The 62,329-nt window shown below is 42.6% G+C and overlaps 1 protein-coding gene across 1 annotated transcript; it reads left to right on the top strand.

Annotated features, from left to right (window-relative positions):
- The first annotated feature begins 3,603 nt into the window (after positions 1-3,603).
- On the top strand, positions 3,604-62,091 carry minar2 (membrane integral NOTCH2 associated receptor 2). Its single transcript, XM_089126512.1, has 3 exons — positions 3,604-3,750; positions 36,179-36,406; positions 59,573-62,091. Exons 1-3 carry the CDS (start codon positions 3,604-3,606, stop codon positions 59,762-59,764), a joined length of 567 nt encoding a protein of 188 aa, XP_088982638.1. The 3' UTR covers positions 59,765-62,091.
- The last annotated feature ends 238 nt before the right edge of the window (positions 62,092-62,329 follow it).

Below are 62,329 nucleotides of genomic sequence, written 5' to 3'. Positions count from 1 at the left end.
TTGATATTTGCTATGTCTTTTGTGTGTTTTAAAATCAGCCTCCATTTTGTTGTGTACATGTATATTGGAGAAAAATATTTATTTGGTGCCTACTGATGAACAGTCGATACTGATTGTACTTTTTTGTGCACTTTGTACTATTACAGTTCCTAACACGTTTTTGTATCTGCTCTATATATATCTGATAATAAATGTTTATATGTATCATAAACTTAAAGGTGTTTTTTTATAAAAGTCCAAAAACAATTAGAAAGTACAGTAATCAGAGCCAAGCACATCAGAAAAAGGAAGAAATTTTCAAATTGTGCAGAACAGAACACATGTCTTCTAAATGTGATATATTTCAATATCCAAAAACAAATGAGTTTTGTAATAAGTGTGTCTTCTGTCAGTGGAATTTAACAAACATTATCTGTATCCTCATTTTCAGATTGAACTTCAGAGGAGATGGGCCTTGCCCAATAAATTAAGTGAATGGTATACTGTTTCTAACAGAAATAAAACTATATATGGCCATTTTATTTCTGAGCCACAGACAAATTCAGAGGATTTTTTATTGTAGCCTTAATGTATCTGGACAAGTCAACAGTAGAAAAACAAAATTAACTTATTATAGTGCTGCCTTGTGGCTGATTTTCGAAAAATTGTGGACCCTGCTTTATATAGTCACACTGTACACGTATGCGACATAAAACATGTTCTAAGAAAAAATGAAAAGCTGGAAGTGAGCTTCATGTATTGTTAAAGCAATTCATTATACTGTCACTTGGAACAGGTTATTTACAAGTATGCGGAATAACTTTGGATATATCGAATAGATATATCGAAATCGTCTTGCGATTTCCCGTATATCTAAATATGTTTAGTGAAAGGTAAAACTTCCGAAATCTCCGTGTAAACAATGCGTGACGCACACGCGCAAGAGATCACTTCCGGCGTAAGGTCTGGAGACGGTTCAGTTCGGTTCAGTTGGACATCTGATTCAGATTAGTTCGACGGCTGTTAACAAGAGGTAAAAACTATCTAAATACTGTTTGTTTTTTCACACAAACCGGTCGTTTCGTGTCTTAGGCCATCAATGTGTACATTTACGAGTCATTAAATCGTGTTTAATTTTGACTTCTCTGTGCATGCTCTTTGATGTGGACCCCGTAAAACTGCTTTTTATGACTGACAGACAACACCGGTTTGACCGAAAAATGTCAAAATTGAAAATACTGTGGAAACAAAGACACCTACATCTTGGATGCCCTTGAGGTAAGCTAAAACATATCAAAAATTAATTTCAAAGTGAACTATCGCTTTAAGGCATTGTTTGCAAATCTCATGCACTCTTTTTTCAAAACTCTAAACACATTTCGCTTTGTGATGCACTTATGTTTCAAAACACTAAATACATGCAAAAGTTAAACAACTACAACACAGGTGTCATCACATACACACAACGACTCAAAATAATGATGAGATTAAACCAACTGTACATAATACAAGTCAGGGTGCCAAAATTGAATCAAAATGTTGCACTGAATATTGATACCAAATATGGATGGAAACAATATAAGGGGGAGAGGAGCATAAGGCGGAGTTTGACATTCGAGCCGGGGGGCAAAAAAACAACAACCTCATTGTAGCAGCTGGCATAGCCTATCAATTGGGGAACTCAACACTAGCACATATGGACTAAAAAAACACACATTTATTTTAACCCAAGAAAAACTCTACAACAATACAATCATATTTGTAAACAGGTAGAACTTTGCATAAACAGCCACTTGACTTCGCATCGAATCTTTGTTCAGACACAATTAGGGATCAATGAAATGTGGACCACTTTTGCACTGTTAAAATATTATCTTCAACCAAAACGAAAAGATTTTTAAAGTTTTTCTTTCCTTTTTTCAAAACACATTGTGGGAATGAGAGTGATTAAAAAACAAGTTATATTTCGAATTTTGTTGTACTTCATGAAACAGTCACACAATATACTCTCCACATTTGAAACACATTGTGGAAATGAGAGCAATTAAAAAACAAGTTATATTTCACATTTGGTTGTTGCCTATTTCATGAAACATTTAAAACATTTTGAGGCACGGGAAAAATGAACAGTCACACAATACTCTCCACTTTTGAAACACATTGAACAGCATATTGAAAGCAGTGTGTTAAGTTTCTCCAGCATTTGGCAGGTAAATAAAATTTACAGACTAGTGCAACAGTAATATTCGTTTTTTGCATCCTGCATATACGTCGATAGTTGTGTTCCCTCCAATTTCATAGCAGTATACGTTTGCATATAGTCACCATCGGTTACTGTTGTTTGTGTTATATCCTTAGATCCCAATGACTGACTATTTGTGTCATTTGGAGCTCGACATTTTAAAAATCTCCTGTCCATATTTTGGTGTAACGAGTCCGACCAGATAACTACAACCCTCCACACCTGCTCCTCTTCCTCATCCTCCACACCGGCTCTTCCTCCTTATCCTCCACACCTGCTCTTCCTCCTATTCCTCATCCTCCACACCTACTCTTCCTCCTCATCCTCATGCTCCACACATACTCTTCCTCATCCTCCACACCTGCTCTTCCTCCTCGTTCACCACCTCTCAAACTCCTCTCGTAATCATAAACATCCTCCTTTAATACACATACTCGTCCTCCTCTTACACTCATATTCTTCCTCCAAGGAGATTTTTAAAACGAGCAGGTGTGGAGGATGAGGAATAGAAGGAAGAGCAGGTGTGGAGAATGAGGATGAAGAGCAGTTGTGGAGGATGAGGAAGAGCAGGAGTGTTTAGTGTTGTCCAGGCTGGATCTGTCACTCCACAGGGTTTCCTCTTCGCCTACAGGGATATCATCTGTGATGTGGAGAAACTCCTCCATGAAGACGTGAAGCAGAATCAACGTCTTTTTTTTAACCCCTCCCCTCTGACCAACTACTATCTCAGTACATCACATTTCATGGTCTATTAAATTCCTTGTAGATTCCGTGTGGATATGTGTATCATGATCATTTTTACTCTTATGTTTTCAAGGTTATCAATTTCTATTTGTTTCCTGGTTGTTGTCTCCCCTCTTCTCACTCTCTACACTCCCACATTTTTTTTATTTTTATATCTGAGGTGTTTCATGTCACTTTAAATCTAAATCTGGCCCTATACTCATGAATACAAGTGAAGTGAGTCTTGAAGACAATGTTTGCACCGTTTTGTTTGATAGGACCACAAAGTATAGATAGTACTTGAAATTTTGGAGCTATTTTATATTATTCCACAAAAGGCTTATTTTTTATTTGCAATATAAATAAAATCTATTATTATTATTATTATTAAAACAAACTATATGAATGTACGGTCATATATGCAATGCATGTGAAAATGCATATAACAAATGTCCCTCCATGTTGGAGGGATGAGGTCATTCCGTAACATGCCACTGGCATGTAGGTGTGTCAGAACTTCAAAAGGTGTGGAACTTAGCCCTGCACCAGCTGGATAGTGGTATCACATGGGCTCAGATAGAGTTACATCATGAATAATTACAGACTCACACTGAGATCAAACTCAGTAAGGCTCATTTCAGCCTTACACAAGTAACAAAATGGACATAGCCGTCCTGCCGAACAACAATCATCCAGAGAAGTTTCTGCAGCTGGATGTGGGAATGCTGCCGGCTACACATGGCATGTTCCAGATTGGCACGGTGTTGTCTCGCCAAAGGCAGTGGCACAACCGGATGTACTCGCAGGTAAACGCTGTTAGCATTCAGCAGATAAACGCTGTTAGCATACACACTCAAGCTGCTGTAGAAACAGTCTGACTGAGGGACAGTACTTGTTATCAGGAACTCAATCTATTCAGTCTTTATTCTTTACTTGCTTTATTAAACCTAACTTTTTACAAACCAAAAAAAAAAAAGTTTAATTACATTTTATTTTTTATTTTACGTTACCTAATTCAGTTTGATTTAACTCATTGGACTTAACACACTCCTAAGTTTGTCAAGAAGAACCTTGATGAACACTTCAGTTTGCTGTATTTCTTTTGACTTTAGGTGCTTTATTCCAGTAATGTCTTCAGTTTGGTCAACAATGTCAACCATCTGTTCACTCCGAGCAGAATCAGTATTTTAACGTTTCTGTTCATGTGTTTATCCTGTAACATCATTGTTCTGAAAATGGTTTGATGGTTTGAAGTTAATAACAGGGTTTTGTTTTTTTTATAATTTATACTAGAGCTTACATTGAACTTTACTAAGAGCTTGTGACTGAACCTCGTAAATCCAGCGGATCCTCAAACTGTCGATAAAACTCATACAACAGCTCAACCTGCCTCAATTGTGAATGAAGTGTTGCACGCATTTTGAAGATGGTCTCTGCTTGTTTGCAGTGAAAGGGTTAATCATAATATATATATATATATATATATATATATAGAGAGAGAGAGAGAGAGAGAGAGAGAGAGAGAGAGAGAGAGAGAGAGAGAGAGAGAGAGAGAGAGAGAGAGAGCACTGTGCAGAAGCAACCCTTTTGACCATACGTCAATATTCGCCTTTTTAGGGCCCCCTTAAACGTCGGTAGATGAGGTTATGGGATCCTAACTCTACCCCATACCTAAACCTAACCCTAAACCTAACCCGTCACCTAACTGACGTTAAAGGTAAAGCGTCAGTTGTATGACGGCCCGGGATCGCCATCTACCGACGTTTAAGGGGGCCCTAAAAAGGCTGATATTGACGTATGGTCAAAATACGTCCCAAAACGTCAGTTATATGACTTTTTGGGATGAGACTGTGTTAGCAGAAGTCATAGGCACACTATAGTATTTTCGCCTCAAAGAAATGGTTTTAAACCAGTTGTGTATATATTTTGTTGTAGTGTCTCAGTAGGAAATATCATTTTAAATTTCCAGACATTAATTGTGCCATTAATTGTAATAATCCAGTGAAATTTTTAAAAGCACAAGACAACAGCCAATGCTCCACACGGAGGTCGGATCCATCATCGAGTGCATCTGAAATTATATGAAGAAACAGAAAAAACAGAGACTAAGACCAGAAGAACTGCGGCAACGTCTCGAAGTGCCTGCCTGCCTGCAAAGCTACAGTACTGTGAAAAAGCACTTGTGTAAAAATGCTGTCAATGAGAATGTTTTCAAAAATAATGTCAATCATAAATAGATTTTATTTATCAATTCACTTTTATTAGTTAACTATTATTAACTGTTATTAACTTTTAACAGTTAACTAAATCGGTAACACTTTAGAATACTGTATCTTACTTACTGCATAACTAATAAGGAATTAATGAAGAACCAATAGGTAATTCTTTATTAACACTTAAGTCACTACTGTTAACTACTAAGGAAGATGTGTTAACTAATTAGTATGTAATCTAATTTTAAGATTGTGTTATATCAGTTAGTTAATCAATAGCTAATGAATTCTGTCATACCTCCTGAAGAACTACTATTAATTATCTATTAATTAAGGTTCAAGAAAAATAACTATTTAGTAACTACTAATTAACAGTCATACACAGTAGTCAGTTTGTCATTCTTCAGCACTAATAAGAAAGATAAGTGCAGACATTTACCTATGGGCTATGATCTGCAAATAAGCAAAAACATATCATGTATATTACACCTTATTATTATAAGGTTTTAGTAAGTTTACAGTAAGGTTTACAGTAAGTTTGATTTGAGTCAGAAGTATGTGGTAATTCTTTATTAATTACTAATGGGTTCCTTATATTTTCACTTTAGAATACTGTTCCAGCTTCTAAGTAATTCCTGCAGAATTGTTTGATACTTATTTATTAATTACTAATAAGTTCCCTATATTTTCAGTTTCCCTCAGTCGTTGCCTCAAATACATGAATTTACTCAGTGGCATTCTATGCTGAGGAAAACAGACACACACAGTACTGTATGTAAAATATAATCTGAGGTTAGTTTTGTATGACTGTTCAGTAGTTACTTCTTAGTTATTTTTCTTGAACCTTAATTAGTAGATAATTAGTAGTAGTTCTTCAGGAGGTATGACAGAATTCATTAGTTATTGATCAACTAACTGATACTTAACACAATCATAAAATTATATTACATACTAATTAGTTAACACATCTTCCTTAGTAGTTAACAGTAGTGAAGAAGTAGTTAATGAAGAATTACCTATTAGTTCGTCAATAATTCCTTATTAATTCTGCAGTAAGTAAGATACAGTATTCTAAACTGTTACCACTAAATCAAATCAATAGGTGTTTAGTACCCTTTACGTTTAAAACAGCTTTTGTCCAGGTATTGCACATAGTTTTTAGTTTTGCGGGTTTTTTCAAGCGTCTTTGGAAACGTTGCCGCAGTTCTTCTGGTCTTAGTCTCTGTTTTTTCTGTTTCTTCATATAATTTCAGATGCACTTTCAGATGATGGTGAGATCCAACCTCCGTGTTGAATCCTTGTGCATTTAAAAATGTCACTGGATTATTACAATTAATGGCACAATTAATGTCTGGAAATGTAAACTGATATTTCGACACCGGCTCTATACTAACCTGCAATTTTCGCTGGTTTCAAAACAGACAATGCTGGATATAACCTGCCATATACAGGTCCTTCTCAAAAAATTAGCATATTGTGAAAAAGTTCATTATTTTCCATAATGTAATGATAAAAATTAAACTTTCACATATATTTAGATTCATTGCACACCAACTGAAATATTCCAGGTCTTTTATTGTTTTAATACCAACGCATTCTCATCCTTTAACGGCATAGAGCGCTATATGACAAAACGGCGCTATACTACGCACATGGCACCCTTTATCGTTAATATAACACATGCTGTGAGGGCTAAGTTTAGGTGTGGGGGGTAGGGTGTGCGTGTCATATTCACGCTAAAGGATTTATAACGTCTTGGGTTCGCGTGTTATATTAACGATAAAGGGTGCCATGTGCGTAGTATAGCGCCGTTTTGTCATATAGCGTTCTATATGACGTTAAAGGATGAGAACGGGCTGTTTAATACTGATGATTTTGGCATACAGCTCATGAAAACCCAAAATTCTCAAAAAATTAGCATATCATGAAAAGGTTCTCAAAACAAGCTATTAACCCAATCATCTGAATAAATTAATTTACTCTAAACACCTGCAAAAGATTCCTGAGGCTTTTTAAAAACTGCCAGCCTGTTTCATAACTCAAAACCGCAATCATGGGCAAGACTGCCGACCTGACTACTGACCAGAAGGCCATCATTGAGGCCTTCAAGCAAGAGGGTAAGACACAGAAAGAAATTTCTGAACAAATAGGCTTTTCCCAGAGTGCTGTATCAAGGCACCTCAGTGGGAAGTCTGTGGGAAGGAAAAAGTGTGGCAAAAACGCTGCACAACGAGAAGAGGTGACCGGACCCTGAGGAAGATTGTGGAGAAGGACCGATTCCAGACCTTGGGGGACCTGCGGAAGCAGTGGACTGAGTCTGGATTAGAAACATCCAGAGCCATCGCGCACAGGCATGTGCAGGAAATGGGCTACAGGTGCCGCATTCCTCAGGTCAAGCCAATTTTGAACCAGAAACAGCAGCAGAAGCGCCTGACCTGGGCTGGACCTGAATATCCTCAGAAATGGAATTCAAATTCATCAAATATGACTGCAGAAAGAAGAAGAAGAAGTGGGTGATGGTCTTTCAGCTCCCTTCCTGAAGTTGAAAGAAAGATCACTTTTTGAAAGCTCAGCAAAGTGAAAGACTGATTTAATGCTGGAAAAGGTGAAACTTTCACTTGAGAATTTTCCTGAGAACAAAGAGATAATCCTGAGATGCAAAACTGTGGCAGAATCTTTCAAAAGCCCAAACAGAGAAGAGGCAGAGAAACAGCAGAGCCTATATTCCAGTCTACGACACCAGGCCTTTGAGTGACATCATCGGCTAACGACACATGCAGAGCGACAGCCAAGAAGCTTCAACAGACTGTTAATATGAAAACAGAAGAACTGACTGACATCCTTCCCTTACAGCACCACAGGTGCGGCAACTCAGATATTGGGACTCAGATCACTCTAGATTTCCATTACACGAGAGTAGATGTTAAAACTTCATGCTGATGGTGGTGTGACTCCCCTTCTGTCCGGCTTTAACGGCTGCAGTGTACTTGGTGCATCAGCACACGCGACAGCTGCAACTACAGGACGACAACCATCTGGATTGAGCCGAGTAGGGAACATCTACGGTCTTCAAGTGGGCACTTTCCGTCCTCAGTGTTTCGTCGACTAGCCCACAACACCTCAAGAGGGCTCGACAGTGACTCTGGCGTCCCAGAGTCACCCCCCTCCGACCCCCACACAGCTCAGCCCAGCTTACTGACCTCCACATCTCTCCTGCTGCTGAGACCTAATCACAATCTCTCCGCAACCCAACCACACGCGCCAACCCGTTTGACTAAGGCTGTCGAGCCCAACTGGTGTGTTAAAGCAGTTTCAGTGGCAACAGTTCTGTATGGCATACCATCTACCGCAAAACACAATATCTGCCCAACCACTTGTCATCCACGCAATATCCACAGGAACTTATACAAATAAACCAACAGACTCTTCAAGTTTTCAAGAATTCTACGAATCCGTAGCATGTCGGCCTGTACACAGCCAGCTAGAATCTTTCCTAGCTGTCTCAACCACAGCCAATTGCTGCTCCTTTCTGCTGCTTCAGATAAGTTCTTTACTGTGTTCTTTAATGCCAAATCTAAAAATACAACACCTGTAATATTTTTCTTTTCAGTGTCTCTAAGCCAATCATCAGAGTCAGTGCAGTGGCAGTGGAGTGACTTTTTCTGTATGCATGCTGAACATCTGTTAATAAATCATTAGTATAAAAATAATTATTAATTGGATCATATGCTATAGACTCCTGTATTTTAGACAGGTAATATAGTTATCGGGCAGCCAGCGGGTGACTGTTGGAACCAGAGAAAGGCAGTTTTTTTTTATCTTTGGGCTATTAGGGAACTATTTTAGCCTGCTTCCATGCCTGTGGGCAGGTACAGCAGCTAAAACTAAGGTTAATAATATGGGTTAGAGCCAACCCGGGTGTTATTAGAGCAGGGGCAATAAAATCAGCAGCTAGTTTCAGAAGCCTGCTGTCAAGATCATCGACACCCGGTGGTTTGTTTTTGCAGGTTTCTAAAAGATTCTTTACTTGATCTATATTTACACTTTGTAGTTTAAACCTTTTCAAAAGTTTTTATTTTTCATCAATTCATTTCTTATTAATATATATCATTACTTAGATTAGGCATATTTTCTCTTAGTTTATCTATTTTACTTTTTTTTAAATAAAATAATCATTAAGATGGTTTGCAATATACATTGGATTAGTTATGAGTTTATCCCCTGTTTCTAAAAAAGATGGATTTATTTTATTTTTCTTACCAGTCAATTGATTTAAAACATTCCATAACTTCCTATTATCATTACTTATGTTTTTAACATGATTATCAAAATAGATTTTCTTCTTCTTTTTATTAAGTTTAGTAACAGAATTTCTCATTTTACGATATACGTCCCAATCACATTTATTTCCTGCAGTAACTGCTGTTCTTTTCATTTGACATGTTATTTTCATAGAATCTTTCAGTTCATCATCCAACCAAGGTGTGACATTGTTTCTGACAGTAAACTTCTTTAAAGGTGCATGTTTATCAATCAATGACAAGAATTCCTTGTTAAATTTAAATAGAGCAGTTTCTGGATTACTCAGCCAACACATCAGACCAGCATATAGCTTGAACATCTTCAATAAACTTGTCATTTTTAAACAACTTAAAAGATCTTTTAAATAAGACTGCAGTTCCTGATCCACTCAGCTTGGTCACAGAAATTATCAAATTATGATCACTGCAACCAGTGGGAATAGACAGTACCTTTTTACATACGTAGTTCAGGACGGCTTGTAAAAATATGATCTATACAAGTAGATGTTCTAGAGCCATCGTTCTTGAAACATATTCTTGTTGGCTTATTTATCAGTTGAGTAAGTCCACATGCATTTGCAGTAGTTAACAGTTTTCAAGTGGCAATCTTTAGCAAACCAGTCAATGTTCAAGTCACCCATGAAATATACGTCCTGACTTACATTAGTATTTATATCCAACATTTTACACATGGTGTCAAGATATTCACAATTAGCACTTGGTGACCGGTAACAGCAACACAGAAGAATCGACTTTCGATGAGGTAGATGCATTTGCAACCATAATATTTTGATGTTAAAACTCATTATATCAGTTCTTATTTTTACTGTTAAGTAATTCTGAATATAAAAAGCAACTCCACCACCAAAACCATTTCTGTCATTTCTGTATATGTTGTAACCTTCAATAAATAGTTCTGTGTCATCAAAAGATGAGTCCAAGTGGGTCTCTGAGATAGCAAGAATGTGTATTTTAAACTCACTTCGTTAATTTTATTCCTGAGACTGTTTATATTAATATGTGCTAGTCTTAAACCTTTTCTTGGTAATGAGTACATGAGTTTTATGTGCTATCATACCTTCAGAGTTGCGCAGAAGTTACTCAGGGGTGCTAGTGCGGGAGTGAATAATAAGTTTGTCGTGTCTGAGGTAGGTAATGTCACCTTTATCCCGTGCTTCTTTTAACTTTGGCATCAATTCCTTTCTTTTTAGCTGCACAGCATCCGTGTAGTCGTCATTGATGAAAATTGTTGTGCCCTTGAGGTTCTTAACTCTTTGCATGACAGCACCTTTGTCCATGAAGTTCAAAAATTTAACAACCATAGATCTCGGTCTATTTCTAGCAGCATCAGGCTTTCCTATACGGTGTACACGCTCCATCTCCATGTCTCTTTGTAGTTGTAGTTTTTGCATAAAAATGTCCTTCACTTTTTCTTCAGAGTCTGCCCAGGATTCACCAGTGGATTCAGGAACTCCATCAATCACAATATTATTTTTTCTTGATTGACTTTCCAGATGTTCTTATTTTTCACACATAACTTGTAGACTCTCATAGATTTTCCCTAAATCAGTTTCTGTGATTTTTCCATGCTCAAACTGTTTAGCTTGAGTGACTTTAAGTTCATCTACATCCTTCTGTGTGTATTGTAAACTTGCTTTTAGCTCTTGTAATTCTTTAAAAACGTTATCCATTCTGGTGTTCACTGAGTCCATAATAATTTAAACAAAATACTTGAACATTTCCTTCTGCTGATGTAACAGAGCCATGAACATATATTTTTTCTGTTGTAACAGTTCATTTACATGAATAATGGTTGCATATTCCTCTTCTGTGTTCCTCAACTTTGGGGGAGCCATGTTCGCTAACCTTAGAAGCTGGAAAACCTGAAAACTGTCCAGATGGTGGTAGCTGAAAGCTTGAAAACCGGCCCGATGGTAGTGGCTGGAAACTTGAAACCGGACCGATGGTGGTGGCTGGAAACTTGAAACCGGCCTGGTGGTAGCGACTGAAAGCCTGGAGGCTGAAGCCGGCCTGGTGGTGGTGGCTAGAAAGCCTGACGCTAGGCTTGCTAGCACACCAAACCGGTGGTGGCTGAAAGCTTGAAAACCGGCCCGATGGTGGTGACTGGAAGCCTGAAACCGGCCTGGTGGTAGCGATTGAAAGCCTGAAGGCTGAAGCCAGCCTGTTGGTGGTGGCTGGAAAGCCCGAAGATAGGCTCCCTAGCACGCCAAAACTCCTTCCTCCGCCCGGGTTTCCTCCTTAAACCGTTTCCTTCTATTTTTATTCCACTCTTTTACCCACTTGTTAAAAAAAAACAAAAAAAAAACGCAGCGCTCAGTCTCGCGGTCCGAAGAACCGAAAGTCCGATAGGTGTTAACACGTTTTCTTGGTGGTTGCTCGCCTGGACAGAGAAATATTGTTTTCTGCGTATAATGCTGCTAGACAAGGCGGCAACTTATTGGTCATACTATGCTTGCCTTCCAATGCTAAAGTCAAACATCGCAGTACTTGGTCATGGTGCCAAGTGAACCGACCTTGGCTAAGAGCCACTTTACATCCTGTCAAAATGTGCCTTAATGTGGCAGGTGATGAACACAAAGGACAAAAGGGATCCTCTCCTTCCCAGAGGTTTAGGTTCTGAGGTGATGGGAGAACATCATATGTTGACCTTATAAGGAAACTGATCCTACTCTCTTCCATTGACCAAAGGTCATGCCAGCCCATCTTGCGTTGTTCCACACTTTCCCATCTCATCCATTCTCCCTACTTGGCCTGGGAAATGGCCTTCATACACCTCATCCTCTCCTCCTGCTTTCGCACCTCGTTGACTACCAGATTCCTCATTTGATCTGGGCCTGCCTTGTGCCATTTAAGAGGAGCTAAACTGAGCCCAAAACCCCCTCTTCCATGCTGTATATGTCCCACGATATCCCCAATTTGAAGGGCAGCCTTTGCCTCTACTACAGATTTCTTTGCTGACCACCTTTCTCACAGCCTGCTCTACCTCATTCCACTTAGGTCCACAGACCTCCATTTGGTATTCTGGTGGGTTGATGGGTGGTATGTGATGGAATTGACATAGGTTCATGCCTTTTTGCATCAGTATGCGTGTCCTCCAAATATCTCTCTAGCTCAACCCTAGATGCTTTTAGAGTGCCATTCTTCTCACTGGTGTTTAACTTCTTTACAAATTTGAATGGGTCTTTGTAGAAATTAGCCCTCGCACATTCCTTGAGACTGCTGCAAATTTGGTTAATTATTATATTAACTTTAATCATCTTGATTATTCACTGGTCTAATAGCAATTCTTTATAATCTCTGCTAAACTAACCCCCTCTGCTTTTTCAGTAGGTACAAGTCCAGCCCCATAAGAAAAAGAAAATACACTGAAAGAGAGAAGTGGGTGCGTAACTCACCAAATAGTTCAAACTGAGGCTGGATTTGGTATAGTGAGGGCTATTGTATTAAAAAAAACCATAGGGCTAAAAGCATGAGATAAATTATTCTGCAGAAAAGAAAAAGATAGACACAAAATGTCAAAGATACTGGTCACTCCATCTTGTTTTTGTAAATTTTCTAGAGATAAATCGAGATAGAGATAGATTGGAGGAAAAATACTCCAAAAGTCCAAAATTATGAAATCACAAATGCTGCCAAAACTGGGGTAAATGAGATAAATGAGATCCATGAATATGCACAGATCTCCAAATATATTCTTTAAGCAGCTCATGAGCAAAAATAAAGATAATTAAAAAATTAGACAAACAAATGATTAAATGCATTTGAGAAATAACAAGTGGCTAGCCTAGTATTCTAAAATATTCAATCTATTAGAATTTGAAAAAAAAAAGACAAGGGGTTTACAATAACAGTGCTAAACTAAACCTTATAATCACTGACACTTCTCAATTTTATTTAGTTGTGTTGACCTGATCAGACCTTGAGGCTAAAATTAAAAGATGCTGCATTCAGAGCACAACCTGCGTCTTTACGCAAAGACATGATGCCATGTTGCTACAGGGAACACCAAGAAGGACAATGGGCCAGATGAGCAGATGATTTAATACATGTTGCTGTCACGAACAGAAATAATGAAGCTTTAATTCACAGATGACGGAAGCTCAATTCCAGGGAGGTTTCTAGGAAAAAAAAAAAAAAAACAGTTGTTACTGTGTTTTGTAATCTCAGAAGAGGCTTGTGCATTTATCAGCAGAAGGGACATCTGAGTCCATGCCTCTCAACTTAAAATACACCAACAAAGTTCAGCAACCCCCCACAACAGGAAGTGAGGGACCAAGGACGCCGACAATGATCTTCCCTTGGGAATGAGTAAAAGCCCATTGCAATGACTCAAAAAGTTCAATACATGAATGGAAAAAGGAAGACAAACTTGATCCGGAACAGGAATGAGAAGTTGCAGAATATGGGAAGCTCACAAGGAGCTGTGCAAAGAAGAATCAACAGAGATGATGTCACTGGGTGTGGTGGTGGAGTGCAGGAGTGCAGGCAGAAGGAACGGGAGGAGTCCAGATGAACATGAAGACACGGATTTATTTCCAAAATACAGGCAGGAAGACAGGGGAACACCGGATAACATTCAATATAAGAACAACATCGACCGACAAGGACAGACTGAAGGAGATGGAACTAAATACACAGAGGAATCAAACTAAAAGAGGTGCAAACAGGTGAAAATGATGATGACAGGACGAGGAACAGGTGGCTGATTGGGGAGTGAGTCCGGGAGTAGAAACAAAAGGATCCGGGGAAGTGTAATGCAGATGACGAGACAGACTGGTGCAGACGGTAGGGATGGGGAAATGAAGCTTCATGAAGCAATGAGGCTTTCCCCTGACTGTTCCGGGAAAAGATTCAAAGCTTCGAGAGTGTCGAGAACAGCGCCATCTGGTGCTTATTTAAAATAAAGCAGCCAGAAGCTCTGGCAGATGAAGCAACCACAACACACTACAGAGTTTCAATGTTATGTCTACAAATAAAAACCTTACATGTTTGTGTTTGATTTGTTCATTTGATAAATTCATTTTCCCATTAAAGTGTATATAATATAAGCTTAAGTGCAAAGATATAAGCTTAAGTGCAAAGATTTTACAAAAACAAAAAGACAAAACAAAAAAGAAGACTAAGTAGTGAAAAATAAATGTTGGTTATTTAATGAATTATATTTATTAACTTTCAAAGTACAGCACTCTCCTCAAACACCAATCAACCAGACTGAGGCAACATTGACTCGTTAAAGTTCGAGCCTTTTGACACCCAAAGCGAAACTCGCACGTGATCGGACAGAAAGTGAGGCTTCGTTTGTCATCGATCACGTGACTCTGGGAAAACCAATACACACCACGATACGGGGCTTCACTAGAAATTGTGTCGCATATGTGATACGCGCATCGAAGCTTCAGTGTCATATGTAACATCACTAGCAGACGGAGGACTGTGACAGAACTCCCCCCTCCCGGTAGGCGTGATCTCACGCCATAACATCAACGGGGAGGGGGGGTGGGCGCCCTGGAGGCTGTGGAGGACGTGATCTGGAGCAGGAAGCCCCCCAGGGCGGAGCAGGATGAGGGCGTGGCCAGGGCGGAGCAGGATGAGGGCGTGGCCAGGGCGGAGCAGGATGAGGGCGTGGCCAGGGCGGAGCAGGATGAAGGCGTGGCCAGGGCGGAGCAGGATGAGGGCGTGGCCAGGGCGGAGCAGGATGAGGGCGTGGCCAGGGCGGAGCAGGATGAGGGCGTGGCCAGGGCGGAGCAGGAGGAGGGCGTGGCCAGGGCGGAGCAGGAGGAGGGTGTGGCCAGGGCGGAGCAGGATGAGGGCGTGGCCAGGGTGGAGCAGGATGAGGGCGTGGCCAGGGTGGAGCAGGATGAGGGCGTGGCCAGGGCGGAGCAGGATGAGGGCGTGGCCAGGGCGGAGCAGGAGGAGGGCGTGGCCAGGGCGGAGCAGGATGAGGGCGTGGCCAGGCGGTGAGGACCCTTCGGGCGGCCACGGCGGTGAGGACCCTTCGGGCGGCCGTGGCTGAGACACTGGGCCCCCCCCAAAAAATATTTGGGTTGAGTCCCCGGACTAGAGGCAGACGGGGAGTGGACGGCCTCGGGCGCTGGCTGGACGGCCTCGGGCGAAGGCTGGACGGCCTCGGGCGAAGGCTGGACGGCCTCGGGCGAAGGCTGGACCCAGCGGTGAGGGGAGCTCAGGTTCGGGAGGGCTGGACGGGACCAGCGATGAGGGGAGATCTGACTCGGGAGGGCTGGGCGGAACCAGCGGTGGAGAGAGTTCAGGCTCGGAAGGGCTGGACGGAACCAGCGGAGAGGGGAGATCTGACTCGGGAGGGCTGGACGGAACCAGCGGGGGGGAGAGTTCAGGCTCGGAAGGGCTGGACGGAACCAGCGGTGAGGGGAGTTCAGGCTCGGAAGAGCTGGACGGAACCAGCGGAGGGGAGAGTTCATACTCGGGAGGGCTGGACGGAACCAGCGGGGCGGAGAGTTCATGCTCGACAGGGCTGACGGTGAGCGCAGGCTTTCTGGGGACGAGAAACAAACGGGGGCGCCGAATCGGGTGGTGAATCCCCTGAAAAGTCATTGCGTTCATGTTGCTTTGAGGTCCGTCAATCTGTCATGGGGTGTGGTGGTGGAGTGCAGCAGTGCAGGCAGAAGGAACGGGAGGAGTCCAGATGAACATGAAGACACGGATTTATTTCCAAAATACAGGCAGGAAGACAGGGGAACACCAGATAACATTCAATATAAGAACAACATCGACCGACAAGGACAGACTGAAGGAGATGGAACTAAATACACAGAGGAATCAAACTAAACGAGGTGCAAACAGGTGAAAATGATGATGACATGACGAGGAACAGGTGGCTGATTGGGGAGTGAGTCCGGGAGTAGAAACAAAAGGATCCGGGGAAGTGTAATGCAGATGACGAGACAGACTGGTGCAGACGGAGGACTGTGACAGATGAGTACAAGTTCAACAATAGTCAACATCATCCTAAAATTGAATTTTCAGCCCTTGAATAGATTTAGTAGCAACTTACAAAAATGTATGAAGACAAAAACAGATCAGCAACATAATGAGATATTTACAAGTAAACTAAAATAATAAATGGTAACAACTAATTTAAGAAAATTTACATAGCACAGTGAGAATTAAGACAAGTCATGAAGGGAAATTGAACTAAAAGACATTTTAAAGGGTTAGTTCACCCAAAAATGAAAATTCTGTCAGTATTTACTCACCCTCATGTTGTTTCAACCCCGTAAGACCTTCGTTCATCTTCGGAACACAAATTAAGATATTTAAGATATTAAGATCGCTCCTGCATACAGTCCATAGGCTTCTTGAGGTACTGGCTCTTGCTGTCCCCGAAAAGTCATTAAAGACATTGTTAAAATAGTCCAAGTGACTACAGGGGCTCAATCTTAAGTTTATCAAACGACGAGAACACTTTTGTGCGCAAAAAACAACAACAAAAATAACGACTTTATTTCAACTATTCACTTCCTTCTCCATGAGCCTGTAAGTCAGTTAACGTAGTGTGATTGCGTAGAGCTAAGTCACACGTAGGCTCACTATTGGCCGACGCTGGTCATGTGTGTGTGATGCGTGTGACGTACATTAAAGGGTTAGTTCACCCAAAAATGAAAAATAAGTCATTAATTACTCACCCCCATGCTGTACCAACCCCGTAAGACCTTCGTTCATCTTCGGAACACAAATAAAGATATTTTTGATTGAATCTGAGGGCTGTATCACTCTTCCATAGACAGCCTGAGGGACTGCCTCTTGACGGCCCAGAAAGTCATTAAAAGAAAAGGTTTAAATATTCCATGTGCCTCCAGTGGCTCAACTATAACTTTATCAAGCGACGAGACTACTTTTTGTGCGAAAAAAAAACGTAAATAACGACTTTATTCGACTTTCCATTACTTCCTTATGGGCGCATGCGCGAGAACTGAGACGAGACCGTTCTTCTTCGACTACTTTTTGTTACCGGCTGCTCACCGCTTAGGAGTTTTACCGCCCCCTACCGTATAAGATGACGTACTGATATAGCCGGAGGCGCAAAACGTTCTGTTTACAAGCAGTACGTCATCTTATACGGTAGGGGGCGGTAAAACTCCTAAGCGGTGAGCAGCCGGTAACAAAAAGTAGTCGAAGAAGAACGGTCTCGTCTCAGTTCTCGCGCATGCGCCCATAAGGAAGTAATGGAAAGTCGAATAAAGTCGTTATTTACGTTTTTTTTCGCACAAAAAGTAGTCTCGTCGCTTGATAAAGTTATAGTTGAGCCACTGTAGGCACATGGAATATTTAAACCTTTTCTTTTAATGACTTTCTGGGCCGTCAAGAGGCAGTCCCTCAGGCTGTCTATGGAAGAGTGATACAGCCCTCAGATTCAATCAAAAATATCTTTATTTGTGTTCCGAAGATGAACGAAGGTCTTACGGGGTTGGTACAGCATGGGGGTGAGTAATTAATGACTTAATTTTCATTTTTGGGTGAACTAACCCTTTAACAGAAGCTTACGCTATTAAACTAGTAACCTGACTCGCGCAGAGGGAGAAATAAACGAATAGTTGAAATAAAGTCGTTATTTTTGTTGTTTTTTTGCGCACAAAAGTGTTCTCGTCGTTTGATAAAGTTAAGATTTAGCCCCTGTAGTCACTTGGACTATTTTAACGATGTCTTTAATGACTTTTCGAGGACAGCAAGAGCCAGTCCCTCAAGAAGCCTATGGACTGTATGCAGGAGCGATCTTAATATCTTAAATATCTTAATTTGTGTTCCGAAGATGAACGAAGGTCTTACGGGGTTGGAACAACATGAGGGTGAGTAAATACTGACAGAATTTTCATTTTTGGGTGAACTAACCCTTTAAAATAGACCCAAATGGGTACTCAGATGCAACCTCTCAATACAGGGGTATAGCTGTTTATGATTTGATTCAATATGCTATTGACTAATTAAATATATACTAAGTACTAAAAAAATAAAATAAAATAGGCTATATGAACTATCTATGTGGTGCCAGAGGGGGGCCAAAAAAGATATTTGGTGTTCACATGAATGACAGATTTTTGCACCAACAATATTCTCAATAAAAATGTGCATGGTAAACATGTGCAAGGGGGGAATACGGGAAGGCAAATTTAAGAATAAGGAAATTAAAATTAAGGAAATGGTGATTTTTTTTTTTAATTTGAGCCAAAACAAAGTTAGGAGAGGAACAGCAACACAAATAGGCCATATGTCAGTACCAGAAGGACTATTAAAACACTTGGTAATGGATTATGTGGACATGATGTAGATGGGTAAAGGCAATGAAAGCAGCAGAGGAGGAGCAGGAGCAGAAATTAAATTTCTGACAAAGAAGTAATTCTAAGATATGAAATTCTATCCAAAATAAGTTCAGATAATGGGTCAGTGGTCATATTGAAGATTAAAATGAATTGGTCAGAAACACTTAAATTGCACACAAAGAAGTTTTAATAATAAAAAAATAAGTTATAATGTTTTATGTTTGAAATGGTTTATATAAAAAACTTTAGATTGTTATATTTAGAAAAACAAATTAAATAAAACAAATTAGAAAAATAAATGTACATATAATGAATATGTATTGAAAAAAAGTTTTTTTCTTGAGCTATGTTTTCTAATGAGTTTATTGAATGACTCATGAGGTAAATGTATAATTTCTCTCAAATCTTTCTTAGTTTGAGTGATTACATGAGACATGATTAGTTTATTCATGATAGTTTATTTAGAAATTAGTAAAAGGAAAAAATGGTATTCAGTTAAGGTATTCTTGAACTGAGAAACTACAATGAGAATAAGGAGCTACAACACACAAGATTAAAAACGCCAACATGGTATTTATTGTTTAAATTTGGAAATATGAAATATGAATGTGAAAAATGAAATGTGAAACTTTATGACAAAGCATATTGCGATTTAAAGGACAGAAGATGCGCTACAATGTTCATCAACTAAAAATGACTGACTAAAAGATTGATTCTTAGAATTTAAGAATTTATTTTAAATCAAAATTCATAGGGATCATGCAAAACAAAACCGCAAAAAGAATCAATTACTACTATCCACAAGTTTCCTACGCCCCATGAGGCCTTGCTTGCATCAAAGTCAAAGTGGGTGCGTCTTCAGGTTCGAAGTAAACAAGCGAGATGTGACACTCATTCATTAATTTCACTATCGATTAATCATTAATATTTATACTAAATCTATTATTTATTTGTTTACATTTTTATAAATTAAAAAATGCAATGAAAATGCAATGAAAACACAAAAATACAGCTTGTTTTTCCGAGTTCTTTATTACAAAGAAGATCAACTTGTGGCAGTTAAAGTGGATGTTCGGTTATGGCTAAACTTGAAGACATGCGCTGCGGTGCTCTGGACTGCAGCTGCGAACCGCCGTTTCTTTAAACAGAGACCCTCGTTTATTCCTAAATAATAATAAAAAGAATCATGTTAAATAAAACCGAATTCATGATACTCAGATCCACAAACCTGTGTTAGAATCAGAATCACGACAAACCCCTTCCAACGCCTTCCCGTCCAGATCCAATATATAGCCTACCATATCTTTACTATTTGTATTATTTGAAGTAAACATTATACAATTCGTAGACCTACACCACAAAACTATAGTTGAGGATAAATTATTTGAAATTGGGCGATTCCAGCATTATGGACGTGACATTTGCAGTCAAAACCTGAAATATAAATTCTCAGAAAATGCATTTAGGCTATTTAAACCTCTGTTTATATATGGATGTCCTCCTGGACATCTTCCCAGGAAGGTGTTCCGGGCATGTCCCCCCGGGAGGAGACCCCGGGGAAGACCCAGGACACGCTATGTCTCCCAGCTCAGTGTCCCCCCTGAAGAGCTGGAGGAAATGTCTAGGGAGAGGGAAGTCTGGGCATCTCTGCTTAGACTGCTGCCCCCGCAGGATTCAAGTCTTTTACTTTCTCCATTGAAAGAAAAAGAAAAACAACTGAAAGAAAGAAAAATGTATGGAGAGAGAAGTTTGGCTCAAATGCTCCTCCAGAGTGTGACTTACTAAATTAAGTCATGCAGTCTCTTTTCCAATGTCTCAATGTCTGGATCATTGGAAAAGAGACTGCGTGACTTAATTTAGTCACTAGGTAGCATAAGTGCTGGATTTTGAAACTACACTCTGGAAAAGGAAAGTGAAAGTGGGGCCTAGATAAGGCGGAGAAGGTGAGCAATTCACGGTGGCCACAGGCTCCGGAGGCCTTTGAGAGCGGCGCTCCTTTTTGCACGGTCCTATGAAGGGCGGATTGATAGCTTCTGGGTTGAAAACTTTGAGTCGAACCCACAGGATCAACATCATAATTTCGTCGCAGTGCTAGCAGCCCCCCAACGAGAAAGTGAACGCTGGGTGTTCCTGGCCCAGGCAGACAGTGCAGATCACATGGCGGTCTCCGACGCTGAGCGGGGATCTGCACGAGCCGCAGGAAGTGTGAGGCATCTTGAAAAAGACGTCTCGCTTCTCTTTTAGAAAAGCGGAGTTGCAGCAGTGAACACACACAGGAGATGTTCAGAGCTCAGAGAGGATATGTCGCCGGATAGCGTAGCTCGCACTGATGGCTTGAAGGCACCGAAGATGGCCAGCTTCTTCAGGCGCCGTCCCTCCTCAGACGGCGGCAGCTTCTCTCGGAGTCCAGCGTAAGAGCTTCACTGAAGAGATGAAAATCAGGGAAACAGCCTCCAAGCCAAGCTTATATACGTTAAGCCACGTCCATTCTGGCAGGCTAAGACGTGATGAGGGCTCAAGCACCCTTCATTGGACGTGACTTCAGGCCAGGCGGTAGGCTGCTGCAGTTGCCACAGGGCAGCCAATGAGCACACTAGACAGCCTGCTCTAGGTAGCTGCTGCACTGCGTTGACAATGAATACTGTATCAAATTTATAGACAAGTAGTTCAGGCATGGTTTTGTAGGGAATTACAAACCTGCACACATGTATTCAAACGCACATAACTATAGAATCAATTCAACGTGCATGTGAACGCCATCAGCGCTTATCACAGGTTCGCGTTTAAAGTCTGTTTCACAAACGAACAAACGATCTCGGACCGCAGCAAACGAGCCCAGTGTAAAAGCCCCCTTATTTTCTCATTTTATTTATTTATTTGTCATTTCTAAGGGTCATGTTCCCTGCCGATTTGTTCGTTCTTAATCAGTAAACCAAACGGTGAAGCTGTGGGTTAGAATTAGTCTGAACTTTATTTATTTACAGGTGACGTGATTGTGTTGACAAATGAAATCGGTTACAGGCCGCGGTTTGTGTTAAAAATCTTAAAGGAGGAGTCGATTCCCCTTAATGGAATCTCAATTCCAATTCTCTCAATTCACGCCTCGGAATCGATTCCCAGTCCTACTGTTCACATTTGAGTTTACGGCATAAGGAAGCATCGCGTTTAAGGAACGCAAATCATTTGTACAAAAACTATTTAAAACGTGTGATCCTCCGATCACAATTTGTATCCAGATAGCATAACTTGCTCGTCATTCAACAATTGAAGCGATGCAAAGTTCAATCAGGGACACAAATGTTTTGAGCTAAGCACTCACAGAGTTGACCCAGCAGATGTTGAGAGTGTGGATCAGCCGGGACTGAATCTGCAGCGTGGCTTAACTTACGGCCTGTTGCGGCGGCCTGACGCTGGAGGAAGGTCCGTTCCTTTGCATTAAGAGGGCAGCATTGCCTTGTCCATTTCTTTATGGCAGGAATTATTGAATGGTCCGATTTAAAGGGTACATATCATGCTTTTAAATCATTCATTTTTACTAATTTTTACTCATTTTTACTAATAATTCATACATTTGTGGTCTATATAAAGCATAACTGCAATGCTTGTGTAACCCAGGGAAAAATTCTGTCCAAAATTTAATTAATTTTGCCCGGTCACCTGAACACACCCTTCATTTAGATTTTTCATGCAAGAGTCACATGATAGTTCAGTGAGCGCTTCAACCAATCCTAGCACTCAAGCGCGGGTTTAGAAGCTGCGGTGAGTTCCCCAATCAGTAGTATGAAGGGGAAGCCACCGGAGCAGCTGCACTCGGTACGTTTCTGCACAAATAATGTTATTTTCCATCTTAAAGGCTCGGTTGACTCTAGCGTGCGATTTTGTATTTGTAGTGTCCATTACCGTTGTTTAGAAGCCGACTGGTGCCGCGGGGTGTCAATTATCTGCGGGAATTGGTGAGTCTGTTTGTTGCTGTGTCCGATAGCATGTTGTTGTTAGCATTTGGCATTACTGTGTATGTGTTCACTGGGATTCTCCGCTAGCTTAATGCTAATAGCATTAGTCATGCTATGCATCTTGTTAGTGAAGTTCTGCTGGATTAATGCTAACAGCATTTATCTTTGAATGTATTTCTATGGGCTGTTGTAGCTGGTAGTATTAGGTTCCCAATTGTTCCTTTGGAGTTCTTTTGGGTTCAATGAATTATGTAAATCATAAACTATGCACTTTATTCAATGTTAAGTATTTAAAGGCGATTAAAGGTCTTAAGTATTTAAAGGCGTTATTTATATTCTGAATGACAAATTGTATTGAGTGAAATGTAAATAATCCTAAATATGTGTGTTATTTATATGCATTTCAGTTTGTATTATTTTTGTCATTTAATATATTTATGACAATTATTTATGCAGTATTTGAATACTATTGTATTGTGTACACAAGATATATATTATTATAAACCTAGCTAGTAGATCAATTGTATGAGTAGTGACTAAATCATGGGTCCTGTTTATTTAATACAGGCCAGGTGTGACCAGTTGCGGGCCAGTTGATGGCGAGCCATTATTTACCTGGAACAGAACCGGCCCAGTAACATCATTGCCTTGTGGGGTTGGTAGGAGGCTGTTGTAGTCTGCTCACCCCTTCTACTCTTATTCGTACACACACACTACTACACACTTAGAGCCATTAGATGAATTCTGGCTCATGGACTATTGCATCCTATGGACAATTCTTGTGTGTTGTGGACCGGTCTTTTTATATGAATATATTCTCCAGTTCTGAGTAATATTGTGCCTGGGTTTCTATGAATTATTGAACCTTTCTGCATGATTGGAAAATTTTGGGTATTGCGTTGTCGTTGTTGTTTTGTCTTTATGTTCACTTAATATATGGTACCAACACCAAACTGAACTGATCTGTTTTGTGTCTTTATTCAATGCCTCCTTGAGACGAACCCTTATCTTCTGTAGCCCAATTTTTACTTACCACCTTCTATAGCGATAGCAATGGTTATACAATAATACACAATTCCCTATGGGAATATGTTACATAAATGGCGAGCCAGCCAGGAGGTTTTGAAAGGGTATTTAATATACACAAGTTTGAACATTCAGACTCACCAATATTATTTTGATCATGGATATTTTTGAAACACTTGACGTTAAAATACCAAATGCAGTATTGGTTACAGAGTCTGAAGTTGCTGAGGAAGTGGAAGGGTTTCTTCAACAGTATGGTAAGATAAGTCGTATCATTACTGTTGAGTCACCCGAGTCCGAGTTTCACAATATGCTCATCGTTGAATATGAGTCTGGCTTACCTTTAACTTTATTGAATCCACTCCTACCATATAAGCAAACTTCAGAGACAGGTATCGATTATTGCATTAAGAATCTTTCTCAAATATATACTGAAAATGTGGGAAGTTCTAAAACTCAGACATATTTAGCTGACTTAAAAGAAGTTGCTAAACTGACTGGACAAAATTATGCTGAAGTGCTGAACGAGATGATGGGCCAGATCAGTAGATCAATTTCAGAGCTTCACCCTGATTTAGAAGTTGGTATTAAAGCAGAACAGTCTTCAGTGAATACAACAACTCGGTCATCGTATAAAATGACTGCTCCATCTCTACTGTCCACCACGGCTCCTATAGCTCAGCCAAGGGAGCGACATGCCACCACCAACTTCACTGCTTCAGACCTCAACCCTCCTGAGTTACAAAGGTATGTGGTAGAACACATTGTCAAGTCTGAAGATACTGCTGTGCACTTGCGCTCTTCCCACAGACTCCGGGTGTTTTCTGGGAAGGTGCCACGACCACAACACGAAGTGGACTATGACACATGGCGGTCCAGTGTGGATCTGGTTCTCAATGATCCTGCCATGTCCGGAATCCAACGAATGCGACAAATTCTCGACAGCCTCCTGCCACCAGCTGCCGACATAGTGAAACATCTAAGTCCTGACATGTCTGTTAATATCTACATCCAACAGCTTGATTCCGCCTATGGGACGGTGCAGGATGGGGAGGAGTTGTATGCAAAATTTATGGACACTTTTCAAAATGCTGGTGAAAACCCTTCAGCTTACCTTCAGTGATTACAGGTTGCTTTAAATCTTGCAGTAAAGAGGGGAGGTGTACCAAAAGCTGAAATTAATAGACATCTTCTTAATCAGTTCTGCAGAGGATGTTGGGACAACGTCCTGATATCTGAACTCCAGCTTAAACAGAGAAAAGAGAAACCACCGGGTTTTGCCGAACTACTGCTGCTGTTAAGAACTGAAGAGGATCGTGAGGCCGCAAAGACACAAAGAATGAAACAGCACCTGGGGGGAGGCGGAGCCAGACAGAAAGTATCATCACAAGTCCAGATTGCATATGGAGAAGAAGGAAGGAAAAGATATGAGACATTGACAAATATTACCACACAACTCACTGAACAGATGGCTGTAGTACAGCGTCAATTAGCCGTCCTAACTGCAAACCAGTTGCAGGGTCGACAGTCTTACACCCCAAGACCCAATCCTGTTCCTAAGTCACATGAAAAACAGAACATGGCAGCTGCTTTGAGTAATCTTTCTACAAGTCCAAAGCCTGGGTTCTGTTTCCGCTGCGGAGAAGATGGACACATCAGGCCGCAATGTGAAAACCAGCCGAATTCGGAACTCGTCAGTGCTAAGAAAAGACAGTTCAGTGAAAAGAAACAAAAGTGGCAGAAGCGGAAACAACCGTCACGTAATCAGTTAAACTAGACTCAGTTCTTGTTGGGGGACAAACAAGAACTGTGCTGGACTCACACTGTCCCGCAAAGTTGAAGAAGCCTGTTCAGTGCGTCACTCTCCAGCAGTCCAACCGGGAGGCAATAGTCCATCTCCCCAAGGGCCTGGTGGGGTCAAGATGCACCGCTGAAGTTGCTGTCTCTGGGCAAACCTGTCAGTGCCTTCTTGATACTGGTTCGCAGGTGACCACTGTATCTGCCTCTTTTTACAATGAACATTTGCAAGATCAACAAATTAACTCTCTACATAATCTATTATACATCGAAGGTGCTGCTGGACAGTCAGTCCCTTACCTTGGTTATGTGGAGATGGTGGTAAAATTTCCAAAAGACTTTATGGGCAATGAGTTTGATGTTTCAACTTTGGCTTTAGTTGTTCCTGATGTCTGTTCTGAAGCTCCGTCCACTTTTCTGATCGGGATGAATGCGCTTGAACCTCTGTATGAGCAATACCTGCAGAGCAACTTGCCAACATTCCAACCAAGCTCACAGGGATATAGAGCCGTGTTAAAGACCCTCCAGTTGTCGCAACAGCAGGGAGACATTGGCCATACTGGAGTAGTGAGACTTTTAAGCAAAGTCCCAGTGCGTGTTCCGGCTGGACGCACATTAGTCATCGAGGGCTCTGCTAAAGTCGTCTCTCCCAGCACCAGCCAGTCTGTCCTCATTCAGCATCCTGCATCCATCTTGCCTGGAGGTCTATGTGTTAGCAACTGCCTTATTACTCTTCCGGCTCATGCCCCCTATAAAGTCCCAGTGGTTGTAACAAATGAGTCAGAGCAGGACATCTACATTCCACCATTGAGTGTCATCGCAGAGCTCAGAACGTACCACTGTATCCTGTCACGGCATCAAGTGAAAAGTTATCCATCAGAACCTACACTTACCTCTCTCAATTTTGATTTCGGTGACTCCCCCATATCATTGGAGTGGAAAGAGCGGATCACAAGGAGATTACGGGACATGTCAGAGGTCTTCTCACATCATGACCTTGATTTTGGATGCACGAACAAGGTAAAGCATCACATCATGCTTCATGATGGAACTCCATTTAAACACCGTGCTAGACCAATCCATCCCAGCGACATAGAGGCTGTTCGTAGTCATCTGAGTGAGCTTCTGGAGGCCGGTGTCATTCGTGAGTCCACATCACCTTTCTCTTCTCCTATTGTCGTGGTGCGGAAGAAGAATGGGGATGTCCGGTTGTGCATCGATTATAGGAAGCTTAACCTCCAGACCATCAAGGACGCCTACGCTCTTCCAAAGTTAGAAGAATCCTTCACGGCGCTCACCGGTTCAAAATCGGATCAGACATTTACAGACATTACTCAGCATGACATTGAAGACCTTCTTCTGAAGATGAAGCCTTCCACCTGTGCTCTGGACCCTTTTCCCTCAGCCCTGTTAAAAAGTCATTCCTCTGCAATAAGTCCTATGATCACCAATATCATTAATCAGTCTCTCCGATCAGGCCATGTCCCTATGTCTCTGAAAACTGCGGTCATAAAGCCAATCCTCAAAAAGCCCTGCCTTGACCCTGAAGTACCAGCCAACTACCGCCCCATCTCCAACCTCCCTTTCTTGTCTAAGGTGCTGGAAAGGGTAGTCTCTGCCAAGGTTATTATAGTTTTGCATTTTTCATTAGTTTTTATTTTTATTTCGTTTTGAATTTTTGTTTTCAAATTCAGTTTAGTTTTAATTAGTTTTAAAAGTGGGTTTGCTAGTTTAGTTTAGTTTCTATTTTTTGAAAATGCTTAGTTTTTGTTTAGTTTTTATTAGTTTTAGTGTTCGTTTTAGTCTTTTTTTGTAGTTTGGGTTATTTGTCAGGGGCAAGGTTGAAAAAGGTCAGAAAAAGAATTGTGTAACAATAACTCATAAAACATCATACAATTTTAGAAATATCTATTCAACATTAAAACCAGTACATAAAATGAAGCCTACAATGTGAAAATCCTTTACCGTAACAATCTAGATATCTTCTATAAAAAAATCCCACAGCTTTACAATTTCCACACCTTATACTAAATTTACCCTATACAACACTAATCTGGACAGAAGCAGCAAACAGTCAGTGTAAGAGTAAAATAATAACATAACATTATTTAATATTTGAATCACAGCTTATAGAGTTTTGACACCGACAACCAAGCAGCAAGGCTGCAACCAGGGTCTGAAAACTAGTGAGGTAATAATGGTTAATAATTACCTCACAATAATTAGTAATATAATAATGGTTAGGCTATTGGACCCACATTTCCCCATGGACATGAAGGGATTTTTTTAAAGGAATTTACCATATATATATATATATATATATATATATATATATATATATATATCATATATTAACTATTAAATGGCACTTTCTGGAGAGTTTTGTGCAAAGAAACAGAATAAAAGTAGGTCTAAATAAATTGCTAGTTGAATAGATTGCTAGTTGAGAAACACTACTTTAATTATTGCATTTATGATGACTATGTGAAACGTTAACAAAGCATGAGCTGTCTTCCAGCTGGCCAGTAAGGTTATTTTGGCAAATTTTATTCTGTAACATACAGATCTGTATTATGCTATTGTTTTTACAGATAATCACAATGATCATTGCGTTTGGAGTGGTTGCCTTATGCAATTGTAGTTTGTCAATAAAAAAAAAGCTTTTTTTATTAACGCAGACAGTAAAATGTTGCCAGATATTGCTACGAAAAACAAGCTAATAATATAATAACAATTCGAAATTACTTCAAAGCTTGTGTTTTGGAAATAAGATTAATATATCACTAACACTAACATGCAACTTTCCACTATAATAACTTCCTAAAGTGTCACAAAAAATCCGAAAAACAGGTCCAGAAGATTACCGCACCATTCGATTAGGTGGATCTGGCAACACAGAGGCTACACTAGCGCCCTCATTCACAATGCGTTCTCAAGCCCCCTTCACTGCGCTAGCTTCTCGCTGCAACATGAATTGCAAACAGACAGGTGGTCTAAACATGGCTAATTAATCATTCACATAATCATTCAATCATGCCATTCCATTTTTGAATGTAAAAAAAAAATGGCCGAGGTCCGGACTGGTTAGCCACGGCCATGCCCACTGCCCAGCAGCATTTTACCTCAAAATTGCAACCAAGTCAGTAACTTTCTAACAAAGGCTCAATCGCTTCTCGGGTTGACATTAACACACTTACAGAATTGTATTAAGAATTTAACATATTTTTACACCACCTTTTAATGTGTGATTGTGTAAAATGTTCATCATGAGATACCAACCTTTGGCGAACTTGCTTTTAACATTGATCGAACCCTCGTTTTCATAGAGACGCGGTGTGCATTGCACGGAGGGGAGGGGCTGTGTGTGTGCGTGCATTAGAGAGAGAGCCGGAGGGAGAAAGCGTTACAGGGAAATGAAATGCAACGAATACACTGCGTGTTTTAAATAGTGTTAAAGACGAAAACTAAGGACATTTGCTCTATAATTTTATTTTATTTTAGTTAGTTTTGCAAACACACATTACAGTTTTAGTTAGTTATAGTTTTTTTGTAATGGCTCGTTTTTATTTTTATTTCAGTTAACGACAATGTTTTTTCCCATCTAGTTTTCGTTTTTTCGTTAGTTTTCGTTAACGATTATAACCTTGGTCTCTGCACAGCTCCACAATCATCTCGCAACAAACAGTCTCTATGAGAAGTTCCAGTCTGGTTTTCGCTCTGGCCACAGTACGGAAACTGCCTTGGTCAGGGTCACTAATGACCTGCTGATGACAGCTGATGCTGGGTCTCCATCGCTCCTCATACTTCTTGATCTCACCGCAGCATTTGACACCGTGGATCACCATATTCTTCTTCACCGCCTTCACACCTCTGTTGGACTCTCTGATACTGCTCTAGCCTGGCTTTCATCTTACCTCACGGATAGAACTGAGTATGTATCCCTGGGTACTGCTAAGTCGGACACACATTCTGTTACTTGTGGTGTCCCTCAAGGTTCAGTCCTTGGCCCCACCCTCTTCATGCTTTACATGCTCCCCCTTGGTCATGTCATCAGCCGGCATGGATTATCTTTCCATTGCTATGCTGATGACACTCAAGTTTACATTAAAACAAACCCTAATCCCTCCGAAGCCCTTTCCACACTTCAAACCTGCCTGGAGGAGGTAAAGACGTGGATGGCGGCTAATTTTTTGCAACTCAACAGCCTAAAAACGGAAGCTATTCTTGTTGGCACTCCGCATCAGACCCGGTCGTCCACCATCACCAGCATCACCTTCTCTGGTCATGATATCCACCTCTCACCCTCAGTCACAAACCTTGGTGTTAGAATGGACCCTCACCTGACCTTTGAGGCCCACATTAATCATCTATGTAAAACCTCTTTCTTTCACCTAAGGAACATTGCAAAACTTCGCCCAATGCTGACTTTCCCTGATGCCGAAAAACTTGTCCATGCCTTTGTTTCCTCCAGGCTGGACTATTGCAATGCACTACTAATCGGGATCCCTAGCAAGAACATCAAGCAACTGCAGTACATACAGAACTGTGGGGCTAGGATCCTGATGGGCTTGCGGAAGTACCATCACATCACACCCATCCTTAAATCGCTTCACTGGCTTCCTGTCCAGTACAGGATTGAATACAAAGTTTCCCTTCTGTCACATCAGTGCCTCCATGGCACTGCACCACCATATCTCAAACAACTCATCACCCCCCTTTCCCCATCTCGTCAACTCCGCTCTGGACAGGCCAATCTACTTCAGCCTGTGAGGACAAGGCTTCGTACTATGGGTGATCGAGCTTTCTGTTCAGTCGCGCCTACTCTCTGGAATGCTCTCCCTGTCCATCTAAGGGTCCCTCAGACTGTTGACTCTTTCAAAAAAGGCCTTAAAACCCATCTTTTTAGAAAAGCCTTTTATGGCTAATAGTGCTTTTATTTAACTTATTTTATCTTATTATAATGTTCCTGTTTTTATGTGTAGCACTTTGAGGTCATTAAATTGATGTAAAGTGCGTTACAAATAAAATATATTATTATTATTATTATTAAAATGGTTTTCAGTCTTGGACTTGAAGTCAGGCTATTACCAGATTGCAATGCACGAAGCGGATAAGCCCAAGACTGCTTTTGTGACACCCCTGGGGTTCTGGGAATTTAATAGGATGCCCCAGGGGGTCACTAATGCTCCAAGTACGTTCCAGCGATTGATGGAGAGATGCATGGGCGATCTCCATCTTCGTGAAGTGTTGGTGTTTTTGGATGATTTAATAATCTTCTCCAGTTCCCTTGAAGAACACGAGAGGAGATTGATACGAGTGCTGGACCGGTTGAGAGAGTACGGATTAAAATTGTCACCAGAAAAGTGCAAGTTCTTCCAAACATCTGTACGTTACTTGGGTCATATTGTGTCAGAGAGAGGAGTAGAAACAGATCCAGAAAAGATAAACGCCATCAAATCCTGGCCAATTCCCACTAATCTAAAGGAACTACGCTCTTTTCTGGGATTTGCGGGTTATTACCGCCGTTTCATCCAAGATTATTCCACCATTGCCAAACCTCTGAACGACCTCACTCGTGGGTATTTACCTGTACGGAAGGCCAGAAACAAGGCATCACCACCCGCTCAATACCAAAGTCCAAAACAGCCTTTTGGAGAACGTTGGAGTTCCAGTTGCCAAGTTGCTTTCACCACATTGATTGATAAACTAACCACAGCTCCAGTCCTTGGGTTTGCAGATCCATCCCAACCGTACATACTTCACACAGACGCCAGTACAACCGGACTGGGAGCTGCACTCTATCAGGAACAGGAGGGGAAGCTGAGAGTGGTAGCTTATGCAAGCAGAGGCCTGTCTCAGAGTGAAAGTCGTTATCCCGCCCACAAACTGGAGTTCTTGGCATTAAAGTGGACTGTTACCGAAAAGTTTCAGGATTACCTGTATGGAGCCGTCTTTACCGTTGTGACTGATAGCAATCCCTTGACTTATATACTCACCTCTGCCAAGCTGGATGCAACTGGTCACCGCTGGTTGGCTGCGCTCTCCACATATTCGTTCAAACTTTTGTACCGGGCTGGGAAACAAAATATAGACGCAGATGCACTCTCTCGACGTCCTCACCAATGTTTTGATGAATCGCCTAAAGATCATGAGCTCATACAACAGTTCCTGGAAAATCGTCTTGCCGATTCAAACTCGATTTCTCCAGAAATTGTTAGTGCCATCTGTCAGGGTTGTCTCGTTCGAGCTGCTCATTCTGACAGTCCTGGTCTTGAGGGCATTACGCTGGTTGAGTCCCTCTCCATCACTGCAATGGCAGTCCCTGACAGCTTCGCTACTGAAGATGGTTAGCTGCCTCCAGCCCTGTCTCATTTCAGCATCAAGGAGGAACAGAGGGGTGATGCGACCATTCGAGAACTGGTGCATCAGATGGAGACTGGAGAAAAGATCCCTCCAAGGGCAAGAACAGAGCTCCATGAATTACCTCTTTTGTTGAGAGAGTGGGCAAGATTGGAGTTGATTGATGGAGTCCTATATAGGAGACGTCAAGACAATTAAGATATTACTTACCAACTTGTTCTCCCAGAGTGTCTTCGTTCGGCCGTGCTAAAAAGTCTCCATGATGAAATGGGCCACATGGGAATTGAGCGCACTTTAGACCTTGTTCGCACTAGGTTTTTTTGGCCGAAGATGGCTAATGACGTTGAGCACAAGATCAAAACGTGCGGTCGCTGCGTGCGACGGAAGGCTTTACCTGAAAGAGCTGCTCCACTGCTCAGCATCAAAACATCTCGTCCTCTCGAATTAATCTGTATGGATTTCCTAAGTCTTGAACCCGACACGAGCAACACCCGTGATATCCTCGTTTTGACTGATCATTTCACTAAGTTTGCTGTGGCCATCCCAACACCAAACCAGAAAGCAAGGACTGTAGCGAAATGTTTATGGGATAACTTCATTGTTTATTATGGAATTCCTGAACGGTTGCATACGGATCAAGGTCAAGATTTTGAGTCAAAACTGATTAAGGAGTTGTGTGAAGTTGCTGGTATTCAAAAGTGTCGGACGACGCCGTACCATCCAAGAGGAAACCCAGTGGAGAGATTTAATCGGACGTTGTTGGGTATGCTGGGTACTTTGGAAGACAAACAAAAATCAAAATGGAAAGACTTTGTGAAGCCATTAGTTCATGCATATAATTGCACAAGAAACGAAGTAACCGGGTTCACCCCATATGAACTAATGTTTGGCAGAACCCCACGTCTTCCTGTCGACCTAGCATTTGGCCTACCTTTGCGTGAACCACAATACAAAACTCATTCTCAATATGTGCAAGGGCTTAAGCTACGTTTGGAAGAAAGTTTCCAGATTGCTTCCAAAAATGCTCTAAAAACATCTGAGCGGAACAAGACACGATTTGACAAGAGAGTCATTCCGTCAGCATTGGAACTGGGAGACAGAGTGCTCGTAAGAAATGTACGTCTCCGGGGAAAGCACAAGCTCTCAGATAAATGGGAGCGGGACATCTATGTTGTTGTCAGAAGGGCTGGTGAGCTCCCAGTTTACACTGTAAAGACAGAGGGTAGAGATGGACCATTGCGTACATTACATAGAGATCTCCTCCTTCCATGTAGCTTTCTACCAGCAGTTGAGAATGTCCCGTCGCCAGAGCGTGATCATGGTTCCAAGCCACAAACTCGCCAACAAACCCAAAAATCAGGCCAATTGATCGACGTACCTGTCAGTGATGATTACATTGAAGATGCGGAGTCACTTATCTTCAAACCATCTGTTTCTCGATTCACTGTAGAAAGACAATGCAGAGTTTCAAATGCTGTTCTTCCCAGTGATGTTGCTGACTGTAGTTCTTCTATACCACCCCCTATTTGTCCTCCAGCCCCAATTGTGTCGTATGTGTCCGAATCCAGCAGCGAGTCATGTGAGGAAAAGGAAGTTGTGGAAGAGGAAGATGTTGCAGGAACAGTAACTGAGAACCCACCTGAACCTGAAGAGACACTTACCGAGATCCAGTTGAATGAAGACCCTCCTGTAGAATCCAGTCCACTGCCTGCTGTTTCTGTTGAGCCTTCAGTTGACGATGACATAGTTGACCACGACTTGACTTTAAGACGTTCGACACGACACAGAGTACCACCTGAGCGATTACAATATTCAACCTTAGGTAATCCTCTAATTTCTGTAGCTCGGTCTCTGCTCCATAGTTTGTCTGACGTTTTAAGTATTTCATCTATGTCTGAAACGGGGTCACCGGTTCATGTCATCTAGTGTTCCGACATGCAGCGGGGACGTGCATGGATTTAAAGGGGGGAGGGTGTAACCCAGGGAAAAATTCTGTCCAAAATTTAATTAATTTTGCCCGGTCACCTGAACACACCCTTCATTTAGATTTTTCATGCAAGAGTCACATTATAGTTCAGTGAGCGCTTCAACCAATCCTAGCACTCAAGCGAGGGTTTAGAAGCTGCGGTGGTCTGAATTCCTCATTATTATAGCTCCTCCCTTTTCTGATGTGCGTCTGTGAGCGACCCGTTTCAAAGCAGCCCCTCACACTCGGTTCAACTCCCCGCGTTCGGCCATTATTGTAGTTTGATAAGAGATATACAATTATATACTATAGCTTCAAAGAACATTTTTAGTCACTCGTTAACAAAATGTCAACAACGGAAGACTTGTCCATCAAGCCTTACATATTCGAGCCAGAGCGAGCGATTTGAAAAAGACGACGACGAACCTGCAGAACAACGTCTTCATATGGATGCAGGGGTATGTAACGTTAAGTTAACTATGTTGTGTTATTAGTGAAAGTCGACTATTCCTCTTGTTAAAACAAGCACACTGACAAGATAAATGACTACGGTCCAATCTTACCACTAAAAATCTGTATTAATAATAATATAATAACTTATAATAACTAGAAAAGCATCAGAAAGGTTGAAAAATATGACCAAAACAGAATATAAAGATATAAATGAAGCACCTGAAGAGAATAATTTCATCTTTTCTGTACTTATAAACAGTCCAAATATACAACAAAATGCATTTAAGGGCTAAAAAAGTGGATTTTGCATGATATGTCCCCTTTAAAGAAATACGCATAAGGAGATTGTGGATGTTTCACCCGTGGTGGCGAGGACCCGTTTGTTTGGCCTGATGCCCACGAGAAAATACCGGGTTGCGGCAAAGATTCCCAATTCTGAAGGACGGAAGATTCTTTATCGAAACTGGAAGAGCTAGATTCGGACATGGACAAATGCTGCAAACTGTCAATGGATCGAGGTAAGACTGCTGAGTCTATTTGTACCCTCTTATCATTGATTGCTGATTGCTGTCGACTCGTGTTAATTATCGAACGTGCTCCTCCCGAACTTAGTTAATAAAACTTCATTTAGAGACATTCATATACATACCATGTCGCATACCATGTTGAATCATTTCAAATTGGTTTCTTGAACATGACAATGAATTCACTGTACTAAAATGGTCCCCACAGTCACCAGATCTCAACCCAATAGAGCATCTTTGGGTGGTGGAACAGGAACTTCGTGCCCTGGATGTGCACCCCACAAATCTTCATCAACTGCAAGATGCTGTCCTATCAATATGGGCCAACATTTCTAAATAATGTTTTCAGCACCTTGTTGAATCAATGCCACATAGAATTAAGGCAGTTCTGAAGGCGAAACGGGGTCAAACACAGTATTATGGTGGTCCTAATAAGCCTTTAGGTGTGTGTACTTAAGCAGGACTATGGTGCTATTTTCTTCTAGAAACAAACTTTGTTACATTAATTTCATGTTTCCTCTTTTACTAAATAATTTGCTTTTGCAAAAGTCAAATCTAGTCAGGTTTCATTATAAGTCGCTTTATACAATACAGACTGTTTCAAAGCAGCTGACATCACATGCATACCCACGTGCAGGAAGCAATATCACTTCCAATATAACAAAATTTTCACCAGTCACAAGAATCAGTGTACTTTTCTTTCAGGATTTTTAGAGCCCATTTTGGTCCCTAATTACAGCATTCACACAGAGCTGGATGACTCACTGTTGAATTCACTGTTTTCTTCTTGTCTCATGTTTCTGTTGTTATCCTTGTGGGTGTGTGCGAGTGGGCATTACCACTCCTTTCAGTTGATCAGCGCTCCAACTGATCACACTCTACCCACCAGCTGCAGCCCATTCACTCGCCTATAATATCTCACCGTATTCTCCTCTCCTTGTCAGATCGTTGTCTGAAGTCCCTCTAGTGTGTTGGTCCTGATTCTGTCGGCGTTTCAGATCGTGTCTTGTTCCTGTCTTCGTTTCATTGGATTACTCCCGGTATTGGATTACTTCACCACTCATCACACTTCACCTCACCACTCTTCAACCGGACGCCTGATCATCTTGTCCCTGCGTCACCAGTTGTGTGTGTGTTCTGACCTGGAGTGTTCTTCCTATAAACAGTGTTTACTTGCATCCTTGCATCCTTGCCTCCGTGTGTTTGCCCGTGACAGGCAGGGGCCAACATGAGAATTCACTCTAGCCAAATAAGAAAAGAAAAAAAAAAATCAACAAGGATCATTTGGTTTAAATGCCTCCTTCATAAATCTCACTGTGTTTTGTAGGGAATGGAGAGAGGAAAGGAAGAAAAGGCACCAGCAGACAGTCATGTGTTTGAAGACAGGGAGCTGGAGAAACACATCACTCCTCAAACTCTAAAACCAAAGATCAAGCAGAACCCTCTCTATTCCCACATCAACGTCATCCACATGGAGAACAAGTCCAAACCATCCTGGACCATCCAGGACTACGACAGACAGACTGCACACGGTCAGCTGGCAGACTATATGAAGGTACATCTGCCCATACATGCACAGACAAATGCACATATTACAATTTGAATAACATTGTATTATAAGAACATGATATGATAAGGGTTGGGACAGTTACTTTTAAAATGTATTCCACTACATGTTACAGAGTACATGCTGCAAAATATAATTTGTAACGTATTAGATTACAAGGTAAGTAATCTAATTCTTTGGATTACTTTTCCAACAGTGGTAGATTTTTTTAATCTGATCTTTTAAGTAGCTATAACAAAAACTTGAGTGCATAAAACAACTTTTTCTGAACACATGTGGTTTATTTTTGTATAATTATATTTTGTATATTATTTGTAGCCTTTTATACATTGCTTAAGTTGAATGCATTCATCATTTAAAACATTCTTTGTTAAAACAGATTCATGTTTAATCTATCTGAGCATTTGAATCTGTTTTCTGGTAAACTATTCATAGAAACATGCAATAATGCCTCTTTGTAATTGCAGTTGAATTTACTCAATGACATCTTAACAACATCAAACAAATGACAATAAAATTCAATCCCTTTAGTAATGTAAATACTTTCAATGTAAATTATCAATCATATCAATTGTATCTATAACTGAATACAGTTACTCATATTTTGCTTTTTAAAAAATAAACTCTAATTTTGTGGGAAGCAGGACGAGGCCAGTGGGCAGGATTGATAATGAGCCTCACCTGCTCATGTCTCGAGTTTCTCATGGAGGAGCTTCGAAAACAGAAAAGGAGGCTTGAACTTTTCCATACTTTAATAATAAAACAAACCCAAAACAATAGTAAAGCAGCAGGACCACACGGATGACTTTGGAGAGGTGTTCACTTCATGGATGAATCCCAGGGCAGATGGGAGACAGCGTGCATGGCGCTGTGTGGGTGAGCAGTTCGGTGATGTCAACGTTGTGGAACAAACAGAGGTGCATTTTATTGATGGCATTTTGAATGTACAGAGATACCGTGGCGTGATCCTTAGGCCAATGGTTGTGCCATTCATCCACGACCATCACCTCATGTTACAGCATGATAATGCACAGCCCCATGTTGGAGGATCTGTAAACAATTCCTCGAAAGCTGAACACATCCCAGTTCACGAGTTCACACTTACATACAATTTTGAGTGAGTAAGATTCAATGCGTATTTGGCGTGCTGTCCGGAGGGAGGGCTCCGAGCTCGGAATTCTGCCCGAACCCAGAGTACTCCCCCCAAAAGGCTAATGAGCAGAGGACAGCCGCCGGACTAAAGACCCCCCAAAGAGTGCCGAGAGTGGCGGGCTGGCATCTCGAGAAGGGGCCTGGATGCTTTGTTCAGGGAGGCCCGTGATGGTGGCTCGCTGCCTGGACTGACAGCCCTTGTTGACTGCGAACGAGGTGTGGTTGTAGTGTACTTGTCCAGGAGGTTTTCACGCTGCATCCGCTGTGAAACCAACATGCTCGCTGAAATGAAAGAAAAAACGTGAGTGCTCTACCGGGAACTTTCTCGCTCCATCCGCTTTGAGACAAATGTTCGCTGGATGGAAAGAGGAAAACTGAAAAGTGGAAAAAAATAAGAGTGCTTGCCCAGGAGATTTTCTTACACTGCATCCGCTGTGAGATCAACTGCTCACTGGATGAAAGAGAAAATATAAGTGCGCTACTGGGAAAGCTCTCACTCTGTCCGCTGTGAAACCAATTCTCACTGGACGGAAAGAGGAAGACTGAAAAAGAGAAAAATGAGTGCTTGTCCAGGAGATTTTCTCGTACTATGTCCGCTGTGAGACCAACTGCTCTCTGGATGAAAGAGAAAATGTAAGAGCTCTACTGGGAAAGCTCTCACTCCGTCCTCTGTGAGACCAATGCTCACTGGATGGAAAGAGGAAGACTGGAAAGAGAAAAATGAGTGCTTGTCCAGGAGATTTTCTTGTACTCCGTCCGCTGTGAGACCAACTGCTCGCTGGATGAAAGAGAAAATGTAAGAGCTCTACTGGGAAAGCTCTCACTCCGTCCGCTGTGAGACCAATGCTCACTGGATGGAAAGAGGAAGAAGACTGGAAAGAGAAAAAATGAGTGCTTGTCCAGGAGATTTTCTCATACTCCGTCCGCTGAGACCAACTGCTCGCTGGATGAAAGAGAAAATGTAAGAGCTCTACTGGGAAAACTCTCACTCCATCTGCTATGAGACCAATGCTCACTGGACGGAAAGAGGAAGACTGAAAAGAGAAAAATGAGTGCTTGTCCAGGAGATTTTCTCGTACTCCGCCCGCTGTGAGACCAACTGCTCGCTGGATGAAAGAGAAAATGTAAGTGCTCTACTGGGAAAGCTCTCACTCTGTCCGCTGTGAGACCAATGTTCACTGGACGGAAAGAGGAAACCTGAAAAGAGGAAAAATGAGTGCTTGCCCTGGAGATTTTCTCACACTGCATCCACTGAGACCAACTGCTTGCTGGATGAAAAAGAAAAATGTCAGTGCTCCACTGGGAACGCACTCACTCCTCTCACAAAGTGATGGCGGTTTCTGACTGTCTAAGAAAACGTAAAACTAGTTTAAACATTGCATTGAGTGTGTGAGCAGAACTGAGGGGCTGGTAGCCTGTGCAGAAAGCCTGAATACATTTGATGAGAATGTCCAGTGTTATGTGTTGTCCGGCGTCGGGGCAGGTGGGCTGGGATCTTAGAATCCTTTTAATCAGGGTTTATGAATTGTTTATCTTCACAGAAGGAGTGCCGTACATCAGGTTATGGAAAAACGGGATGCCGCTCAGATAACCTTTAATGGACCCCATTTGTAGGCTCTTAATGATATTAAGGTAGAAGATAAAAGATTTTATTGAAAAGAGAAAAATCAGGGAAAGGCTAGTTATAAGAGAAATTTCTATCGTTTTCTTTCTTTACATTATCTCAAAGCAGTAACATAGGATTGAAGGGTCCTGGGAGATACTGCTTGGAGGATAACTTTGATGCATGCAACGTCCGCTTGGAGCCCAATGCTTGCTGGACAGAGAAAATAATCAGGGGTTTTAGCAGGAGTAATAATTCTGAATAGTGATGTACTGGAGAGAAAACATCACTGTCATAGCAGTGTAAAAATTAGCCAAAGAAACAGAGATCCTGTGGGAGCAGAAGAGACGTCACTGCTGTAGCAGTGTAGAAAATTAGCCAGAGAAAACAGCTGTGGCAGTGTAGAAAATTAGCCAGAGAAAGAGAGCTCATGTGGAAGACGAGGAGGCGTAACTTCTGGGGCAGTGTAGAAATTTAGCCAGAGAAACAGAGCTCCTGTGGGAGCGGAGGAGACGTCGCTGCTGTGGCAGTGTAGACAATTAGCCAGGGAAACAGAGCTCCAGTGAGAGCAGAGGAGATGTCACTGCTGTGGCAGTAAGAAAATTAGCCAGAGAAAGAGAGCTCCTGTGGGAGCCGAGGAGACGTCACTGCTGGGGCAGTGAAGAAAATTAGCCAGAGAAAGAGAGCTCTTGTGGGAGGAGAGTAGACATCACTGTTGTGGCAGTGTAGAAAATTAGCCAGAGAAACAGAGATCTTGCCTAAGCAGAGTATAATAATACGGTACGATACAAAAGATGCAGTGTTTGATATGGGATAAAAAAATAATGGGCAGTGTATAAGATGTAAACTAATGATTAATTATTTTAATATTTCGTGAATCGTTGATATACTACGCCTGCGCGCGCCTCCTCCTCAGTTGCTTCTGTAACCTGACACTCGTTTGAATCTCTCTTGTTCGGAGATTCATCAGAAACACACCAGAACGCAAGGCCATGTTTGGTGCACTTTAAATAGAGGTAAGAAATGGTTTTAAATCCCGTATAGGCCAACTGCCGCCAAGCATTTTAGCTTTATTTATTTCTGTATTCTGTTGCCTATTCATCGTCGTCCTGAGGCTAACATTGGGCAGCCCATCACTAAATAATAATTTCTGAAAAATAAAAATGTATCTGTCATTAGTTACTGTTCTCACATATTATCACATACCCGTTCTCAGTGGCGTTTTCTACCAGATGCCAAGGGAAGTCAGGCATCCAATCTCGTCCGACAATCACTATTATCGTAAATAAAACATTTTATTTGACACACAGTGATATTTGTGTTTGGCCTCTCATTTTACGTGATTGATTATTGATGAAGCGTGATCAATGGACAGCGTAGGCACAAGCTGAGTTTCGGCGCCCTCAAGTTCACGTGCAATGCAAGTGATTGTGCCAGTGCCTTATTATTCTACTACAGGGCTATTCAATTGGCGGCCCGCGGGCCAAATGCGGCCCGCCAATCATCTCCATGCGGCCCGAGAGCACTCCAACCTCCCCCTCCTATTTTATGGTGGTGCGGTTAAATTTGGTTTGATATGCGCGTGGCCGCAGTGGCGCGTGCAGCTGGATGACTATACGCACTGTGTGTATCTTGAGCGCTCCGACTGACCTGAGAGAAACGTTTTCAGTCCGAATATTTCAGCAGTTATTGTGTCCCGTATTTCTGAAGTGATATTAATCATTTGTTGGTTCGATTCCTATTTCCTTTTCATGAATTGGCCAAATGCGCGTGCATAACAGTCGGAAACGATTCGGATTTGTTCGGACCGTTCTGTCACTGAATCATCTGAAGCGGTTTCTCGGTCAATAAGAACAAATAGAGAACAAAATAGCGCTTGTTTCAGTTGTTTCACTAGTTTACTTTGAACTAGGCGCACGGGCCAGTGTATAACGGAACGCAAACTTAAAGGAGTTGTGTTTATTCCCGGTCCCGGACACTATTAAACAGCGTTGCGACATCCATTGAGAAGCGTTTCAATCGGACACTCCTCTCAGTTACAAACCACAAATCACTCAATGATTTTAACTAGTTTTAAATCGGATGAAACAGCCTTAACATTCCCAACACTACTGATGAGGTAAATAGCAGAAACATGAACAAAGTTAGAAGACTATAAATGCCATAATCATCACCCTTACAAACATGTACCATGAATGTAATAATTTACCATGGTTTGGGCAGAAATGTGGAATATTTATATTGAATACTATGTTATAGTAATTTATTTTGCATTAGATTTATTAGGGGGGTAGAGGAATATATAATTCATTGTGTGTATAATTGTTTACTTGTTTAGGCATTTTTTATACAGTGGTAGTGAGCCACAAGTCTCACTGTCAGGATATTTTAATTTATCCTATAATAATTGTTAATAAAATAATTCTTACCAATAGCTATGATATTGTATAATTCAATATATTTGTATATAGCTGTAAAAAAAAGTCATTTATTATTGTCTGCATGGGTACCACATTTCCTAGTAAATGCAAAACCTTTTTTGTTTGTTTGTTTGTTTGTTTACTTTAGCTTACTTATTGATACTGTTATGTGTCAATAAATAAGCTAAACCCACCGGCCCAGCTCAACTTTTCGATTTAATAATGCGGCCCTCGAATGAAGCTAATTGAATAGCCCTGTTCTACTAGATTGCTTCTTATTTATTAAATACAGGCAATTTGTTGATAACACATTGATCAAAATTAAGATATTTATATTAAACGAAAATCTTTTAAAAAGAGTCTTTCTACAAAACAAAACACAATGAAGTGAGTGGTTAAAATCATGTCTCTCATGATGCATCTTTCTCATGCTGGATGCTCACTTTCATAATCAACATTGATTAAATAAAAAAACATTAGTCTATAATATTTAAACAAATATGATACTAAATATATTTACTTTATTGGCTACAACACGTAACGTATACTGTACAGAGAAATGTAATGTTTTTTTGTCATAATGACGTCATATATTTCAACCCAGCCCTCAGCCCCCCTCGCCTGAAACAGCCTCCCGTGTGCCTGAAAGAACCCACTGGTTTCTAACATGTACATACATTTTAAACGTTCACAAACACTGGGCTTCGAATAGAGGAACATTTTTAATTAACAATTATTACAACACATACCCAGTCTTTGGACGTGCGCGTGATCAACCCCGATCCAGCTCGCACATACACACACAGACGTCTTTAAAAGTCGATCTATAAACATTTATCAATGAACACACATTTATGCAATACGTAAATATAATATTTAAACACTTTGTTCATGGGGATGAATCATGAAACTGTATATTTACCTCACAAAGCCTTACTAGGTGTATATGAACAAAACGAATCGGTTACCTAACGTAACCTCGGTTCTCTCTAGATGAGGGAACGAGTATTGCGTAAGCTAGCTTACGCTACGGGAAAGATTCATCTTTGCTGAGAAGTTGAAGCCAAAAAATTATTCCATAATTTTGTAATCATTGTCAACGCAGTCTCTTCTGAGGCAGACCATGAGCGGGCTAGCTAGCGGCTCATTGGTTCGCTCAGAGAGAATGCACGAACCTATGGGAGAGCGGCGCTGAGTCCGCGCCCAATGAGCGGACGGCGCTCGCTCACTGCGTCACAGCCCGCCAAAAGGGGCGTGGCTACAGTGTATAAAGGTAGCTCTCCCAGGCTAGTTCGTCGATTCTGTAGCATGAAGCGAAACGCTAGTGGCGCAAGCACGGCCGGGAACGCAATACTCGTTCCCTCATCTAGAGAGAACCGAGGTTACGTTAGGTAACCGATTCGTTCTCTTACGAGAGGTTCTCTCGTATTGCGTAAGCTAGCTTACGCTACGGGAACACCTGGTCAACGCCGTGCGCAATAAGTAACCACTAAGCATCCCAGGGGGGGGAAACACCGGGGGAATCTTTAAGTGGATGAAGATAATAAGGCGGCCAGCATAGCGGCCGTTATCATCTAGTGCAAAACGCCCTAAGGCGGCCGGCGAAGCGGGCCGTGACGTGTAATGCATAAGCACATAGGGGAACACAAGGGGTGAGCCGGTTGTGATGGAACTCCCGATAGTGCGGCTTCTATAGGAGAGCTGTGAGTACTAGACCGCCAGAATTTTAGCCTGTAAGGCTGGAACTTCCAAGTTATAAAATCTGACAAAAGTGGAGGGGGAGGCCCATCCCGCAGCCACACAAATGTCGTGAATGGAAATTCCGCAGGACCATGCCCACGATGAGGCCATGCCTCTGGTGGAATGAGCCCTGATGCCCAGAGGGCAAGGCAGGTCTTTAGCGGCATAAGCAGAGGCAATCGCGTCTACTATCCACCTGGATAGAGTCTGTTTCGAGGCGGCTAAACCCTTGGTGCGGCCACCGAACGACACAAACAGCTGCTCTGAGCGTCTGAACGCGGCAACGCGTGTAGTGTACACTCTGAGAGCCCGAACCGGGCAGAGGCGGTCAGCGTCACGTTCGCTATCGGATGCAGGCAGCGCCGATAGAGAGATCACTTGCGCCCTGAAAGGGGTACCAATCGCTTTTGGAACATAACCGTGTCTAGGTTTTAGAATGACTATGGAGTCATTCGGTCCAAACTCCAGGCACGCGGCGCTCGAAGACAGCGCGTGAATGTCCCCCACACGTTTTACTGAGGCGAGTGCCGTCAGAAGAACGGTTTTTAACGAGAGGTATTTTAGCTCCACGGACTCAAGTGGTTCAAACGGTGGGGCTTTCAGAGCTTCTAGAACTATAGAAAGATCCCAGACCGGCACCGTAGGGGGGCGAGGGGGGTTCATCCTTCTGGCTCCCCTGAGGAAGCGGATGATTAGCTCGTCTTTGCCCAGAGACTGGGCGCGCCGGGGTTCAACGAACGCCGCAACGGCTGCCACGTAAACCTTAAGAGTGGATGGGGACCTGCCCTTATCCAGCATCTCCTGAAGGAACACGAGCAAAGACGAAACCTCGCACGTCCGTGGGTCCAAATTTTTGTCGGTGCACCATTTGGAGAACACAGACCATTTTGCAGCATAGAGCTTTCTGGTAGAATCCGCTCTGGCGTGTTTGATCGTGTTCAGAACCCCTTCTGGCAATTCGACGCGTAGTCGTTGGTCACCCATGCATGAAGCGCCCAGCGCTGTGGATGGGGATGCCAGATCGAGCCGCGGGCTTGAGTGAGGAGATCTGCTCTGATTGGAATGGGCCACGGGGCTGTCTGTGACAGCCGCGTTAGCTCCGGGAACCAAATCTGATTCTCCCAGCGCGGGGCTATGAGGAGCACCGAGTGGCGTGAGTCCCTGATTCTCTGAATGACCTGCGGTAGCAGAGAAATCGGGGGGAAAGCATAGAGCGGGCGGCGGGGCCAATCCTGGGCTAGTGCGTCGTCGCTCTTTGAGAAGAATATTGGGCAGTGAGCGTTCTCTTCTGACGCGAAAAGATCTATCTCCGCTCTGCCGAATAGGCGCCACAGCGTTTGGACTGTTTGAGTGTGCAGGGACCATTCTCCAGGGGAGACCAGGTTCCTGGACAGCATGTCTGGACCGTCGTTCAGATGGCCCGGTACGTGCGTCGCTCTGAGCGAGAGCAGGTGACTCTGGGACCACAATAGGATGCGGCGTGTCAGATGAAAGAGATTCTTGGATCTGACGCCGCCCTGACGGTTGATGTATGATACCACGGCCATATTGTCGGAGCGAATCAGGACGTGGTGACCGTGTATGCGCGGGAGGAAAAACAGCAGCGCGTTCTCGACCGTGATCATTTCCAGACAGTTTATGTGTAGGGAACTCTCGTGGCTCGACCACTGGCCGGCGGCCGGTGAGCCCTCGCAAACCGCACCCCAACTCGAGTTGGATGCGTCTGTCGAGATGACTTTCCGGCGAGAAAAAGTCCCCATGGTAACGCCCCTCTGAAACCACTCGATTACTGACCATGGCTGCAGTGCAGAGATACATGTCTGAGTAATCTTGATCATCTGGCGGCCCGTCGTCCACTCGCGGTGGGATACACGGCTCTTTAACCAGAGTTGAAGGGGGCGCATGTGCAGAAGACCCAGCTGTAGCACAGCGGAGGCTGAAGCCATATAACCCAGCATCCTCTGAAAAGATTTCAGGGATGTATGGGTACCCATCTGAAAAGAGACGGCTAGGCGCTGAACACGGCGCGCGCGCTGTGTGGATAAGCGAGCCGTCATAGTGACAGAGTTCAAATCTATTCCAAGGAACGAAATAGTTTGACTGGGCTGGAGAGAGCTCTTTGTCCAGTTGACAGAGAGTCCCAGCGCTTCCAGATGGTTGAGGAGAACTGTGCGGTGCGACAGAAGCTCCGTCTGGGAATCTGCTAGAATCAGCCAGTCGTCCAGATAATTCAGAATCCGCAGCCCCTGACTTCGCAGGGGGGCGAGCGCTGTATCCATGCACTTCGTGAACGTACGGGGTGCTAAGGATAGGCCGAACGGGAGAACGGCATACTGGTAAACTTGACCCTTTGAAGGCGAAACGTAGGAATGGCCTGTGATGAGGGTTTATCTGGATCTGAAATAGGCGTCTTTCAGGTCTAGAGAGATGAACCAGTCCCCCTGGCGGACGTGCGCGAGGAGTTTCTTGACTGTGAGCATTTTGAACGGTCTCTTCATGAGCGCTTTGTTCAAAGCCCTGAGATCTAAGATCGGCCTGAGGCCGCCGTCTTTCTTGGGAACCAGAAAATAACGGCCGTAAAACCCCGACTCGGTCATAGATGGCGGGACTCTCTCTATAGTGCCCTTCTGCAGTAGCTTGGCTATTTCTAAGCGAAGCGTGTTCATAGCAGCCGGGCTGACAGTGGATTCGAGCCGCACGCGCGAGCGTGGCGGGCGGCGACGAAACTGTAATCGATAGCCATTCTTTATTATGCTTAAAACCCACGGGGAGATGCCGGGGATGGCTTCCCACGCTTCGTAGCATGCGGCTAGTGGTTGAATGGCGATTTCGCCCTGATTGCTGCACATAGCGGGCTGGACACTGGGTGTGGGCACGCTTATAATGTGGATGGCAACGGGACTTATACTCAGAGAGGAGTTTATGGGCCGTGTGACAGAGCGGGCAGAGGGGGGACATGCGCACGGGCTCGTGGGCGTGCTTATGTTCTCTGCTACTGGAGCGGAGAGTGCTCGCTCCGTGAGAATGGTCTCTGTGAGAGACCCTGGGCATATGGTGCTTGTGTGTGTAAGTGAGCACATGCTTGTGGGCACATTTTTTACACTTGAGGCTTTTATGCTCTTTTTGTGAACTCTCTGGGTAGCCGTGAAAACGGCTTTTAGTCGCTCGCAAGCGGGCAGGGAAACCGGCTTGATTGTGGCGGTGAACTCTACTGTAGTCGGCGGTGAGACGGGGACTAACAGTGGGCGAAGCTTTGACGGCGGTCCGGCCGCAGCGGGAGAGAGCCGCCTTTTTCTCAGCTGTGCTAGGCAGACTTCTGTTGATCGGGCTTCAGCGCGATCTTGGGTCGAGGCCCCCGGGGAGGAGGCTGTCTGCGGCGGCTGTCAGAGCGAGAGCGAGGGCGGCCGCCCTGTCTACGCTGGGGCTGCTGAGCTTGCTGAGGCGGGCGCTGCTGTGGAGTTCTGGCAGGTGGCTCATGAGAGCGGCCAGCCGAAGAGCTAGCGCGGCGGGGCAGGAACAAGTTCATGGCCTAAGTCGCTTTCTGCACCTCGGAGAAGCGGTCAACGATGCCCGTGACGGCAGATCCGAAGAGCCCGGTCGGAGAGATAGGCGCGTTGAGGAACACGGCGCGTTCTGAATCTCCCATGTCGGTAAGCGTGAGCCATAAGTGTCTCTCAGCGACACAGAGGGCGGCCATGCATTTCCCCAGGGCTTGTGCGGCGGCTTTAGTGGCGCGAAGGGAAAGATCCGTAGCGCTTCTCAGATCTGAAAGGATGGGCGGGTTCCTACCGCTGTTCGCCATTTCGCACAAGATGTCGCTCTGGAGCACCTGGAGGACTGACATTGAATGCAGCGCTGCAGCGGCCTGTCCAGCGGCGGCATAGGCGCGGGCATGAAAGTTAGAGGTCGCTCTGCACGCTTTAGAAGGAAGCGTAGGGGAGGAACGCCATCTAGCAGAGGGCGGGCAAAGATGAGCGGCGACCGAGTCCTCGATGGGCGGCATGGCAGCATAACCCTTCTCGGCGGCTCCGTCCACTGAGCGCAGCGAAGCGGACACATCGGGGCGGTTACGGGCCGAGAGAGGGGCATTCCAGGACTTCGTGAGCTCATTGTGAAGCTCAGGCAGGAATGGTGCAGCCCGGCTGCAGGCCGGGGCCGGGCGCCGGTGCAGGAACTTTCCATCCAAGCGGTTCGGTGGTTGCTCGGGGGGAGGAGACCACTCGAGACCCAGGCGGTTGACAGCCTGTGAAAGGAGGCGCGTTAGTTCCTCCTCGATGCCGGCGCGGGTCCCCGCAGACTCTCTCGTCGATGAGACGATCGACGACCAATCCTCGCTGTCAGAAGCGTGCAGTCCTTCTCATCCGCGGTGTCGTCGGAGGCGACAGAGCGCCACTCGGCGGCAACTGTATGTCCGGCTGGGGCGGAGAGGGAGAGCGGTCGGTGGGCGGCGGCGGCGGCCCACATGGATCCGCAGGGGGCTCCGGCGGCCTCTGGGAGCGGCGTTTCTTCTTCCGCGGCGAAGTGAGAGGCGGCGCGGGAGCGGTTTTGACCGCCTGCAGTCGAGCCCGCAGGGAGGACAGAGGTAGGTCCTCGCAGTGGTCGCATCCTCCGTTGGCGAGGGCGAGCTCTGCGTGATCCACTCCGAGACAGAGAACGCAGATGGGGTGGCGGTCTCCTTCCTCGAGTGAAGAGCGGCATGAGCCGCAGGAAATTCGAGGCATCTTTAAAAAGACGCTCGGCTCTTTTAGGGATATGGAATAAAAAGGATACGCGTCGGATGGCGCTAGCTTGCTGGGCGGCTGAAGGTGGCAGACGGCCGGCTTCCTCAGACTCCGGAGCTCGCTAGAAGGTGCCCTCTCGACGACGGCGGCTTCTTCCCAGGACAGCGGATGCGTGTAGCTCGCTGAATGAAAAAGAATCGACGAACTAGCCTGGGAGAGCTACCTTTATACACTGTAGCCACGCCCCTTTTGGCGGGCTGTGACGCAGTGAGCGAGCGCCGTCCGCTCATTGGGCGCGGACTCAGCGCCGCTCTCTCATAGGTTCGTGCATTCTCTCTGAGCGAACCAATGAGCCGCTAGCTAGCCCGCTCATGGTCTGCCTCAGAAGAGACTGCGTTGACAATGATTACAAAATTATGGAATAATTTTTTGGCTTCAACTTCTCAGCAAAGATGAATCTTTCCCGTAGCGTAAGCTAGCTTACGCAATACCAGAGAACCTCTCGTAAGAGAACCAGCAGCTCTCACGTGCTCTCACTGCTCTCTTTCTTCACTGAAAACTGGCACATACACACTACACGAGGCAATGCCGTGAAGTGAGACACAACACAATCTCTTAAAGGAACCTCGACCAATTTAAGTCTACTTTCATATTTTGTGATACTCATCCCACTTGGCTACATAAGGATGAGTCGGGATGGGTCCAGGCGCAGGTCCACCATAGAGGGTCCCTAAGAATAAACAGATAAACTGATATTAGCGTAGACGCCATCCTTCTTTTGATGTACCATGTACATCAGGATTTACGGGACGTGTTCCCTGTTCCGACTGATCTTAACTTAATAATTTGGCGGGGGTCAAAATTTGGCACAACACCGGCCAAATAGTAACGTTACTTTTGAGTGGACTAAAATTCTGAATGGAAAGTTTACTTTTAAAAAGTTGCCATATTGTCCCATTGACAAGACCAAGTGATCTGTGTTTTGTCGTTGTGAACTGAGCTATCATCATCGCAGCACGTCCAGTCAGAAACACCACTTGATGATGGCCAAGCAAACACACACACACACACACACACAGATGATGCAAATTCTCCACCCCCTCGCCAATATTACGGCCTCGTCAGTATTTCTTTCACCCTTTTATTGATAGACAGTGTTACATTGTTTGAGAGATTATTTATAGGCTATATGTTTGTGTGAAATTGAACACTATTCCAATGTTATTTTCAATAATAATTTTTCCACTTTTCCATATTGATAAGAGCATTAAATAATGTAACAAAAAAAATAATGTAACAAAAAGAAATCAAGAGACATTTAGAATAGATAAAAATGTGCGATTAATCGCAAGTTAACTATGACATTAATGCGACTAATCGCGATTAAACATTTTAATTGTTTGACAGCACTAGTTTTTAGTCTAGATTAGATTAGAATTTCAGTCTTAGATTTAAGTGTGTCTGCTTCTCGGACAATGTTAGGAAGATTGTTCCAGAGTTTTCGTGCTAAATAGGAAAAGGATCTAACGCCAGCAGTCAATTTTGATATTCTAGGTATTATCAACTGGCCGGAGTTTTGAGATCGCAATTGACGTGAAGGACTATAATGCATTAAGAGCTCGCTCAAGTACTGCGGAGCTAAACCATTTAGTGCTTTATAAGTAATCAGCAATATTTTAAAATTTATACGATGTTTAATAGGCAGCCAAAGCAGTGTTGACAGAACCGGGCTAATATAGTCATACTTCCTGGTTCTGGTAAGAACTCGATCGGCTGCGTTTTGGACTATCTGAAGTTTGTTTATTAAGCGTGCAGGGCAACCACCCAGTAGAGCATTACAATAACCTACCCACACTCACACCCGCTCACATACACACTTAGATCAAACACTTAAATCACTCTTGTCACTGCTAGAATTATGGATTTACAAGATTGCTCACTACTGCACTATGTTGGTTTGTTTGTATGTATGTCTGACTGTTAAATAATTTTTTAAAAAAATGTAGCTTAATGGGCTTTATGCACAGCTGCACTACTTCCTGAACTTCAGCCAGCTCCTTGTTTCCTGTCTGCCATTATTGGGAAAAATTGATTAATTCAGGTGTGTCTGATTATTGTTGCCGTGACTACTGAGGTCAAGCACACCTGAATTAATCAATGTGTCCAATAATGACAGACAGGAAACAAGGAGCTGGCTGAAATTCAGGAAGTAGTGAAGCTGTGCATAAAGCCAATTGTGGGCTAATATTATTAATATTTATATTACTACCATCTCTCTCTCTCTATGGGTCGCCACAGCGGCAGTAATGCCATTCATTATACTATCACTTTTATGCTTTATTAATTCAAATTAAATGAATATATTTGTTTGAAACGGCAAAAATGATGAGATCATGAGACGTAAACTGAATTGGTTCTAGCGTGTCATGCAAGAAGATTTGAGCTTTCGTGTTTACCGTATCATATAGCCCCCTTTTGCGCCGACGTCACAGTTACGTCACGGCGCTAGCTGGAGGCAAAACAAAGTGAAAACTGGAGACAGCCAATACAAAACAGCCAGACTGATCTCATGAAATAGCGTGTGTATGACACGGCAATTTGTATTTCCATTTTTGGCGTGCTATCAAGACGCATAATCGCCTTTCAGCGTGTTTATGAACGCCATTGACTTAACGTTATATAAATATATGAGTTACCTCAACCCCGTCCCTAAACCTAACCATCACTGGGGTTAATGGCATTTATGACTGTTCCTTTTCCATCCTAGGTAAAAAAAAGATATGACTTACCTCAAACCCCATCCCTAAACTTAGATAGAGATAACACGCCACCTGACTCGAAAGTGGCGTATATGTTTACGCAAAAGTCATGATGTCATGTTGAAAAAGCACAGATTCGGCTACATAATAAGGAGCTTAAATAATTGTTACTATTATGTCATCTTGTTGTGTTGTTTCGTGCAAGAATTTATGAAAAATGAATATGCTGTATCTGGAACTTTTATTTTTTAGAAAATATTCACATCATTAAAATCGCACTGTAATGTCACTCTTTACTCGACTTCCTGCTCAGCTACTGTTCGGACGCTCCTGCTTACTGCTCCGCGCTTTGCTCTATCGCTTTAATATTTTTTATATATTTTATCTCCTTTTCACCTAATTTTAACTTCAGCAAATCAGCACAGTGCTCAGACGCTGGGATTACTTAAAAAGTACTTCACACTTTTATTCAACCAGCCTCTCACTGCTTACATTCCGGGGAAGAGAAAACACAACTCCCTACATTCATAAGGATAAGAAAATGCCTCTTCGGGAATCTACTTGCTGCTCTAACTGCCACAGACTTTTACAAAGGATTGCAGTTCTTGAAACAAAGTTAAATTCGGGACCGACAAACCAGACGGAAGGCACAACAGAGCTCCGTCGTGGACGCCCTCAGCGCACAGCCGGTGAGTCCCATGAATCTAGTGCTCCTCGACAAGCTATACTGACTGTAGAGAAACAAGCCGATCGACTTACAAATCGATGGCACAAACAGGGAGCGAGACCCAAAGGCACTCGAGACATCAGATTGTCACGAGCACCACATATTTTAGCAGTAGCTTCATCTACCCCAGATATGACTCTGACCAGGATTGCAACCACTGGTCTCCTACCACCGCCTATTCATCTTGAGAACAGATTCGAAGTATTAATGAATGAGGAATCCCTGAATTTGACGAATGTGATCGAACACAGACTGAGTCAGCCTGTAGCTAACGCTGATGCTAACCGGCGCTCAAGGTCGAACAGACAGCGGCACTCAGCTCAGAGCACAGCGGGGCCCAGGACTCTGATAGTGGGCGACTCCATAATCAGAAACATTAGCATCAGGGATACAACTACATGCTGCCTTCCACAAGGAACAACTTCTGATGTAAACAGGGAACTTCAGAACATTCTGGTGAAACATAAAACTGCAAATCGACTCATCATTCATGTGGGGAAGAACGATATTCATAAAGAGCAGTCAGAACTCCTTAAGAAGGATTTCAATGAACTTTTTGAAACACTTAAAAGACTGAAAGTTGAAACATTCATCAGTGGACCACTCCCAGCAAGAGGAACAAACAGGTTTTCACGGTTGCTTGGGCTCAACACATGGCTGCAAAAAACCTGCAATATAAAAGGAGTGAACTTTATTGACAACTTCAATCTTTTCTGGAGTCAGAGGCAACTGTTTCAACGGGATGGCCATCACCCAAACAAACTTGGTTCAAGAGTACTAAAGGACAATATCTACTTCTCCCTCCATCATCCTTCTGCAGTGTGTGCCAATCCATTCAACCTGAATGGCACTCACACACCTGGACATAGTATGAACGACCACAGGACTTCATTTCAGCACCTGAATGGACATATTGCTGACACATCACACAAGGACAATGATAACACCACTCAGCCACAACAACAACCTCTGCTCACGGATACAATCTCAGCAGAGCTCTGCCCACAGAGCTCTCCACAGACAGACTGTGACATATCAGAACTGCTCCCAGATTCAGCACCCAAGGACGACTTTCTGGAAAACAACGAGGGAAACCAGGACAGCATTTTACACCCTCCAATAACACCAGAGCAAAAGCCCATCTCACCTGACACGTTATCACTCTCTCCAGCATCTCCACTTCTGTGCTTCTCAGAGAAAATGGAACAACTGGTGTCTGCTGGAACCAAACTATCACACTCTTTTGCTGCAAGCCCCCAGATTCCAACCAAAAAACGGCAGGCCCCAAAACCACCAAAGCTTTCGGGCCCAGCTCGCCCTCCCCCTCCCCCTCCTCGGAGAGCTCTTCGGCCTCTGCCACAGCGCCAGGGCCCACAGCCTCCCCCATCGGCTCGAGGTGAACCAAAAACAACTGATACCAGCTCTAAGTGAAATATCTCGGTTCCTTGCTATGAAAACAATAACTTTATCAAATGTTTACAGAACAAGCGGGAACCCAGTGTGCCTAAATCTTTCTCTATTGCTGTTCATTTACATGATAGAAAATCTAAGGCCTTCAACAGCCGTACAGCAAACCCATCTAATCTGGTGCCCATTACACGCCAAACTAAGACTGCTGTGGGGACAAAAAGTAAGATTATAAAGTTAGCACTTTTAAACATCCGCTCCATTAAAAATAAATCACTTCTAGTCAATGACTTAATAACCACACACAACCTGGACTTCATGTTTCTAACTGAAACTTGGCTAGAAGACAGCTGTAGTGCAACGGTCCTAAACGAAACATCCCCTCCTAACTTTACTTATATGAGTGTCTGCAGAGCGGGTAAGAGAGGTGGCGGCTTAGCTGTTCTTTTTAAAGATGTTTATCAATGTAAGCAAATATCATTTGGGATTTACCCCTCTTTCGAATATCTGGGTATTGTGTTAAAAGGTGCTCCACGTATTTTACTCATCATTGTTTACAGGCCTCCAAAATACTCTCCAGCCTTTGCTGAGGATTTTACTGAATTGCTATCAACAATTGCCTCTGAGTTTGACTGTTTTGCCATTGCTGGAGATTTTAACATTCACATAGATAACGCAGAAAACAATATGGCAAAAGATATTAAAACTGTTTTAAAAACTTTTGATCTGACACAGCATGTACACGGTCCCACACACAATCGTGGACACACTCTAGATTTACTTATCAGTACGGGTTTAAACATCTCATCGATTGTTATTAAGGATGTAGCACTGTCTGACCATTTCTGTATTTTCTTTGATATATTGATCTCTCCTGCCGTTGAAGCTAGAGCTGTGTCTGTCAAGAAGAGATGCTTAAATGAGAACACTGGTGTGCTATTTATGGAGGCTATATCTTTAAAACCAAGCATATCTGCTGACTCTGTTGATTTTCTCCTTGATTCTTTTAACTCAAAAGTTAAGAGTGTAATTGATGATATTGCTCCTGTAAAAGTCAGGAAGAATAGTGGCAGACAAAAAGCACCTTGGAGAAACTCAACAGCTGTGCAAAATATGAAAAGACAATGCAGAAAAGCAGAGCGCATGTGGCGGAAGACAAAACTTGTAGTCCATTACAACATCTACAAAGACAGCATCCACGCTTTCAATAGGGAACTAGGCAAAGCCAGACAGACTTTCTTCTCAAATATTATAAACAGCAATATAAACAACACACGCACTCTTTTTGCTACTGTAGAGAGATTGACAAACCCCCCAAGCCAGATTCCGATAGAAATGCTCTCAGACAGCAAGTGCAGTGAGTTTGCTTCTTTCTTCTCTGAGAAAATCAATAACATCAGAAAGGTGATCAGCACATCCTTGAGTTGCTCTGGGGTCAGTCAGATCAGACCACAACCTGAGAAAGTAGTTACTATGTCTGATTTCGAAGAAATTGATGACACAATTTTGGTAGAAACCGTACAGCACCTTAAAACATCAAACTGCGCCCTTGACACACTTCCCACATCTTTTTTCAAAAGTGTGTTAAACTGTTTAGAAGCAGATCTCCTAGAAGTGGTAAATGCCTCACTTCGCTCTGGGAATTTTCCGAACTCCCTGAAAACTGCAGTTGTCAAGCCCCTCCTGAAAAAGAGCAATCTGGATAAGACCATCTTGAGCAATTATAGACCGATCTCAAATCTTCCTTTCATAGGCAAGATCATTGAAAAGGTCGTCTTCAATCAGCTGAACAAATTCTTAAGCTCAAATGGATATTTTGACAATTTTCAATCTGGTTTCCGATCGCATCACAGCACGGAGACAGCTCTCATAAAGATAATAAACGATATTCGCTTAAATACTGATACAGGCAAATTATCCGTGTTGGTACTACTCGACCTCAGTGCTGCATTTGACACTGTTGATCACAACATACTTCTTGACAGGCTGGGAAACTGGGTGGGGCTTTCTGGGATAGTCCTAAAATGGTTCAGGTCATACTTAGAAGGGAGAGGTTATTTTGTGAGTATGGGAGAACATAAGTCTGAGTGGACATCCATGACTTGCGGAGTCCCTCAGGGCTCGATTCTTGCGCCACTCCTATTCAACCTGTATATGCTCCCAATGAGCCAAATAATGAAAAAGAACCAAATAGCCTACCACAGCTATGCAGACGACACACAGCTCTACTTAGCCCTATCGCCTAACGATTACAGCCCCATTAACTCCCTGTGCCAATGCATTGATGAAGTAAACGGTTGGATGTGTCAAAACTTTCTGCAGTTAAACAAAGACAAAACTGAAGTTATTGCATTTGGAAACAAAGATGAAGTTCTCAAGGTGAATGCATACCTTGACGCTAGGGGTCTAACAACTAAAAATCAAGTCAGGAATCTTGGTGTGTCACTAGAGTCAGACCTTAGTTTCAATAGTCATGTCAAAGCAATAACTAAATCAGCATACTATCATCTGAAAAATATTTCAAGAATTAGATGCTTTGTTTCCAGTCAAGACTTAGAGAAACTTGTGCATGCTTTCATCACGAGCAGGGTGGATTACTGTAATGGCCTCCTCACTGGCCTTCCCAAAAAGACCATAAGACAGTTGCAGCTCATACAGAACGCTGCTGCCAGGATTCTGAGCAGGACCAGAAAATATGAACACATCACACCAGTCCTCAGGTCTTTACACTGGCTGCCAGTTACATTTAGGATTGATTTTAAAGTATTATTACTGGTATATAAATCATTTAATGGGTTAGGACCTCAATATATTGCAGATATGCTCACTGAATATAAACCCAACAGATCACTCAGATCATTAGGATCACATCAGCTAGAAATACCAAGGGTCCACTCTAAGCATGGAGAGTCTGCTTTTAGCTATTATGCCAGCCGCAGCTGGAACCAGCTTCCAGAAGAGATCAGGTGTGCTCCTACAGTAGTCACATTCAAATCCAGACTCAAAACACATCTGTTTAGCTGTGCATTTACTGAATGAGCACTGTGCCACTGTTCGTCCGACTGTTACTGCACTTCATTTTATTCTAAATTGTTTTAATTTACTGTATTTTATTTTTATCATAATTTTTATTTTTCATTATTTCTTATTTTTTATTCTAAACTGTTTTAATTATTCTGATTTCTTTTGATTATTTTAATTTCTTCTATGTAAAGCACTTTGAATTGCCATTGTGTATGAAATGTGCTATATAAATAAACATGCCTTGCCTTGCCTTGCCTTTACATTGTCGTGGTCTCGGCGCTGGTTTTGCAGAACTGCGGATCGTACACACAAGTCTTGTACAGGACCATATATGCATCTAAAGATTTATATGCCCTCAGTTTCTCTTTACGATCGGTTTCTCTATAAGGTAGGTGTAGAAGTCAGGCCACTCAACCGAGGTAACGTACGTTAATCCTGTCAGATCATCCATGCATTGAGTGAGCGTGTAGGTGGCTACAGGTCGGCCAATCTGGTTCTGTCCATTAAAAATAACTTTTGGAAATAACAATCGCGGTCCTGGACACTGAGTGACCTTACACATTAAGATAATATTGGATTTTCTCCAGTCATTGTTAAAAACAAGCTAACAATCCATGCTAACTAGCGTTAGTGAAGCGGCCAGATGGATCTTTCTGCCTCCACCTAAGCTCCGCCCACAAAAAACGTCACCATGTTTACCAACTGTAAAAGGGTCTATTTAATTGATAAGCTCTTATGTATGTGCGCTGTTCAGTGTTCAATAAAAGTTGAATCAGTTGAATGATGAACTCACCAGTCGATCTCTTGAACAAGTCAGGATGAGCAACTGACGAGCGCTTTGGCAGATTTGATGTGTTGCATTCCATGGCAACACATTATTGAAAGCAAAGTTTGCAGAGTGGTGCATTGAGGTCTGTTTCTACACACTCATTAATTTAGTAGGCAAAGTAATGCCTTATTTCACTCATACTACTCTCTCTATTTATTAATTTTGGGCGTGTAGAAATCCGAATGAGCTTCATTTCCACCATGTTCCTTCCTTTGCCAGTTTCGCGTGACTCGCGTCAGTTTTGGTAGCGCACTGCCGCCTAGTGGAGAACTTCGGAACAGCAGCTTATCAAATACCGAATTTAACAAAATGATGATATTGTACCGTTTGAAATGTATTATATACCGGTATTTTTGCAATACCGCGCATCCCTACTGCTGGGAGATTCATTCTGGCAGTTTGTGACGTTTACCATCGCGGGTCCAGTGCAGACTGGTCTTCCGCCTCTTGGCCCACCTCCCACTGTCCTCACAAACTGCCAAGTCCCCGATGACTGCCAGGTCCTCCTATGACCCTTTCGGGGAGAGGGAGGAGGAAGAAAGGCTGGGAAGAAAGGCCCCCCCCCCCTGTAGCATCTACTCGTTCACAAAAGCGGAGGAGGAAGAGAACTTCTTATTCGGTTGTTCCGAAGCCTGCCGCCGAACCACCGATGCTTCCAGTGAAGCTTGCAACTGAACCGCCGAAGTCTCCAGTAAAGCCTGCAGCCAAACCCCTGAAAACTCCAGTGGAACCTGCAGCCGAACCTCCGGAGCCTGTAGTCGAATCTCCGAAGTCTTCAGTGAAGCCTGCAGCTGAGCCCCCGAAGCCCCCAGTGAGGCCTGCATCCGAGCCGCCCAAGCATCTCTCCCTGCAGGCGCCACCCAAGCGTCTAGCCCTGTCAGTGCCACCCATGCTACCAGACAAGCACGAATCTGCTCACGTCGTGCCTGCCACACAAGAGACTGTTCACGTCGTGCCTGCCGAGCCAGAGATTGTTCACGTCTGCTGAGCCAGAGACTGTCTTAGAACAAATCTCAGTAGGCTATAGCATTATAGTTTGGATGAGTTCATGTAAAAATTACATTTATAATGTAGGAGCGAGAGTGAATGAATGCACAGATGCGATGTACATCTGTAATCAACATTGCACGCATGTGCGTCTGTGCCATTCATTCATCACACACAGACACGCAATTCATATTAAAACTGTCTTTGTGCAGACACTATTCAATAACGCGACAAAGCAATTAAGAATAAACTTACTTCATCAGCTGGATCCGTGCTTCTCGAAATAAAACTATACCAGCACTTCTGAGGTAACTTTTTGGATGTAGTAAATTTTTATCCAGCTGTTGTGGTCACTTTTATCCAAAAAGCGAAAATCACTTTTATTTCAAGGCTTGCCTCAACATTTGCATTTGAAATGTGACAAAAAGCCGAACACTTTGTTTTTATTGTGAGTATCCACAAAGTAAAATAGACACTTAACAGGATCTAATGATGTACAACACTTACATATGATCAAAATCAACAGAGTATTTTGAGTCTCTTTTGCACTGACAAGGAAAAAAGTGACCTCGGCACGCCGGCGCGATTGCCGACCTCAGAGGGTTAAAAGAATTTTGTAGTTCACAGTGTCAAAGGCTTTTTCAAGTCCAGAAATACTGTCCCCATACATTACCTTCATCTAATGACTATTTTATCATTTCAGGTTACAGTTTGTTAACTCTGAGTACCGTGGTCTAAACCTAAATTGTTTGGTGTGTAGGAGATGATTACTTTCAAGATAATCAACAAGTTGGTAGGCAACTGTTTTTTCAAGAACCTTTGAGAGTGCAGGTAAAATTGAAATCGGTCTATAATTAGAGACCTGGTCAGATGCTCCAGACTGGAGTTATAATAGACGTTTTCCATTGCTGAAGAAATTCATTTGCTCTAATGGGTAAGTTTTTGTAACTGGCATTAAGAGGAGAGAACTGTATTTTTTTTAATAAAAGCGGTATCCAAGCCAAAGTTATACTTGATTGTGTCAAACTTTCTAAAAACTTCAGCAGTTTCGCTTTGGTTAACCTATTTTATACAAATGATAAAATGATAACTGTGTCCGACTGAAACTAGCAAAAAACAGTTGCACTGCACTTATGATAGGGCCCATAGACTGCCGTAGGCCAATAATATTTGCCATATTTTCACACACTCTTCAGACACCGGACACGCTGTGGTCATTTCGAATATCGTTAATCTAAAATGCCGTTGAATTTCCCTTTTCAGGGAACATGGTTACGGTCGTAACCTAAAGACGTTTGTGCATTTTGGGGGCGGAGCAATCAAGGGTTTGTTTGGGTTGATTTCAAACGTCAACAGTGTTTCTCAGAATCCACTCACTGCACCTTTAAGTGCTACTGGCTCTGTTATTTGATTAAGATCATATGACACTTAAGTCTGTGGAATATAACATTGACACGCTGTAAACAACGGACCATCATTAATAATCATGCTTTATGCAAACATAATATAATAAGCAACATTGAGGTGACATTCTAATAAACAAATGTCTAAATTCTGTATTGCAATTTAATCATGAAATTTAATATTTAAGTCAACATCCCATTAATTATTTGGTAAACACTTTACAATAAGACCTCATTGTTACCATTTATTAAATATATTAGTTATCATGAAAAGCTAAATATAAAGATTTAACATTTGCCATCACAATCTGACATTTTCACAGAGTTTACTTTTAAAATGCAGTAAACTCAAAAAAAATAATTTTCTGAATGTTTCTTTCAGGAGGACCCAAGAGACCTGAGCTTCTGGCTGGAAGATCTCTACACACCCGGCTATGATTCTCTGCTGAAGAAGAAAGCAGCTGAATTGAAGAGGAACAAAATTTGTAAAACATTTGCATTCATCATTCTGTTAGTTTGTGCAGTAGTGATCATTATTACTGTGCCAATAGTGGTAACACAATCAAGAGTCTGATGGAGTCATGCCAGCCGCTTACTCTAGTCTGCTGTAACAGCTACCCTGATACAGGGGTGAATTGTATCATCCCAGCCATTAGAGGGTGAAAGAGAGAGGAAAGGTTTCCTGTAAAAGAGAAGAAATGGGGGCGTGGTAATGGAATTTGTTTGGTGGAGTGAAAGAGCCCCTCACCTTTTTAATGTTAAATTTATTTCAAAAGCTTAAAGGGGTCCTGTTATGCCCTTTTACGAAGTCTTGATTTTGTATTTCAGTTGTACTACAATACATTGTCATGCTTTATTGTTCAAAAAACACATTATTTTTAATCAATTAACAATACAAAACAATTATTTTTATTTTCATTATTACAGCTCATCTCTCCCCAGTCTGGTTGAACGTGTTGTTTTCAGTGAAGCCCCTACCTAAATACGAAATGTGCTGTGATTGGTTAGCTGGCCCAGTGTGTTGTGATTGGCAGCGCTTAGCGTGTGTTCGGGAAATGTCACTCCCTTCATAACCACAAACTCTACTCAGATGTAAATATTAACGATGGCATCAATTTCAAACTATTTTGAGCCCAATTCAGACCCTGACAATGTTAACGAACAAGAGGATTGTGCTGAATGGATTTAAAGCACAGACTTTGCAAGCATGAATTTCACAGGACGTGGTGGTTCAGAGTGGTGGATTTTTTGTGTCATTTTCTTATAGATATGATGTTATCCACCATTTAATCATTATTTGTTGGAATACTATGGTAATACAAACAGTAATCATGGATTGGATCATCCTAAGGGGTGGTGAACAGTCTTACAAAAGCGAGAGCTTTGAAAAGCTGAAGTAAACACTCAATACTGTAATTTTAGTGAGCAAGTTTAGCAGAGGCAAATAATAAGACGTACTTACAAGTTGTGATTCATAAACAGATTGTCCCGACAAAATGGGAATGGCTCCGTCTTTCAGGAGAACATGTTGCACATATATACACTCACCTAAAGGATTATAAGGAACACCATACTATTACTGTGTTTGACCCAATTTTGCCTTCAGAACTGCCTTAATTCTGGCATTGATTCAACAAGGTGCTGAAAGCAACATTTAGAAATGTTGGCCCATACTGATAGGAGAGAATCTTGCAGTTGATGGAGATTTGTGGGATGCACATCGAGGGCATGAAGCTCCCATTCCACAACATCCCAAAGATGCTCTATTGGGTTGAGATCTGGTGACTGTGGGGGCCATTTTAGTACAGTGAACTCATTGTCATTTTCAAGAAATCAATTTGAAATGATTCGAGTTTTGTGACATGGTGCATTATCCTGCAGGAAGTAGCCATCAGAAGATGGTGGATGAAGGGATGCCCAATTGGCACTAAAGGGCCTAAATTGTGCCAAGAAAACATCCCTCACACGATTACACCACCACCAGCCTGCACAGTGGTAACAAGGCAGGATGGATCCATGTTCTCATTTTTTTTACTCCAAATTCTGACTCTACCATCTGAATGTCTCAACAGAAATCGAGACTCATCAGACCAGGCAACAATCTTTTTTTTTTTTTTTTTGGAAAATGGAAAACAGACCATTTTCCAGTCTTCAGCTGTCCAATTTTGGTCAGCTCTTGCAAATTCTAGCCTCCTTTTCTTATTTGTAGTAGAAGTGAGTGGTACCCAGTGGGGTCTTCTGCTGTTTTAGCCCATCCGCCTCAAGGTTGTGCGTGTTGTGGCTTCACAAATGCTTTGCTGCATACATTGGTTGTAACGAGTGGTTATTTCAGTCAAAGTTGCTCTTCTATCAGTTTGAATCAGTTGGCCCATTCTTCTCTGACCTCTAGCATCAACAAGGCATTTTCACCCACAAGACTGTCACATTCTGGATGTTTTCCCCTTTCACACCATTCTTTGTAAACCCTAGAAATGGGTGTGCATGAAAATAACTGAGCAGATTGTGAAACCAACAACCATGCCAAGCTCAAAATTGCTTAAATCACCTTTTTTTCCCATTCTGACATTCAGTTTGGAGTTCAAGAGATTGTCTTGACCAGGAGGACCACACCCCTAAATGCATTGAAGCAACTGCCATGTGATTGGTTGATTACGTAGACAATAGGCTATAGACAATAGACTATGTGCACACATAAATTCCGCACTTGATACAAGGATGCTCTTCAGTTTCCGGTTGGGGAGATTGAAGCGGAGGAAAACCGAGGAAAACGGGATTATGGCAGAGTCTTCAAAATGTACTGTCCTCCCGTCTTTGAAACAAAACTTTCATAAGTTTAGATGTAATTTTATATATAGTTATGTTTATTTAGTAGCCTGACTTCTTCATACTCATATTCAAGAGAGAAAAGGGTTAGGGTTAGGGCAGAGACTCTGTAAGGTGGCTCTAAAAGAGGGAAAGGACTGTTTGTGCAGAGACCTGCTATATTACCTGGCTGGAATTACACCAATGGGATTTGGTTGAGTTTCCAGGATTTGGGACTACATATGTTAATTGATCACTGGGACATTTTCCAAGATTGTTCACACATCTACAACTTTCAGATAAGACCTTTTGTATTACTTTGAATTACTGCTGTTGC

This window comes from Pimephales promelas, chromosome 23 (assembly GCF_988280905.1).
Source record: "Pimephales promelas chromosome 23, fPimPro1.hap1.1, whole genome shotgun sequence".
In the NCBI taxonomy this organism is placed as follows: Eukaryota; Metazoa; Chordata; class Actinopteri; order Cypriniformes; family Leuciscidae; genus Pimephales; species Pimephales promelas.
This window is presented reverse-complemented; position numbering and strand designations above follow the sequence as displayed.

What these genes read in the sequence shown, in the direction of transcription:
- minar2 (XM_089126512.1), top strand. Translation starts at nt 3,604, where the DNA reads ATGGACATAGCCGTCCTGCCGAACAACAATCATCCAGAGAAGTTTCTG. An exon ending in ACAACCGGATGTACTCGCAG is followed by an intron (nt 3,751 to 36,178) that starts GTAAACGCTGTT and finishes TGTGTTTTGTAG; the next exon opens with GGAATGGAGAGAGGAAAGGA. An exon ending in AGCTGGCAGACTATATGAAG is followed by an intron (nt 36,407 to 59,572) that starts GTACATCTGCCC and finishes TGTTTCTTTCAG; the next exon opens with GAGGACCCAAGAGACCTGAG.